General features: G+C 47.4%; 1 protein-coding gene across 1 annotated transcript; it reads right to left on the bottom strand.

Moving 5' to 3' along the window:
• Positions 1-22616: 22616 nt before the first annotated feature.
• On the bottom strand, positions 22617-55341 carry Piwil3 (piwi like RNA-mediated gene silencing 3). Its single transcript, XM_075976385.1, has 17 exons — positions 55314-55341; positions 54012-54128; positions 52976-53187; positions 51670-51791; positions 50297-50380; positions 46891-47079; positions 44321-44432; positions 38045-38171; positions 37731-37848; positions 36877-36991; positions 31397-31606; positions 30982-31076; positions 26579-26649; positions 25715-25853; positions 24763-24888; positions 22888-23035; positions 22617-22733 (listed from the first exon to the last, which is right to left on the bottom strand). Exons 1-17 carry the CDS (start codon positions 55339-55341, stop codon positions 22617-22619), a joined length of 2130 nt encoding a protein of 709 aa, XP_075832500.1.
• Positions 55342-60948: the final 5607 nt, after the last annotated feature.

Here is a 60948-nt window from a genome sequence, read left to right on the forward strand (position 1 = left end):
GATCCATTCTCTGGGCACCAGTGTGGTGATCCATTCTCTGGGCACCTAAGTGTGGTGATCCATTCCCTGGGCACTAGTGTGGTGATCCATTCCCTGGGCACCAGTGTGGTGATCCATTCCCTGGGCACCAATGTTCCTTTTTTGAATATGTTTTCTAAGCTTGTGGCCGAAGAACACTAAGGTAAAAATGCTAATATGTTCAAACAGGATATCCCAGAAAACTATTGCAGTGCCTGCAAGAGATCCTTGTCATGGGTGTTAGGATCCTGCAGTAAACTTGCCCAGCTCAGGCTGACAATGTTGGCCTCATCGCACCTGCGCAGTTCTCCCTCCCCCTCCAACCACAGTCTATGCATTCATTGAAGCTGACTATTCCCCATCCCATTCCTGCATTGAAACCTTAGAGGAGCTACTGTCCCATCCTTCACATACACAGGAGGGCACACTGCCTCTGGCCAACCACACCTGGTACACAGATGGCAGCTCCTTTTTTACATGAGGGGACCTGTAAAGCGGACTATGCCATAGAGTCAAGACACTGGGGGGGGGAGGCGCCGGCACTCCCCGCCCATCCCACTAATCAGCAGATGGAATTAATAGCTTTTACCCATGCCTTCAAACTGGCACAGGGACAATTCCTAAAGGTTTACACAGACTCCAAATATGTTTTTCATATTTTACCTGTCCTGTACTGCTATTTGGAAAGAGTGTGGGCTTCTTACAACAAAAGGATGGTCTATAACTAACTCAGGCCAAATTACGGCCATGCTAAAAAGCCTGCCATCTCCTCAAGACTGGGGATTACTCACTGCCATTCCCATCAGACTGACAGCTCCCCCGAGGCCCATACCCACTACCACAGGGAATCCATACACTACAAACCGCATCCTCAAAGTCACCCTGGCACTCGACAAGTCTGTCCTATTTACACCAGCTCTTTTATCCTAATGGACTCTCCCGTTTTGTCAAGGCTCACCTCTGCCCACTCCTGAGGACTAGAGTTCTTAAAAGCTATCACTGCCCCCTCCTGTACAAGCTGTCAAAAGTCAGATCCCAATTCCAAATATCATAGCTTCCCTTTCCCCACCCCTCAGGCCAGGGGCTCCCTTCCAGGGACTGACTGGTAGCTTGATTTTACTCACATGCCCACAGTCAGATGGATTAAGTATCTCCTGGTTTTAGTAAATACCATGTCCGGGTGGGTAGAAGCATTCGCTACCACAAATAAAAAGGCCCAGACAGTTTCTGACATCCTCCTCAGGAAACTTCTTCCCTGGTTTGGGATTCCAACTTCTCTCCAGTCAGATAATGGTCCTGAATTCACCTCTCAGATATCTCAAACCCCAGCTAAAGCTCTCGATATCCCTGGCAGTTTCATATCCCCTGCCATCCTCAGTCCTCAAGAAGGCAGATAAGCTGACCGCTCCTGAAAAAATATTCTTGTTAGCATGTCACAGGAACTTCACCTTCACTAGGTAAAGCTCTTTCCCCTGGCTCTTCTCAGGCTCCAGACTCTCCCCAAACGACCCCTTTCCATCTCGCCATTTGAACTCATGTATGGGTGGCCGGTTCTAACCCCCGGCCTCTCACCTAAACCCTCACCTCTCCCTGGTTACCTGCTCACACCCCTCCTTTACACCTCCGCTCCCTCCTATAGAAATTCACTGACTACCTCGACCATGTACCAACCCTTGTCCTCCTCCATTGTAGATCAGGTCCTCCAGATCACCACGTGTCTCACTCCTTTCTCTAAGAGGCGGGGTCCCCGCAAAGTAATTCTTGTAACTCCAACAGCTACTAAGCCTGAGGGTCTCCCTCACTGGATTCATTTATCTCCTCAAATGCTTTACTCCTCATCCCAAGCTCATTGTCCTCCATACACAGTAACCACAACGGGACCTTGTTCTCTTAAACTTCTGAGGACACCAAGGTCAACTATCTTGTCTCCAATTTCAGGAACATTAGGCTTCTCACCCCACAACTGCACTCTGCTGGATTGGGAGCTTTCCATTCTGACCCCTTTTTTCCTCCCCCTAGGCTGATCCGTGTTCTGCTGTTTCCACTAACTACATCCTGCTTCCTCAATCTGTGTGCTCTGAATGACTCATTCAAAACTCCTAATCAGATCAATTAGCTATCGTTGCAGGACTCTCAACCATTAGCCACAAAGCTGGAGGCACAAAGATCATCAAGCACGCCTGGGTACCCTCAGAAATCAACTACCCATCTCTTCTAAAGGTCGAGGTGACACCTTGATGATGGAAACAGATGTTCTAAGCATTGCGCCAGATCGAAGGAACATGAGAGACTCCACATAGCCTGAGAGAGCAGTGAAACCCCAGCTCTCGCAGGTCCCCTAAGTCAGCTGGAAGCAGTCTTGAGAAATCTGTGCCCCTTATCCCTCCTTTAATTCCCCTACTTTAAAAAATTAGAATGGGAATTTAGGCCAGGCCAGGAAGCAGCGACCAAGGGCATTCTGCTATCTTCCCCCAGTGCAGGGTTTGCTGGGCTCCTTCAGCCATGCCATAGTAGTGAGCGCCTTTGGCACAGTAGCGACTGAGTCCCAGTGAGCCAGGATGTGAGCAGGGGGCGGGGTGCAGGCTCACAGCGATGCAACTGCAGCCAGTTCTCAGCCTCATGTGTGTCCAGGCTGCTGTAGTGGGTGGGTCAGATCTGGTAAATATGACCCTGGGAGCTCATAAACTTCCCCGGACCATCCAGCCCCAACCCAGCAGCTCCTCCCAGCCCCTTCATCGTAACTCTCCTCCAGGTGGAACCAGTTCAGGCAGATCTAATTATTTATGCAACTGTCACATGGGCAGTTGGTCGGAATGTTCTGAGTTCCGGGCCAGTTGGGCATCACACAGCACTGGTCATTCAGGGTGACCAGTACTGGAAAGAGGAGGAGGGGACTTGGGTCTCTCTCTACCTTCTGCAGGGCTTCATTTGAGGGTTAGGCATTGCCTGTTCTGTTCATTCTCTAGGGATGGCCACTTCTTCCAGGAAAGCAACCATTTCCCCACCACCATTATGGAGCAGGAAATTTTGCGAAGAGGCGCGGATGCTTCTTGAGTTTTTCCATCCACTCAATGACGTGTATATGCCAGGGACTGGAGGAATCTCTATCCTGAGAGAGCCCACTATGCTCTCAGCTTTAGAGTCAGGACTGCTCAGGGAAGTAGCCTTGCTTCTGGGCAAGCCACTTGTATCTAATACTTTTCATGCCCAGCTCTACCCTAAGTCATAAGAGGAAAGAGGTGTTCAGGAGCCGGTGGTACTCATGTGGCTAAGAGAATCAAAAGCTGAGGTCTTGAGAATCAGACCACACCTCACACCCCTTCTCAAGTGAAGAACAGTGAACCTGCAGAGGAATCTTACTCTTTTAGTTAGCATCTTCCTCCCTCATACCTGGTACATAGTCTGGGACATGTTCATGAAACCTCCCTCTCTATCCCAGAAATATATAAGGCCAAGAAATTATAGCCCTGAGCTATTGCCCCCTCTGGAGGCTACTGTCACAATAGGTCCTCCTAATTCCTCCAGATACAAACAATGACCCATCAAGGCAGGGTTTATGATGTGCTTGTGACTGTGCTTGTAAGAGACTAGCAGGCCCTGCAAACACATCTCCATCACAGCCTAGGGAAGAGATGGACTAAGTTTTTCCAGATATAGGTAGCTTTGATTTCAGGTCATTGGGTACCAGAAATCATGCCCTCTCCCTCACCATGTCATATTAGCTCTCTTCATTTACCCCCTGATTCTCTGCACAGCTTTTTGTACATTTTAAAGGCACCAAGATATAGTAAGGTCAACTTGTGGCTTTGATTCAGGTGGCTTCTGTAGAAAGCGTGATACCAATAGTCAGTGCTTCACCTTGGAATTAATAACCATGGAGCTATTTCCTCTGAATCCAAACCTTCTCTCCTGGTTCATAAGATTCAGAAAGTTGATTCAGAAAGAGACTCAGGTAACTCAGAAAAGTTGAGGGATTCACATAGGGCCTGCCTCCCTCCACCCCCCGAGGTTCCATAAACAGCAGTCTCTGGAGAGAGGAGACCCTGGGGACTGATGGCAGTCACACAGGCTGTGCAGGAAGAATTTGAGAGCTTTCCTGACTTGTATGCTTTTTGGTAAGGTGTAGCGTCCTTTGGGATACCCATGCTCCTTAACACATGACCACAACAAACTCATTGGCTCACAAAGCTATGCGTGGGTGAACTCTTTGAAGACACCATCCGTGTCCTGTTTAAGTTGAGTAGAGTTCTCCCGTGTCTCCCCAAGGAAAGTCAGACAAGGGTTATCTCCACAACGTCTCAGCCCATCTGTCACTCTTTCCTCCTCCCTCTCTTCCCCACTCCTCTGACTGCAGCTTTTCGTGCCTTGCTGGGACATGGGGAAGCAAAAGAAAAATTAAGTTCCAAACCAGGGCTTAACAGCGGGTGCTCCTTGGTGGCCAGATACACTGTCCGTCCAGGAATTGCAGTGTCAAAATGCACAAGCTGGGACAACTCAGCCACCAAAGACACCGGCCACCAGGCTTGTCTACCTGAGCTTGACTCCCAGGACCCACATGGTGAAGGCAGAGAGCGTCCTCCTGCAAACTGCCCTCCCATCTTCTAGACCGCACGCTCCCCCACAACACATATAACATTACACGAGTTTAAAAGCAAGTTGCAGTTAATGGGAAGTAGCTCCACTCCCACCCAGACATGACTCCACCACAGTCCCTAGAGAACCCAGTTGTCCGCTGACGAGAGTGATAACAATGGGGAGGACCTGCTGCTCTGCCTAGGATTTCTCCCTTGGCTGATTTTTTTTTTCTTTGCAAACAATTTCCACACAGAGTCCCATCCTGCCCTGAGTCCTTCTCTGGTGCACAGTACCATGTAGGGCAGCTCACAACTGCCTGTATCCCCAGCTGGCTTCTGACGGCATCTGTGCACATGTGGTTTACACTTACAGAGACATACGAGTCTCTCAGATAGGCTGTACTTACAAGTGGTGGTGGGGGGTGGGGATGGACGTGATACACCTCATTCTCTTATATTAAACCTACTTCCCATAAAATTCATGTCTCAAAGGAGTGCGTTTGGTTTTCAAACACACAGGGCTTCTACAGCTAACACTTTTATCAGCCTGATACTTAACACCAACTTGCCACCGCCACACCATCCCAAGGCTTAGCAACCTACTCTACCTTCCTTTGAATTTTCTTATTATAACATTTTCTATAAATAGGATTAAAATTTGGGGGGGGGGGATGTGAGTGTGGGTGTGTGCATGCCACAGCAAGCATGTGGCGGTCAAAGAATGACTGTGGGAGAGGGAGAGTTGCTTCTTCCCTTGAGTCTTTGTGTTTGAAGGCCTGTCTCTTCCAGTCCCGGCCTCCCAGTGTGCTTCAGCCTCAGCTGGCTCAAGAGCTGGCTGCTGATTTCACGGTCTCCGCATCTCGCCGTAAAGACTGCTATACGTGTATCACTGCAGCTGGTTTTGTGGGTGGCTTCTGGCGTGAGTTCAGGTTGTCAGCGCTGCCAGCAAGCACTTTGATGAGCTGAGTCGTGTTCCCTGCCCGGGCTTATGGAATGATCGACTCTCCTAAGCCTCACCCACAAGGACACAGCGTTCGAACAACATGCACCGAATGGACACATCCTTCCACTCGAGGGGCTTTTCCTCTGGGACGTGGTGTTGAGGACGTAACCACTATGAAGATCCATGCGTCTGCTCCTGTATGAACACCTAATGAACTTCTCCTGGGGAGTGGACTGGGCAGTGGAGTTCCTGGGCCAACTGATTATTGTCTGTCCAGCTCTCTGAGGAATATTTTTCAAACTTGTGTCTAGTTTTGGCTTCAAGCCCAATCGCCCTGCCTCCGGCCTCCTAAGTACTCCACTCTTTAGTCCTTACTGACCTATTCTCAGAACTGAGGGCTGGACCGGGTGTTTTCTTACTGAACAAAAGCTCTAACTCCTGACTCTAGGGGAGCAGGTGACACCAGCTTCAGAGTTGGTGTGAGGTAAAGGTCCAACTTCATTCTCTGCACATAGGTACTCCGTTGTCATGACAACCTATGATGATTAAATATTGGCAGCCAGCTTGCCGGATTTAGAATCACTGTGGAAGCACGTTTGGGCCATGTCTGCAAGGGATTATCTAGATCAGGCAAGCTGCAGTACCCATTCCCTGGGCTGGAGCCCCAGACTGAACGAAGGAGGAAAGTGAGTGGAGCATGAGCCTTCATCTGCTCCTCGATTGTGGGTGCAATGTGATCCACCACCACCAGCCTGCCCAGCACAGGTGCGATGTGACCCCCCACCACCATGCATGCCCAGCACAGGTGCCATGTGACCCCCCCCCCATCAGCCTGCCCAGCACGGGTGCGATGTGACCCACCACCACCACGCCTGCCCAGCACAGATATGATGTGACCCCCCCCCACCATGCCTGCCCAGCACAGATATGATGTGACCCACCACCACTACCATGCCTGCCCAGCACAGATATGATGTGACCCACCACCACCACCACACCTGCCCAGCACAGATATGATGTGACCCACCACCACTACCACGCCTGCCCAGCACAGATATGATGTGACCCACCACCACTACCACACCTGCCCAGCACAGATATGATGTGACCCACCACCACGCCTGCCCAGCATGGGTACGATGTGACCCCCCCCCCACGCCTGCCCAGCACAGATATGATGTGACCCACCACCACCACGCCTGCCCAGCATGGGTACAATGTGACCCACCACCACTACCACGCCTGCCCAGCACGGGTGTGATGTGATCCACCACCACTACCACACCTGCCCAGCACGGGTGTGATGTGACCCACCACCACCACCACGCCTGCCCAGCATGGGTACAATGTGACCCACCACCACTACCACACCTGCCCAGCACGGGTGTGATGTGACCCACCACCACCACCACCCCTGCCCAGCACGGGTGTGATGTGATCCACCACCACTACCACACCTGCCCAGCACGGGTGTGATGTGATCCACCACCACTACCACACCTGCCCAGCACGGGTGTGATGTGATCCACCACCATGCTTGCTCAGCACGGCGGACTGTATCCGCTAGTACTGTGATGCACAAGTTCCTGCAACTGAGATGTTGCCAACTAGCTGGCTTAGACCCGTTTGTTTGATCTGGATAGAAACCACTGGTAGGCAGGAAGGCGAGAAGGAAACCGGGGAGGGACAGCAGCAGAGGGGTGCTCTGTAAGTGTCCCTATGCTCTTGATGCCTTGGGAGTCAAGCTTCTCCACCCTGGTTAGTTTTAACTATCAGCTTGGCATAACCTAGAATTGCCTGGGAAGCAATTGCCTACATCAGGCTGGCCTGCGGGCATACAAGCCCATTGTGGGCAGTGCTATTCCCTAGGCAGGGGCCCTGTACTATATAAGACAGCAGAATGCTAGCTAAATAAGAAGCAGGCAGGCAGCGCGGCACACTTAGCTCTCTCCCCTTAGCAACACGATGCTCTGTGTTGATTTTTTACTTCCCCACAGTGATGGGAGCATCAGTCAAATCAACCCCCTTTTCTCTCCTATGTTGCTCTTCGTCAGGATGTTTTATCACAACAACAGAGAGGAAACTAGGACCCTCATAAGACAGGATTACCCAGCTCTTGAGAGCAGCCAGAGTCATGGCTCCCAGTGTCAGAACCGGGGACTCTTGGTCCTTGACGTTTGACAGCGCTCTCTGAGCCTTTTCCCACTGACCAGAGTCAATAGATTCTCTTAAAAGGCTCACAGATACTTCTGCCCTGCTTTGGTCTATTGTCTAAGCCCCTGGGTGCCTCCTGTTGAGCTTTTTCCTGCCCTCAAAGGAAACCGCCAAAGCATTCAGCTACCCCCTTGCTAGTCGGGCTCCTGACAGGGGCAACTGTTTCATTTTTAGGGGCGCCATGGCCACTGAGTTCATCCCATGGCATGGAGGAGTGAGCATCCTGGGAAGGAAGACTAACCCAGAGAATGCCACGATGATAGCCCGTCATTGGGAAGATGAAGGTACCGCATTGGATAATTTGAAAGCCTCCAGGTTTGGGGGTCAGGGCAGCAGATGCAGGGTGATGATGTGTGAAAGAAGGCGACAGAGCAAGTGAAAGCAGCAGTCATGGAGAAGACAGTACAGACAGAGAGAGGGGAGAATAAAAATCACAACCTTTATTAGAAGAGACAAGCTGCTCCTGGTGGAGTGGAAGGTGACCCTGAGAAGGGAATCTGCCCAGAGACTCAGAGTCAGCCATTTTCTGGCCCCTCTTCCCTTAGGCCGACTCTTTTCTTCCCACGGTGGGCTTTTTCTTTCAGCCTGTTGCTAGAACTTTGCGGTGGTTGCCAAGTTGGGCTGAGAGGCAACTGAGACCAGGAAGCCCCTCCTCTGAACCTAAGTCCCCTGATGACCATTGCAGTGGCAATCTCCACTGTGGTGGCTTGGCCTCTTGAGGCTGTCAGAGACCCCTCCTGGGCCAACTCAGCTGCTTCTGCTGTCATGTTACCAGCTCAACCCAAGGATGGCCATCAGATGGATGCGTCAGCCAGTTCTGGACGTGAAGGCCTGAGTTAGATCCTCAGAGTCCACATAAAAAAGTTGGGCATGGGAGCAGTTGCTGTAACCCCAGCTTTGGGGGAACAGGGCAGGCAGATGCCTGGGCTTGCCAGCCCCAGCCCGCTGAGTGAGTCCCAGGCCACCAAGAAATGCTGTCTCAAAACACAAGGTGAAAGACGCCTGAGGAAGCACACCCAGGACTGCCCTCTGGCCTCCTTGTTCACAGGCTCATGTGTGCACCTACATACAAATGTACACAGAGAAAATGGGTCACCGGGTTTCCACTGTGGCTGGACTAATTGCAACCCCATCAGCTGTGTCAGGATGTCAGGACCCCCCTTTCTTCATCCCCTACCCAGCACTAAAAGTGCAAACAGAGCTAGCATGTGGCATAGCTTTACCCAAGAACACGCCAGCGAGGGCCGGCACACCCCTGTTTATTGTTCACTGTTTACAAAAGCAGGCTTACAGTATCGACCTAGGGATCCTGTCAGCACAGGCAACAGAAGAACGGGACTCAACGCACAAGGTCCAGGGTTCTGCCCTTAGAAGGCAAGCTTCTGGGAAGTGGCGGCAGGAGGATCAGAAATTCAAGGTCATTCTCAAGAGCATAGGGAGTTCAAGGTCAGCCTGGGCTACAGACCTTGCCTCACAAAGAAGAAAAAATGTGGTGCATACATGCAATGGTATTTTAACGGGTGTGGAAGAAATATAAAATTGGATGGGGTTAGATGGGGATTACTCACTCACTGTATTATGTGAAATTAGCCAGACTTGGAAGTACAAATGGTGAATGTTCAATTTGTGGTTCCTACACTTTTTTTTTATAGATACATACTTACACCATGACAGCAGAAGAGGTGGGGATGGGAGTGGGCAGACGTGGGGGGGGGGAGCGGTGGGAAGAGGCTGAATGCTGTAAGGATGTACTTGGGAGTAATTCTCTCATATGAGACCCAGCACTGTGCACAGTGCACATTCACTAATAAAGGGAAAAAAGACCCCTGAGGAGAGAGGCCTTTATTGGGCTCAGGATGCAACGTTGGGTTGGGCACAGCATGGGACGTGTCTCCCCCATGGGCTCACAGGGAGCCAAATTGTTCTTCTGGGTGGGAAGGGGGTGGGGTTGAAGTTCACTGAGACTGGGAAAAAGCCAGGTGCAACAAACCAGCCAGAGGGAGGGAGGTCTGGAGTGCACGCCACGCATGCCACGTTGGGAAAGTTGCACTTTCCCAAGGGGTCCATGGGTCCAGCAGCAGTGCCGACAGGAGGGGAGGCTGGCTACCTGCTCGCCTGGCAGTCCTTTGTTCTAGGTTTCTGGGGTATCAGAGGAAAGTCTAGAAGTTGTCCACTGGGGAGTCAGATTGCCCGGTCTCTCTCACCTATGCTTTCTGTGGGTGAACGGACACCAAGAGTACTCACAGAACTCCCTTGATGGTGCATAGGGCATTGCCAGAGTGGCCAGTGTCTGCCCAGTACACCAGGGAGAGGCGGCTACCTGGTGAGTCTTAAGGGGCAGATGGGAGTTTTACGGAAATCTGTTGATACTGTGGATCAGTTTGGGCCAGTGTGGCAAAAATCCCAAACACTTCTTTTTGTCTTGTGATTCTAAGCGTTCATACACAGAAAACTGTACACACTCAATGTGTACATATTACTGAGTTTGGACAAATGGATATCCTGCCACACTGTCAACACAGTTGGGACAATTCACCACACCGCCTGTCACTCAGTCTCTGTTCTGTTGCTGTGAAGAGACACCATGATCCAGGCAACTCTCATAAAAGGAAGCATTTGATTGGGGAGAGGGGAGCTTACCATTTCAGAGGGTAAGTCTGTTATTGCTGGGGCATGGCCCTGGAGCAGTAGCTGATCCACAGGCAGCAGGGAGAGAGAGACTGGAGCTGACCTTGGGTTTTTGAACTGAGTCCAGCCACTGACTCCAACAAAGCCACACTTCCTAATCCTTTCCAAACAGCCACTAACCAAACACAGTCCTGTGGGGGCCATTGTCATTCAATGCACTACACCCACCAACAAACAAAACTTGCTGGGTTTTTTTTTCCAGTTAACAGGCAAGCTACAAGCTCTCTCTCTCTCTCTCTCTCTCTCTCTCTCTCTCTCTCTCTCTCTCTCTCTCTGTGTGTGTGTGTGTGTGTGTGTAGACACTAAGCAAGCACCTCGTGCTGAGTGAGCTCCGTGCCAGCTGTGGCTTCTTGATGTTTTGAGTCAGTCATTTCCTAAACTGCCTGAGCTGTTCTGAACTTACAACCCCAGGCAGGCCTTGATCTTCCTGTAGCCATAAACCACACACCGTATATCGGGAGAGCTGGCTCTACTCAGTGATCCCACCCATCCCTGTCCTGAGAATGGCACTGATGGGTTGACAGATTACACACCTACATGGTTATTTCTTCAGAACTTGATGGTGTGTGTGTGTAAGTACTTCACCCATCCGTATGAACAGTTCAAAGGAACAGTTCTGTCTCGCTTCATGAAAGTAAGACACAACCCCCAAAGATTGCTCAAACCTAAATTTTAAAAACCATTTTTTAAACATTTTCATTTTGAGTTATATGTTTGCATGTGAGTCTGTCTGGGTGTGTTATAAGACTACAACTCTGAAGAGGGTCAGCGTCTACTAGCTGCTTGGAGTATTTTCACACACGTGCATACACACAACATAATAGTCTAAGTATGGGAGGCTATGCGGGAATAAATGAGAGCCATGGGGAGAAGACAAACACTGTGCGAGGAATATCCATGAACAGAAGCAGAGTTCTGAATGGAAGGAACGGACCAGCGGGAGACTGTGGGGGAAAACGCACACAACAAGCTGTATATATAGTATGACAGTACCATGATTTTTGCATGCTAACCACAAAAGATTAAAATAAAAAGCATTTTCCTTACATTTTTATCATGTGTATGGTGGTGGCATCCCCAGCACAAATGTGGAGGTCACAAGGTGACTTGCAGTTGGTTCTCCTCCTCCACCAAGAGTGATCCCAGGATTGAACTCAGCTTTCTAGGCTTAGCTACAGATACCGTAACTGCTGAGCCATCTTGCCAGCCCCCAGAAAGCATTTTTGAATGAACAATGAGTAAGGAAGAAAGTATAAATGAACAGTGGGCCTACCTATGAGAACAACGTGACTGAGAATCCAATTTCAGAGCCACTGCTGGGGTTTTGAACCCTGGTCATCCGTCCATGTTCTAAGTCATTAAACAAGGAGGGTGATCCTGGAAACCCCAGCATGTCTCACCATGTAAGAAACCTCAGTATCCCCATATCCCCACTTCTAGTTGTCTTCTCAGACCATGTACCCAGACACAGACAGAAACAACCCAAGGCAGGGCTGTAGCAAAGAAGCTGTCTCTCTTTTACAAAAAAACTTATTGTTGGGACTAGAGAGGTGGCACAGCGGTTCAGAGTACTGGCTGCTCTTGAATGCCACTGCAAGTACCCACAACCGCCTTGACTTCCATTTCAGAGGAACTGACACCCTATTCTGGCCTCTATGGGTACTGCACTCTCATGGTGCAGCGATTCACACAGGCAAAGCACTTATACACAAAAAACTTAAAAGAGATTTTATATTTGATACTTACCCACTCGTTTTACCCAAGTTTATCTTGTCTTGTCTCTTGTTTTCAGATATTTTAAATTTTATTTTTTCTTAGAATTGAGATAACATTGTCAATAAATATAATTATCTAAGTACAAATTCAATTCCAGAGGAACTAGTCTCTGTGGTGAGATTTCTCTGCTGTTTAAAAATTAGTGGGTATAGTTGAAGTATAGATTTTGTTACATATACATAAAGGTAATTACTACAGAAAATAATTCATATCCTCATCATCCCACCTTCCTCTCTCTTCAAACTGCCAGCATACATTATATAAAATGGATAGTTTTTATTTTCCCTTTGGCTCTTTGTATCTTTGATGAATACTTAATAAACTTCCAAATTAAGGCTACAAAAAAATCTACCACTGCTTCTTTCTGAGAGGTTCCCAATTTTCAGTATTATATTTAGATCTTCAATCTTCCTGGTTTAATTTTTATTCACGGTGTAAATTCAGTGCAGGTCCCACTCAGTTGTGCGTGTGAATCCACTGAGCCTGGTATTATCTGCTGGAAAGACTATTGCTTCCCATAATGAACTCTGTCTCTCTTTCTCTCTCTCTCCCATAATGAACTCTCTCTCTCTCTCTCTCTCTCTCTCTCTCTCTCTCTCTCTCTCTCTCTCTCTCTCTCTCTCTCTCTCTCAGCAAATTGGTCGCTCTCTGATACCCCTGCTGGTCTGTGTACCCATATGCAGTATACCGCACTGCTGCCTGCCCATGCTGCTCTGTAAGCATTTGAATTATGTGGTCTCTCCTTTACACAGACTGGCCTCTGTCGCTGTAACAAAACACCTGGGAAAGATTCATTTTGGCTCTTAGTTTTGAAGGTGTCAGCCCATGGTCAGTTGGTTGCTTTGGGGCTGCCTAATAGTATGGTCATGCAATGCCCAGGGGTGAAAGAGGAAAGACACTAGGGTCTCACAATCATCTTTGAGGGCACACTCTTACAAACACCCCTCTCCTGGCCTCACCCAATACAGATTTCCACCATAGTCTGCCTCTCATGCTGTGGGCCAAACCTTTCACAATTGGTAATCATCAGATACAAATGACATCACCCTGCAACTCTAATTGCTTTGCGTGCATACATGTGGAGGCAACAGGCTGATGTTGGGGTCTTGCTCAGCTGCTCATCATGCATCTTTTGAGGGAGGGTCTCTCACTGCTCCTGGAGCTCCCCAGTAGACTGGATGGCAGCAAGCTCCGGGGGTCTCCTGCCTCTGCCTCCTCAGTGTTGGGGTTTCAGGTGTGGACCACCAAGCCCCCTTTGAAGCTGGGTCCTCACACTCACACAGCAAGCTCTTCACAGACTAGGCGGCCTCTGCAGATGCTCCTTGCACTTGATTTTACACCAGATTTTATTATTTTGGGTTAGCTACAATTGCACGTGATTTTGAGGGTTGGCTTTTTTTCCCCTTTGGCTGTCAAAAGAACATTGAGTATTTTTTATTGTTGCCAAGACACGGTTTATCTAGGCTGAATAGCATTCCACTGTGTATATGTGGCATGGTGTCTGTTTGGTTCAACTCTTGGTGAATAGTCCGTTGTTTTGAATCCAGAGTCTTGTGCACGCTAGGCAAATGTTCTACTAATAAACAATGCCTCATCCCCCAACACAGAGGTAGACTTTTGATGAAGACATTGTATTTGATCTTTAGATCAGTTGGGAAGTTCCCAGCCCATGACGACATAGGACCTTCCTGCTTCCTCAGAACCTTTAACTTCAGCAAAAGTTGGTAGCATGTCGAACCTCCTTGACTGGGGTCATTTCTAAGTCCTTTGCTCTTTGGGATGCTCCTGGTAACAGAACTGCTTTGTCGAGTTGCCCATTGCCAACATTAAGCAGCCATCCACACATCTATGTGTCACTTAGGGATGGGGGGACATTTGGGGAAACTGAGTGCATCAGTGTGTGAATGCTGTGGAGAGCCCACACACCAAACAAGGCCATGGCATCCATGGGGCCAACACTGTCTACACAGCAGGTTGGGACCAGAGGAACACGTGACCTCTGTGGCACGCCATTATGCTTGCTGTTTTTGGTCAGGTCTGAGCAAGTGTAGGCGTGGTCCGCAGTAAGGATCCAAGACAGCATGTGTTCACTCTCTAGCCGATGTTAGAGATAATACCACTCACCTGGATGATGGGACATGACTGGGCCCACAAGTGTCACCCCAGAGGAGCTGGGCCCTACTACCTAGAGCAGATCTCTCTGAGGGTCCTAGGCCTCCAGGAGATGTCCCTCATGATAACTCTGCTACCTGTGCACAGCCACAGCCCCTCCAATCTCACTGCCACTGACCTTGGAGAGACTTACTCTTCAACATGCATGATCTGTCCTCACAGAGATGGCCAGGAGAGATCTTGATGTTCATTATTGCTGAGCCTAGAGACCGTTCTGTATAAGTCTACAATTTTAAAAACTTCCAAGATCCTCCATGACAATGGCAGAAGCCAGTGGCACTACTGCAACGGGCTGAGCAGGGATGGCAGACAGGTCATCGGTACCCGTGTGGAGTATCCATGCTGATGATGTCCCATGAGAAACAGTCACAGGCAGGCAGGCAGGCAGGCAGGCACTGGCCCTGGATGCTCCAGAGACCCTGCTGACAGATCATGAAGGCTACAATAGCGTTCAACTTAAAGAAGAGATGCCACCCACTATAAGGATGCCGTTTCCAGGTAACACCCAATAGTATTCCCCATGGAAGGTGCCGCTGAAAGGTAGTGGTGGCAGAATGCCCTGGGCAGCATGGTTGACATGCACACCGTGCCAGGGTAGCAGAGGAGACAGGGTAGTCATGGAGGCCTCTGAATCTCTTTTCCATTACTAAGATGAAATACTCAAGCCTAGGTAGTTTATAGAGGAAAAACATTTAGTTCCCACATCTGCTGGCCCTTTCATCCTGAACTGACATGGGGTATCACAGCACAAGGGGGCAGGATCACATATCTGTGCCTTCAGATGTCACTCCCTTTCCTCTATAAACTACCTAGGCATCCTTCAGGATTGCCCCATCCTATTAAGTCATATCTACTCCCAATCTGACCCCAAAGCCCTGCCTCTACCCACCATTCTCAAATGGGAAACAGTCAATCTCTTTAGATCATACAGTGGGAGTTAAATGTCGAGATGGTAACCCCAAGAGGCAAACTCCTAGCACCCTGTTGCAGATAGCATCTCTTTTGGCCCTTCCCCAGCCAGCCACCTGCTACCTTAGAAACCACTGATCAGGACTGGCTTGGCATTCAGCTCAGGACAGTGGCCCCCTGGCTCAAGTTCCAGGGCAGCACCTGGCCCCTTCATGCCCCAGAGCAGCCAGGCCTTGGCAAGGATTCCCTCAGAGAAGGGGAACAGGAGAAGACTGGAATCTGCTCCCGATGGGAAGGATGTCCCGCCCAGGCTTACACTTGACTCTAGAGAATCCTGGACGTAAATACACTGCATGAGGATGAACCTGCCTGCCACGTACTCCAGAGAGCTTTGTGGCTCCTCGGCTGGCCTGCCTTGTCATTGGGGTCCTCACAGAACTAATTCCATGACACCTCAGGTGCCCCAAAACCGTATCAGTCTCTCTGACCTTTGAGTCTGAAGGTGTCATTTCCCTGGAGCCAAAGCCCCGTCATGGGCCACCTTTCATTGTACTTTATATAAAACTGCCCCAAGCTAATTGGAAATGATACAAACACACGGCAGTTCAGCTAATGCCTTGGGGGAATTGGAGCGCATTAATTTTTCACAAATAAATACTTAAGAATAGTGTGGAGTGCAGACAACTCAAAATTACCGAATGAAGCTGTGCTGTATATAGATTATGCACAACTAACCCTGCGCAAAGGTCACTTCAAATCCACGGGGAATGGGGGCTTGACTAGAGAGCACTTGTCCAGGGTCCTGGGATTGATGTCCAGTACAGAAAAAAAAAGAATAAAGCATTGTTTTTTATAGTTTGCTTGCGGGGTGTTCCACACACAGGCTCATGTGTTGAATACTCAGTCCTCAGCTGGCAGCATGTGCTTTGGAGGCTGTGAAACTGAGATGTGGTCCTCACTAGAAGAAGGTCTAAGACACCAGGAATGAGGAACGCAGAAGGCTTTAGTCCCACCCTGGCTCCAGATCAGCCACTGTGTGAGAAGTTTGCCTGGAAGTGCCTGTTGCCAGGGTCCAACCCACTTAGCCAAGCCTTTCCGACCATGATGAACTCTTGAGTCAAAACAAACCCTCCCTCCACTGGCCAGACAGGGTCAAGTAGCAGTGCAGAGGCCATGTGTGAGATGGGTACTGAGCTGTGATGCCATGCCGCTCTAGACTTGTACAGACTGAGCACCCCAGGAGCCCGTGCAGGAGATGGGAACACTACTCAAGAGGTTCTAGAGGCAAGGGTAGAAGCAGAAGAACAGTGGGAATCTATATAAAAACAAATCTCCATCTGAGACTTTCAAATAAGAAAGTAAGAAAGTAGAGATTAGGGCACCCAGAAGGGAAACTTCAGGGTGGGAAGACAGCTCAGCTGAAAAGCACTTGCTGTACAAACACAGACATGCGAGTTTGCTGCCCGACACCCACATACACAGTGCACATTCGTAGCCTTCAATAACTGGTGGGAGCTCAGGTGAGACCCCTATCTCAGAAAATAAGGTACAGAACAACTGAGGAAAACATCTAGCACTGTCTGAGCACTTCATGTATGTGCACGTGACACAAGGGCACACATACACAGACACACGCACTACTCTTGTGCATGCAAGTGTGTGTGCAGATATTCACATGCACACAAAGAAGTGGAAATCCACCCAAGATGATACCAGGAAATAACTCCAAGCTGAAGTTGCTGTGTAGCTGGCAGTATGAGCCCTCCAGCCTACTTGCTGATGAGCCCCTGGAAGCCCAATCATACATCCCTTATCCCACTGACAAGGAAGAGGACATGTCTTGATAAACGAGCACCAGGACAAAGGAGGAAGTGGTCTTTGGGCACTAGCAAGAAGATAGCATCTACTTGAAGCAACCCCCCCCCCACATGCTGTAAACACAGAACTCAGACAAGGTGGTGACGCTTCTGGGATCAGGGCAGGAGAGTCTGGGATTTATGTATAGCACCTGTGACCAATGCAGGCGACCTGTCGCAATGGGTTATGACACTACTATTTGGACATGAGCCATGTGATATGGTTTGGTTTTGGTTTTTTCTTCATCGTTGTGACAAAATACACAACAGCTTAAGGAAAGAGGGTTCCTTTTAGCTTACAGTTTGGGGGTGTATAGTTCATTACAGGGACAAAAGTGTGGTTGAATTGTTTCATTTTGGTCACGGTCAGGAAGCAGAGAGAGATGAATGAAGGCACTGAGCTGGCTTCCCTCCCCCTCCTAAAACTCTTTGATTTGTATTTGTCTTTTCGTGTGTGCACGTCTGTGTACCACACACTTGCAGTGCCCACAGGGGCCAGCAAAGGAGTTGGAAGTCCTGGGACCGGAGTTGCAGATGGCTGTGAGCTGTCCTGTGGGAGCTAGGGATCAAGCTCAGGTCCTCTGGAAGCTCAGCCAGTGCTCTTAACTGCTGAGTCGTCTCTATAGCCCCTTTTCCTCATTTTATCCATTCTGGGCCCCACTATGCTCACCCATGAGGTCCACAGGCACACCTACCCAGAAACACCCTCACAGACCCAACTCCCAGTGAGCTAATGATTGGCCCTCACAGGACACAGTGTGCATCAACCCAGGAGAGGGGTCTCCAGCACAAGCAGTAACACGAGAGTTCTTCAACAGGTGTTTTCCAAATGTTTACAGGGCTAGAGGGAAACAGACCTCCAACAGAGGCGCATTCTCAAGAGAGAAACGCTACGGTGGACCATGATGACGACCAACCAGAAAGGAAATCTAAAAGATGCTGGGGACTTGACTGAGGGCAAAGTCCACCCTGGGCAGCCCCTGCAGATAGATGATCCTGGGCAGAGCTTCAGGGCACTGGCTCGAATGACCCTGCCCAGGCCGCCAAAGCCAGCAGCTTCAACAGAATCTTTCCTCACCCAAGGCTGTCATCATATAGGAGGTAGAGCAGGGAACTTACAGGTGCCCTAGAATGTGCAACCAAGTCACCTCCCCCGAGTCTGCCTGCCTGACCCTTGGTACTGCCCAGCAGAGACAGCAGCAGCTTCCCACTGCACCACCCAAGCCTCAGAAGTAGACATCCTCCAGATAACTTCATGACTTCCCAGCCTGCGACCTTTGCAAGCCTTCTCCACTAAGGAGTCTAGGACACAAAGAAGTGTTCTAGAGACAGCATTGGTCTACCTTCTGCCCTGTTCCGGGCTCCTCAGCAGACAAGCTTCATCACAGCTGACGTGGGCTAGCCTCCCCCTACTTCTAGTGCTAGCCATGTACCGCTTCCTGATTACCCCAGGGCTGTTCACACATGCAGCTTCCCCAGGAGAGAGCGTCTCAGCTCCGAACAGTAATTAATGCTGTAACTCTGTGACCCCACATGACCAACTCTGTGACCTACATGATCAAGAGCTGCCTCAACTAGTTCAGCACCCTTGTGATGATTGTCTAGGATGGCTTACAAGGTGCCACTGACATCCATCAGCACCTCCACCCAAAACAGGGCCTGTTGAGTAACCAGAACAGCTGCGTAGTGACTGGGCAGGGGGTCAGGTACAACGCCTGGTCCAGTGCCCTCAGGTGCCAGTGGGCGATGGCTCAGAACCTCTAGCACTGCCTTTACAGCAATCCAGGCTGGTTCCTGCACCTGACCTGTGCGACGAGGGGTCCCAAGCCCTTCTGTAAGGGTTCCGCAGCCTCCCAGTTCTGAGCAGCATTGGTTACCACAGGCATCTCCTTCAAATTTGGCTGCTTAGAAGTGACACCTTCTGTACCAGGTTGGTAGAGATGTAGCTTCCTGTCTCCCATGGTCCACAACCTCCTCATAATGCAATCCTTGGCCCACTGGGATCCCAGCATAGAACAGTGGGGCCAGAAGCCAAACTAGTGCAGAGCCCCAATGCCCTGCGGGTCTCCTCAGCCACCAATGTCAGCAGGACTCAGCCTTCTTTCTGTGCTCACAGCTCCCCTGATGTGTGTGTGTGTGTGTGTGTGTGCGCGCGCGCGCGTGCGTGCGTGCGCGCATGTGCATCTGAAGCAAAGTCTCCAAAATCAAAGGTCCAGTCATGATGGCCATGGTAGTAGTTGTACATTCAAAAACCCAGAATAATTATGTCCACAGACTAACACTACCCTAAAGATACCTGTAGCATGTTCTAATCCTGAAACTTGCCAGAATGTCATATTACATGGGCAAGAAGATCAGGGGTCATGGCGAAATTATAATGAACTGCTCTGAATTATTTAAGTAGTATTAATGTTACCTAGAGTCACAGAAAGTGGAGTAGAGGCTGGAGAGGTGGGTCAGCTCTTAAGAGCATGTGCTGCTTTTGCAGAGGACCTGGTTTCAGTGGCTTCACAGCCATCTGTAAGTCTGGCTCTAGGGGATCCAGTGCTCTTTTCTGGCCTCCATGGGTATCAAGCATGCCTGCACTGCACAGACATACACAGACATACAAGCCACCATATATATCAGAAAAACCGTAAGACTGAAGTGGGGAGCCAGAGAAGAGGTAGCGGGGTAGCCATGGAATGTGAGATTGGCCTGTTTATAGGCCACCCCTGGCTTTGGAGAGGAAAGAGGGGCTGAGGCAAAGGCTGTCGCGGACGGCCGCACAACGCTATAGCGCAAGGATGAGCTCATTCAGCACATTCTGTTTCTAGACTCTCCAGGAGGCAGCATCGCCTTTCTGACGCCTCGGTGATGCAGTATGGGGCCTGTGTCTACAGACTCCATAGGCACCAGTTTTATCATATGAAGGTAAGCAGCCTGTGGTATTATATCAATAGTAGGAAACTGATAGACATCCTAGCAACAGACTATGTAAGTAGCATCATCACAGTCATCTCAATAGATGCAGAAAAAGCATTTGATGAAATTCAACATGTACTCATAATAAAAAAACAACCAAAAAAACCTCTCCATAGTAGCCCGTGGGGGAACATGGAGACTTGGGATCCCAGCTTCTTAGGAAGCGGAGGCCTTCCTGGCTACAGAGAGTTCAGCCAAGGTCCACCAGAGTAACTTAGTGAGACCCTGCCTCCAAACTGTGAAAGGGCTGGGGTTGTAGCTCAGTGGTAGACTGTTTGCATAGCAAGGTCCTTGGAAAAGAGCCTAGATTTGGTCTCCAGTACTGGAAAATTAGGCATGGATGCCCTCTTGTAGAGTGGGTCTCAGGTCCGACCAGGGAGCATGGCTACCCCCAAAATGGTGGTGCCACCATTTCACAGTGGGCCCATCTGTGCCCCCTGTACCGGGTGGCCTGCATAGCGGCCCCTGGCTCTTAGGAGCAAGCCAGCAGGGAGGAAGCAGTGGGGTCAGTTCCAGTTGGATTTCTTTATAGCTTGAATTCTGATGAGTGCCTAGAGAAATGGCAAGAGTTGAAAAATTTTGGGGACCTCTAGTGGGCTTCCTTGACCGATACCTTACCTGGCATTAGGCTTCTGTTAGTGACTCGTTGCCTCCAGGGCTGCCATTGTCTAGTGTTGAAGGGTGAGCTACCTTCAAAATCTTATTTTTTTTTTAAATTGGGTTAACGGCCAGTAAGTGTGCTGGCTAATTGTATGTCAACTGGACACAAGTTAAGAGTATCTGAGGGAAGGGAAGCTCAGTTGAGAAAATGAGAGCAGGCAAGCCTGCCGGAATGGATCCAGGTACCGCGGGGTGCTCCCTTGTGGGGTGCTCCCTTTCTGGGTTGGAAAGAATGTAAGTGCTGGAAGACAGAGAGAGGCCCTGTGAAATGTCTTCTAAACACAACACGACTGTGCCAATCAGCAGCTCACAGCATGCTGGGAGCCTTTAGAACAGAGAGAGGTTGGGGGGCCAGAAATAGCTGTGTAGGTTGGTCCCCTAATGTCCTTGGGTGTCTGTGTCACCATATCTCCTACAGGCCACACCCCCTTCTGTTTCAGCCATTTAAAAATTAATGCCGGAAGTTTAAAGCAACCAATTGAAACTGTATGTAAACATACATGGGGAACAAAGAAGCTGAAATGTACAGAAGCCTTAACCCCAGAGCATTTGGGGCGCTAACCTTTGGAAGTGAACCTTCTAGAAGCCTAGGTGCAAGCACAATAAACTATCACCTGGAAGCTAAAGCCTCAGTGTCCCGTCCTCTGCCCGAATGTCCCTGACAACAGCAGCTGTGCTCCTTGTTACTCCCAGCTGTTGTGGGCGGGGCAGGGGCTCAGGGCCCCACTGTGCAGAACTCATCTTTTGGTAATATATTCTAGAAGAGAAGAGGGGCACAGCACCTGGTTCTGTAACCACTGGGGAGTGTTTCAGGCTTTGATGGTTAAACGCAGGGCCACACAGATGGTCCTAGACAAATTCTAGAGTACACTAGACAAAACTAGAGATTTGTAAGGAAGTGGGGATGACAAGGCAGAAGAGGGGCCAAGTAACCAGAATATATTATGTATATATAAATTTTCATATATATATGAAGAAATTGCATATATATATACATATATATGAATATATGAAAATCACCAGAGGAAAAATTATTAAAGAACTCAAAAGAACGTTGTCAACCCAATAAAGGGTACTTTAGAAAAAACTATAGTTAATACTATATTTTTTGTTAGCACCATATTTAATGAAAAACTTGTTTAATTCAGCATTGAGCAGGGGTGAATCAACACGTGAGGAAGAGCGGCGGAGTTAAAGGTGAGCCATATCTTCACAGGTGTTCACTGGTCAAAGGAAAATTCTAGCCAGTCCAGAAGACTCTGATGGGATCAGAGCGACTGAGACCATGAGTCTCACGTGACATTTGACACCAGCTCTAGAAGTCCTACTTGGGGTTTTGGGCTTTTTAGACAGGGGCTCATTGGAACTCACTCTGTAGACCAGGCTAGCCTGAAACTCAGCTCCACCTCTGCTTCCCAAGTGCTGGGATTAAAGGCAGGAGACCACCATGCCTAGCTTTACAATTCCTTCTTAAAACGCCAGTTTTAGCCAGTGTTTGACACCCTCTGTTTCAGTGGTAGCAGCTACGTCTTCTGCCTGTGGTCTGTTTCTGAATGCTTGCTTCTGGCTCTTCCCTTCCAGCTTCCCTTTCTCTGGCTCTCTTTTTTTCTTTGTCAGTACATCTACCCACCACTGCTCCAAAGCACTGCTTCTGAGGTGACAGTCCTGTGTTAGGGGATGGAGAGGCAGCGCAGAAGAGCTCTGTGGGACAGGAAGACTAGCTCACGGTGCTGTTTCTATTCATGTCTTAAAAAAAATAAACTGTTGGGGGCAGGGCAGGGGGAAAACACCTGGAGACAAATGTGTCGGTTGTGGGTTTTGATGTCACTGCTTCCTGTGTAGCTAAAGGTAATAGAGACAGTCTGACAGCGATGATGCTGGCTTCTGGTGGATGCTCTTCCCCACGAAGTAAGCCAGCTTGTGTGCGTAGTGGCATGGAGCAGGGACTCGGATGATACCCTTCGGGAGGAAGGAAACAAAAGAATGGCTAAACTTTTCATCAACTCAAACAATGCAGGGGCTTTCTCCAAGTTTACATTTTCATAGATGGTTCAAAATTGCTGTTTTTAAAAACAAATGAAAACTAATTTTGAAACACATGCACAGGGCTTACCGGCAGATTGTAGTACATGTGGCAGAGTCTGTAGGTCAAGCATTGAACCTGGTTCGGAGTCAGGCCCTTCGTGTCATAGATGACATTATAATGAGTGGGGGTGACGGTGCCACTGTTGGAAGTCTGGCTCACAATATAGAAGTCATACCTGAGAGAGCAGAGGGCACAGACGGACATCAGCTCACTTTAGAAGTAAAGGAAAAGTTTGAATCGGAAGCTAAAACGTTCAGCTTCTAAACTATGGGAGTCCACTTATGCCTTTAAGCTGAGAAATCTGTGTATCTGGTGAAACACAATTTGATGAAGAAAATTCATGAAGAGGAATGGGCAAGCTGCTGTTGACACAGTAATGCCCATGGGGTTACAGCTGATAAGAAAATGCCTTGGGGGGCTGGAGAGATGGCTCAGCGGTTAAGAGCATTGTCTGCTCTTCCAAAGGTCCTGAGTTCAATTCCCAGCAACCACATGGTGGCTCACAATCATCTGTAATAAGGTCTGATGCCCTCTTCTGGCCTGCAGGCATACATGTAGAAAGAATATTATATACATAATAAATAAATAAATAAATAAATATTAAAAAAAGAAAATGCCTTGGGGTTAGGGACTGAGTACAGGCCCACAGCACACACACTGGAAGAACACAAAACAAAAGCTGGGCATGCGTCAGAGGACACGTCTGAACCCCAGCACTGAGGAGATGGAGACAGGAGGATCCCTGGGGCTTTCTGGCCAGCCAAGTGCACTGAGAGACCCTGTGGCCAACAGTCGAGTGGGAGAGTGATGAGGAAGACACAGTCTAACCGTTCAGGAAGAGAGAATATCGATGGAGAAAAGTTCCCCACCAAATTAGTGTTCGGGCAAGCCAGTAAGCAGCACTCCGTGATCTCGGCATCCGCTCCTGCCCCCAGAGAGACACATACAGATATAGACACGACACACACACACCACCTGCTGATGCCTCAAAGCCAGCACATTTTCAAATGAGATGAAACACATATCACCTATAATTTGATGTGGATGTGGAGACCAAGATTCTCACCGTTCCCTAAGATTATTCAGAATGTGCTCAAACTCCAAATGGCAGACACAGAGCTGCTACGGAGAGTCATGCTCTCTTACCACATGGATCCCGGGACCAAACTCATCAGGCTTGGTGACTAAGTGACTTTACCCATGGAACCATCTCATCTGACTGGCCCTCCATATCACATTTATCCATGATTTCAAACTGTCCATACATGCACAACTGTTGCTTCTAGATTAATAATTAAAATGGCTCGAGGGTCACATAAAAACTAACCACTATTTGGTAATAGACACAAAAATTGGATTAAGAAACTCAAGTGACCCCAAGACCAAACATGATTTCTCAAAGAATCCCCCAGTAAAAACTGCTTAAGCTGGAGTCATCAGGAGGGCACCTCAACCGAGAAAATGCCTCCATAAGATTGGGCTATAGGCAAGCCAATTTCTTAATTGGTGATTGATGGGGAGGGCCTAGCCCATTGTGGTAGGTGCCACCCCTGGGCTGGTGGTCCTGGGTTCTTCATGGCTTGAGCGAGCCATGAAGAGGAAGCAGTAAGCAGTTTCCCCTCCATGGCCTCTGCATGGCTGCTGCCTCCAGGTTCCTGCCCTTCCTGTCCTGACTTCCTTTGGTGATGGAACAGAAATGTGGAAATGTAAACCAAATAAACCCTTTCCTCCCCAGCTTGCTTTTTGGTCATGGTGTTTTGTCAAAGCTTGTTCAGATACATCAGAAATCAGCGGGGGTAGGGGAGCAAGGGGCAGGGAGTGGAGGAGCAGGGGGCAAAGTAAGAGCAGCTACTAAGTGAAGAATTGAATGAGTCTGCTGAAGTCAGTGCAGAGCTGGCTTACCACTCTTTCCTGGTCACTACTTGGTCAACAACAGTCCCTGAAGGTGGATTTGTAACTTTATCTCCATTTTCAACAAAAAACCTGGTGTTGATCCGTTTCTTCACCACGATGAATGTTAGCTTGATGCTTTAAAAAAGAGGACAAGGGTCATTCTGTGGGGAACATCATAGTTGAGGCCAAATCAGAGGGAGCTCAAGGCTGTGGGATCCCCTCCCCCACACAGTGGGGCTCCCACTCAGGCAGCAGCATCCACTCACAGTTCCCCACAGAGGGGAAAGGTTCCTTCCACACAACCTCAGGGGCATTTTGCAGCTGTCCTGGGCAACAGACCTCTCGGATGAGGACAGAGAACACAGCAGGGCAGGCTGTCTAGATCAGAGCAGGGAAATGCCTATGCATAGACAGTTATGATTGGAACAGAAACCGGCATGGTGGTGCAGGCCCGGGGTCCTACCCACTAGGGGGACCAAGGCAGGAGGATCAAAAGTTTGAGTATGAGGCTCTTGTGCCCAGTACTGCAAGAGGAAGAGGAAAAACAAGAGTAAGAGCAAGATGAAGAGGAGGGAAGAAGGGAGGAAGGAGGGAAGGATAGAGAGGAAGAAGGAGAGGGAAGAAGAGGAGAGGGAGGAAGGAGGAGGAGAGAAAGGAGGAAATAGAGGAGAAAATGGAGGAGGAGAGGAAGAAAGGTGAAAAAGAATGAGAAGGGAAGAGGGTGGTGATGAAGGAGGAGACAATAACAGAGATGACCACAACATGAAAGGCAATAAGAGGGAAAATCTATGGAGGGACAAACAATCTTCTGGCTCCATGAAAAAAGCCAAAAAGCACGAGGGGCATTTGTTTTCTGCACTAAACCCACATTGTACCAAGTTCCTTTCACTGTGTTGGTTGCAGAACAGATTTTCCTCCAAATCCAAAGTATTCCCCGTCTACTCACGGGGTTCATACCCACCTAGAGGTGAAGAACTTCTGGAACTGCCGAACCTCCTTTTCCAGCAGGGCCTGTAGCTGGCCATCCCCAACTCCATCCCGATATACCACCACGCTCTGGGGTTTCTGCTTTTCGTTTGCAACCCAGGAATTCAGGGAAGCTGAATGGGAGTGGGAGAAGGTACGTGAACACACTGCAACCAGGAGGGCCAGCTTCTGTTACTCTAACACCTTCTAGATTGATCTTCTAAGAGCCTTAGCTTCCTGAAGTTTCACTATCTACAACCTCAGGATAGCCCAAGGTTTCTTAACATTTATCTCCCTAAAGTCCCGAGATAGACAAGTATAAGGCAGAGAGACTCTGCCCGGTGGGCTGGTGGCCAGTGTCACTGGCCTGAGTCCACTGTAGTCACTGCTAGGTGGACAGACATCCCTGACCCCATTTTTACCCTATCATCTCCCCACAAACGATACACACAGGCTAGAGAGACAGTTCAGTCAGTAATGATATGAGTTTGGTCCCCAGAACCCATGTAAAACTGTCAGACATGATGGGATGTGTTTGTAAATCCTAGAGCTGGGCAGGTGGAGAAGGACAGAGCTCTGGAGCTCCCTGGCCAGCCAGCCTACCCTAACCATGAGCTCCAGGTCAGTAACCGACGGTTCCCCAAAAGCCAAGTAGATGGTGCCTAAAGAATGACAGCCAAGGTTGTCTTCTGGCCTTCATTGTATATATGCATGCCTTTGCATGCATGCCTTCATATGCACATGCGTGCACACGCATGGAAATATTTTCAATCATAACCAGTGACCTGTGGGGACAGCATGCCAAATTGTCGAGAATGCCGGCAGGGAGTTAGGTTCACCAGCCTCCTCAGGCACTAACCTTGCAGACAGCTCTGCAGGTCATTGACAATCTCCTCTGCTGTATCCTGAAAGAGACACTGGGAGTGCCACCTGTTTACAGAGAAGTTGACCAATCAGAAACCTTATTTTGCCACTTGGATTCTGAATTAATTCACAACCACCTCTTCCCCAGTCAATATCACCATCAGAAACAAGATTCAGTGAAGGATCTTGCATGCTGTCCGGCCATTTGGTGGGCGGGAGTTGAACACACACAGCTTGAAAACATTAACTGTGCCATAGGACAAAGCAGCTTGTCTCTCAATACCCACAGCTGCTGTGACAACTTCCGTAGCCATCAAGTCATCCATGGCTTTGCTTCTATTCCCTTCCTGGGAGTAAACACATCTGGCCCTGGGGTGTCACACAATAGATTTGTTTCTTATCAGTCACTTGATGAGTAATTAGTACCTCAGGACAGAATCGACATTTCTGGTTTGACATTTTTACTGCCATATTCCCTAAATCTGGACATAGGACAAGCTCAGAAACACCCATTCTGGGGCTGATGAGATGAGTATAGTTGGTCAAGTGCTTGCCATGAAAGGGCAAGGAACTGAGTTCAGGTTCCTAGTACCCACATAAGAAGCCAGGCATGATAAAACCTGCTTATAATCCAAGTGCTGGGGCAGTGGAGACAGGATGGTTCCTGGAGTTCACTGACCAGCCAACCTAGTCAATGAGCTCCAGGTTTAATGAGAGACACTGCTTCAAAAATAACATAAAGAGTAATGGAAGAAGACTGTCAACATCCAACCTCGACATTCATGAGTATGCATACACACATATATATGAACACATCCACCAAACACATCAACAACTACTCCCCCCCCCATAGCACATTATTTTCTGGTTCCAAAGATACCTCAGAACAAAAGAACATTATTGGTTTGAAATCAAGAACTATAGCGCATGGCATCAGCCATGGGGGTGCCAACTTCCCACTCCTAAACAGATAGCAGGAGATCCTGCTCTCAGTTGACAGGTTTTATTGTTTGAAGCAATGATCATGTCACATGGCTAAAGTTGTTCTTGGACTGTCTACCTTCCTGCTTTGGTCACCTGTGTATGGGTCCACAGGGCTATGCCAAGAGACCTGGCACAGCTACTAGTGTTTCTGGTGGATAGTAAAGAAAATAAAGGGATCCTTCCTGATAAGGGATTCCCTCTGCATGCTGTGAACGTGTTTTATTTTCACTGGTTAATAAAGAAGTTAATTTGACCTATGACAGGGCAGAATAGAGCTAGGCGGGAAAACTAAACTGAATGCAGGGAGAAAGAAGGCGGAGTCAGGCAGATGCCATATAGCTACTGAAGGAGAAAGCTGCTGGAACCTTAGCAGTAGGACACAGCCTCATGGTGATACACAGATTAATAGAAACGGGTTAATTTAATATAAAAGCACTAGCTAGGAACACGCCTGAGCTGTTGGTCAGTGTTGTGATTAATATAGTTTCTGTGGATTTGGGTCTGGAGAGCTAGGAAACCAACCACAGTCTCCCATTTACAAATGGTACCCACCGTCTGGCATGGATCCACATAAGACCTTAAAAAAAAGAGGGCTTCTAGACTCACAAAAAGTGGGGAGTCAATTGGGGTTTCTTGGCAGCCACACATTTTCAGATAGACTGTTTTCTGGTGGTGAGCAGAGGCATGGCTCCTTTAAGAAAAGGCTTCTGATTCAGCATTAGCAGCAAAACCTATGTGGTTCCTTTAAGAGACAGCTTCCTGGTTTGTGCTGGTGGCACAAATGGCTCTGGCTCTTTGGGGAGGTCTTGCTATGGAGCACTTGAATACAGACTGTGGGCAGCATGCTGCAAGTTACTTGGTAGCAGCATGGGCCAACTGCTTCCCAGACTGAGTGGTGGTCCCAGAGCCGGCGGTGAACATACCACCTCCAAGTCGGACGGGCAGAGCCAACAAGCAAAGTTACAGCATTAGTCCTAGCCACTCTGCTTAGCATTCTTAGAAGCACTCCTGGTCAGAAAAGGATTTCAGATACTCAATAAAGACAGATGCAGACAAAACAAATCAAAAGGCCTCTAAATGGGTCACATTGTTGGATAATGTACATGGCCTTAAGAGAGAGAGAAGAAAGAGTACAGTCAAAGATTAAAGGAATAAAGATAATAAAATAAGGTAAAAAAAAGCCAAGTAGAGATGGAAAATATGCAAAGAGTGTGGATTATGTATATTATTATATTTTCTTTGAATTTTGTGACTGTGAATGAGCTAACTACAGAGAGACATTTCATTGTACAGGCTGCTAAGTTAAACCCGGATATGCACATCCAAATCGGGGTCTAAGGATATGTTACTGTAGAAAAGATGTTCTGCTTTTGTTTTATCAGAGGATGGAAACTTGTGGATTCCTTCCAGGCCAATGTGGTCTGATGGGACAAGACCCCCAAAAGGTCTCCATGAACCCTAAAAATACTTTGCCCAACAAATAACAGGAAGGAGTTTGGAGAAAGCTATGCCCAAATTCCCAGAATGATTGCTCATAAACGTTTTCATTTAAAGGGGGATGTGATATAGAAATGAATATTTTGTATTAGTATGAATCTTGGTCTATTGATACATATTTAAGGTCAATTTTGTTACACTGTGTATATGTATTTCTGCTCCTGTTTAAAGTATTGTGTTTGCAGCTCATTTAAAAAATGTGATATATAGTTAACAGATTAATGGATAGTCATCTATAATAAAACTTTTAATTATGTTAGGTTTTCTAGAAATATAGAGATATATTTCAGTTATATTAGTAATCTTCAACACTTCAAAGACCTACAGAATATGGCATTTAAACGATTTTATAGAACTTAGACTTTTCTCGACAGTAAGTCATGCCTGCTTCCGACAGCACCAATTGCTTCAGAGAAGTTGATGGGCATTGAAGAAACTCATGCAATTTGCCTTCAGTGTGACATTTGGGCTTCAGCTAGCCATTTGGGCAAGAAATTGCTCTTGGCTAGACTGCTTGATCATATGCTATATGAACTGGACATGCAAGATGCACAGAAAAGTGACAGCTGAAGAAGTTCCCTAAAGAAGCTGGGACAGTTCTTCAGGGTTCCTGCTTCATGAGAGTCTGCCAGACATTCCGCAGGACACAGAAGAAAGTGACTGACAAACTGCCAATATAGGCGAAGCATTCTTTCAAATTTTCTGCTTCATGGAAAAGTCTGCCAGATATTATGGGCCTATAGGCTGAAGATGGATGCCCCAACATTATAGAACTTTGGGTGACTGTCAGGAAGCAAAATGTCTCTGTCAATTCTAGAGTTTTGGAAGTTGCTTACAATGCACTTTCTGTTTAATTAGACAATATTATATTCTTCTGAGGTCTTTGATGGAGATGAAAACTAGATAATTATAATTATAGTGTTCCTTAGTTATGAAAACAAATTGGATATGAAGCTTTAGACACAAAGAAATATTGTAACTGTAATTCTTTCTTGATACCTGTTTTGTGTAATTTTACTATGTTAAAGTTAAAACCTTCCTTTTTATTTAGACAGCAAAGGGGAGATGAAGCGGTATTTGCCTCTGTATGCTATGAATATGTCTTTTGCCATTGGTTAATAAAGAAGCCACTTTGGTCTATGGCAGGGCAGAATAGAGCTAGGTGGGAAAACTAAACTGAATGCTGGGAGAAAGAAGGCGGAGTCAGGCAGATGCCATATAGTTGTCAAAGGAGAAAGACTCTGGAACCTCACCAGTAGGCCACAGCCTCGTGGTGATACACAGATTAATAGAAATGGGTTAATTTAAGATATAAGAACTAAGGTAGTGGTGGCACACACCTTTAATCCCAGCTGAGGCAGGTGGATCTCTGAGTTCAAGGCCAGACTGGTCTACAGGAGCTAGTTCCAGGACAGGCTCCAAAGCTACAGAGAAACCCCGTCTCAAAAAAAAAAAAACAGAAAAAAAAAGATAAGAAATAGCTAGGAACATGCCTGAGCCATTGGACAAACAGTGTGGTAATTAATATGGTTTCTGTGTGATTATTTGGGTTCGGGCTGCCAGGAAACATGAGTGCAGTCTCCAGTTACACCATCCAGAGGGCGAGCTGGGAAGGTCAATCTGGCTAGAGCAGTGGTTTCCAGCCTAGGGTCATGATACCATGAGGAGGCAGACAGCCCTTTCACAGGGACCACATATCCCATATCCTGCATCTCAGATATTTACATTATGATATCAAGCAAAACTGCAGTTATGAAATAGCAATGAAAATAATTTTATGGTTGGGGGGTTACTACAACACGAGAAACTGCATTAGAGGGTTGCAGTGTTAAGAGGGTCTAGAGAGAGGAGCCCGTTCCTCCTTCCATAAGCTCCTGGAGGCTGCTAGCACAGAGTCTGCCTCTGGGGCTCACTCACGTGGTTAAGTCTGCCTTGGTGCTGGCCACGAATGCTGCGACTGACTTCTGCCGGTTCACAATGTCATGGAAACAATCAATTCCAATGAACATCGTCTTCTCCATCTTGATTTTTAGTTTTTGTACAAGAGATAGTAAGTTGGGTTAGAACAAAACAAGAAAAAGCTAAAACTAAATGAAAGGGTAGACACTTGAGTTTCACTACAAATATGTTAACTCAGGAGACAAAACCTTACATACGCCCGTGCCCACCTTCCAGAGAAAGGACCCTGCATACGCCCGTGCCCACCTTCCAGAGAAAGGACCCTGCATACGCCCGTGCCCACCTTCCAGAGAAAGGACCCTGCATACGCCCGTGCCCACCTTCCAGAGAAAGGACTCTGCACACGCCCGTGCCCACCTTCCAGAGACAGAACTCTACATACCCCTGTGTCCACCTTCCAGAGGGCACCTCCCATCTTGCAGTTCATCTGCTGAGCGATCTTGGTGACTATAGTAGTGAGATTCCTTTCATTATTCAGGGTCGATGCTACAACACACTGGCTGGGAACTGGCTTCTCAACGCACAGAAATGTTTTTATCTCCTTGTATCTTTGCTTTCCGTTGTCAGGCAGCACACACACCACCTGGAGAAAGACGGAAGCACCTCCACAGTGGCACAGTGGCATGAAAGTGAAAACCGTCTCCAGGTGGAGACCACTCAAGTGAGGTTGTGGATTAAGTCAGCATTGTCTCTCGGCAGGAAGACTATCTAGAATTACAGCGTGAAGCACACTGCTACCTCTAACTCCAACCCCAACTCCCATGAAGGCATGGGGAAGAAGATGGGCCAATTTGGTTGTGTGGGTCCATGGCTTTAAAAAAAATAATCATAAAACTTTTATTCTGATTATCCAATGTCTAAGAATTCACCATGGCATTATTTTTATTTCAAGGTGGGACGAAGAAGCTAGATCATTTCATCAGGTTCCCCAAGACCACTCATGTGTGGGGTACACACCTTCATTTTCTCCATTAATTCTTCCAGCGACCCACTGAGATAGGCACTATTACTTCAGTTACCACTTAGCAAGTGAACTTGGGTTGCAGATACCCCATGACTTACAAGGTGTCAAAAGTCTGTTAAGGAAAATGATTTCTATGTGCCCTGTCTATGAATCTGCGGGAAAATCATGGGCATAGTATTTTATTCTTTAAACATATTTGTTTTAATTTATGTGTGTGCTTGTTCATATGTAAACATACTCATATACAACCGCCGTAACTCCAGTTCTAGTCAGCAGCCCTCTTCTAACCTCCATGGGTGACTGCACTAACATAGACATGCCCGCATACAAACATACACAGGACACATAACATGCCCCCCACAGACACACACAGGACACATAACATGCCCCCCACAGACACACACAGGACACATAACATGCCCCCCACAGACACACACAGGACACATAACATGCCCCCCACAGACACACACAGGACACACCGTGCCCCCCACAGACACACACAGGACACACCGTGCCCCCCACAGACACACACAGGACACACCGTGCCCCCCAAGACACACACACAGGACACACCGTGCCCCCCACAGACACACACGCAGGACACACCGTGCCCCCCACAGACACACACAGGACACACCGTGCCCCCCACAGACACACACAGGACACACCGTGGCCCCACAGACACACACAGGACACACCGTGCCCCCCACAGACACACACAGGACACACCGTGCCCCCCACAGACACACACAGGACACACCGTGCCCCCCACAGACACACACAGGACACACCGTGCCCCCCACAGACACACACAGGACACACCGTGCCCCCCACAGACACATACACAACACCCAACGTGCCCCCACAGACACATACACAACGCCCAACATGCCCCCCCACCGACACACACACGACACCCAACGTGCCCCCCACTGACACACACGACACCCAACGTGCCCCCCACCGACACACACGACACCCAACGTGCCCCCCACTGACACACACGACACCCAACGTGCCCCCCACCGACACACACACAACATGCCCCCCACCGACATACACGACACACAACGTGCCCCCCACCACCACACACACGACATACAATGTGCCCCCCACCGACATACACGACACACAACGTGCCCCCACCACCACACACACGACATACAATGTGCCCCCACTGACACGCACGACATATAACATACCCCCCATCGACACACACAACACATAACATGCCCCCACACAGACACACATGACATGTAACATGCCCCCACACGAACACACACGACACATAACATACCCACACACACGACACATGTGACACACAACATAACCACACCTGACACACGTGACGCATAACATACCCACACACAGAAACACTTATGACATAGTTTAACATATTTAAATAAAATACATGCAACTGCCACTTTTAGAACAGTCCCTGGATGTGAATCAGCTCCTCACCATTTGAGTATCTTGTGAAACATGTTCCTGTAATGCTTGCCTAAAGGAGCCAGGATCCTCATTGACTTGGTGCCTGGAAAACAAACATACCATCCTGTTTAGAAGGTGAACAGAGAAGCGCTTCAACCATGCAAGAAAGAGAAAACCAGACACATAAAATGCCAAGGTAGGCATTTCAGCACAACTCTTAAAAAGGGAGTTGGGGTGGCAGAGTTTCTCCGTGGTTAAAGGTATTTGGTGACAACCTAATGGCCAGAGTTCAGTCCTTGTCCCCCACATACTAAAGGAGGACTAAAGCCAGCTCCTGCCAGTTGTCTTGCATGTGTGCTCTGCCCTGCCCCAAAATGAAATACATGGATGAATAAATGTAATAAAAATATCTTAAGAAATCAAAATAAAAACATGTCAGGATCACCAGCTTGGAAGTGTAACAATGGAGGGGCTAACCTGAGGTAGACAGGTGACACAGAGCATCCTCCGACTCAGCTGAGGAGTGCTCCCAGGCACAGCGAGGGATACACACTTGGCGGCTCATTTGAGGTCCCTGTGAGTTCAAACTCTAGACCCTACACTGGGAAGTCTAGAAAATGAGTCAATGCCCTAATCAGAACTATCAGAGGGGACTCCCTGTGTCTGCAGGGGGTGGGGGCAAGAGGGTCACTCTGAAACACCCAGTCCAAGTCAGTCTTGCCTAACACAGTGTCTCCGCCTGACCCCACCCCTCCCCGGTTGCACTGTGCTCAGGAGAGACCAACTCGTCCTGAGGGAAAAGGCGCCCTGGTGCTGGCCTGGCTGGGCCAGCCTTTGCAGTGTGTCCGCGTGCGCTCCAACCACCTAGCTGCTTCACAGCCCTCGCCCATTCAGAGCTGCTAAATCCCACGCCTTCCGTGGCACCTCACATGCACAGACCACAGATCCGGGTTGACGGGTGTTGATTGGAAGACTTAGAAATGCTTCATTTTGAGCAGATTTTAGGAAGTTTTATCAAGAGGATGGGTGATTCCTGGGAGTAGTGTGGTGTTAGAGGTAAAGGCCTGGGAGACGCTCTGTGAATACAGAGGAAGGGACCAAGAGCCAAGGAACACAGGCAGCCTCCAGAAGCTGACCAGAGGAAAGATGCTCAGCTATATCAGATGCTTGATTTAATGGGGGGGGGGGAAGCAAACAAAACAAAACAGAGACAGAAACAAACTCCCTTGGGATGTCTGAACAAGAATAAAATGTGTGTGCAACTTTAGCAACTACATATGTGACATTTGTCACAGCAGCCAGGGGGCGCTACTAACAACAAAAAGACATCACCAAATGAGGGGCCAGCCAGAGAGGGCTCAGTAGTGAGGGCCTGGTGACCTGAGCGCTCTCCAGGACCACGACGTGGAAGGAGAGAACCGACCCCCTCAAGCAGTCCCCTCTGCTCTGTTGCTGTGTGCTATGGCTTGCACGTGTGTGATTAACAAAACTAAAACAAAACTCAAGTTCTCCCTATATCCCTAGCTGTCCTGGAACTCACTATGTAGATCAGGTTGGCCTTGAACTTACAGAGATCTGCCTGCCTCTGCTTCCCAAGTGCTGAGAGTAAAGACGTGGACTACCATGCTTGGTACAAGATGTCTATGTGTGTGTGTATATACGTGTGTGTGTGGTGTACGTGTGTGTGGTGTACGTGTGTGTGGTGTGTGTGGTTTACGTGTGTGTGGCTTACGTGTGTGTGGTATACATGTGTGTGGTGTATGTCCATGCACATATGTGCTCGCTATGTGCGCATATGTGTATATGTGTATATATGTGTGTGGTATGTGTATGTGTGTGTGGTGTACATATGTGTGTGTGGTGTACATATGTGTGTGTGGTGTATGTCCGTGCGCGTATGTGCATGCTATGTGCGCATATGTGCATATGTGCATGTGTATATGTGTGTGTGATGTGTGTGTATGTGTGTGTGTACCTGTGTCTGTGTTATAAGGTGGGGGCCTGAGATGCCTACAGAGGTCAGCAGAGGGCATCAGATTCCCTGGAACTGGAGTTCCAGGCAGCAGTGATTCTCCGTGGCATGGGTGCTAAGAACAGAAGTCCAGTACTCCTAAGAGCAGCCAAGTCATCTCTCTAGCTCCATTCCCCACAACCAACAGAAAGTTATTTTTAATCACTATATGAAATAACAATTGCTTGTCTTTTTCAAATAAAAATCATTTTTTTACTGAAACAGTTTTCCATTCTCTTTTGATGGATACCTTGCTCATCCTGGATATAGTGGCCTTGGACCTTCCCCGAAGCAATGTCCCTTACCCTGAGGTGTGGATGGGGTGGGGTGGGGGAGGGTAAGTGGAGGGAATGGGAGGAGGGGAAGGAGTAGGAACTGGGATTGGTATGTATAATGAAAAAAGATATGTTTAAAAATTTTTTTTTCAAAAAAAACCCTATTATAAGGTTTCTTTCTGGGTTGAAAAAAATTGAAATAATCTTTTTTTTTGTTTGTTTAAGAGAACACAATTCCTACAAAGTAATAATTCTTGCGATTTGGCTTCCCAAGGGTAACCAGCTGGTTCAGACTAGGACATACTCAGTCCCTGCTTACCTTGTTGCCTGTGACATTTTTATATTCATTTTTTCAGTGACCTTCTCAAGTGTGCTCACTAGCCGGTTGACCTGGGAGAAGCAGCTCCTGGTGTGCAGGATCACCCAGCGATCTAAGGACTTTGCTCTATGTAAGGCTATGTTCTTTGAGTTCCTCAGCCAGTTCTGTAGGTGTGGTTTGACTGTGTACTGGAAAGGAATATTCGAGACATAGAAAACACACCGTTTGACAGGTTGGCGCCATCGGTTCCTTCCTGCAGTGTGACCTTTCTGCTGCCTGCGAATTTGTGAGTATGTCCATCTTTTCTCCTTGTGAAACTGAAAGCCAAGGCTGCCCGGAGCTGCAGGACTCCCCACCTTGGCCTTGGGACTCTCTTCTCAAATATGGAGTAAATTTGGTATTTAAGATGCAGGTGAGGGAAACTGGGCCTCTAACCACAGTTGGTGAGAGAAGCAGATGGTGCTAACCTCCTACATAGACAAACCGAAGTCTGGTGCAGACTGGCAGATGAGACCAACCTGCCTCGGCCTCTCTCTAACTAATCAAGACTATTCGCTCTGCCTAGCTTCCATTCTGACCTGTTACACTTCTGACCCATACTGATGCCCTGGGGCTCCGCCAAGCCATCCTGGCCCAGGGAGCAGCCCAAACACTTCTATCCCCAGCAGCAAATGCCCACAATTCTCTTAAAGATGGAGTTCAGAGCTTGCTTTGGTACTAAGCATGGCAGATGTCTCCTATCAAACATTCGTCCCCTCACACAATGAGGTCATCTTGAGGGGTAAAAAGCGACAATTGTGGTTATTAATGGGTTTTGAGCTGAAGGTGCTATGGCCAACTCCAACCTGCTTACCGATCGGGCACCTTGGAAAAGCTTTACTGAGCTCAGAACTCTTCCTGGCACAGACAGACTGTTGCCATCAAACGTCACCTTCCACTGCAGGAACTCATTTTTTATGTTCTGATTTCTGAAAAACAAATCCCAAGAGTTCCAACCAAGCAAGAAAATAACTTAGGTAGTTTCCCTTGAATCCAAGGTCTTACTCTACACTATGATGCCACAGACAAAACTCTGAGGGTGATGTCTTTTCCTCTTGGGCCTGTGCACTCATTTCTGGGCCAGTCTACCCTTGTTGGAAGCTAACACTTGAGTGTCAAGAGGATGGAGCTGTTCTGCCCACAAAGGACCACGTCTGTAATCATTGTTATGTATTATATATGTATGCATATATATGAGAGCTCACCCATGTATCTACATGTAGATTCTAGAACAATGAGGGATCTTCCTCTATATATAGCTCTCCACTTTAGTTTTGAGGCAAGGTCTCCCACTGTGCCTGGACCTCACCCACTTGAGCGAGATTGACTGGCCAACAAGCCCCTGGGATAACAGGTAAATGCCTGGCTTTTCATGCAAGCTGTAAACTCAGGTCCTCATGCTTCCGCAGTAGGCAGCTCACCCAAAAAGCCATCTGTCCAGCTGTTTTGAGGCAGAATCTCTTTATGCTGCCCAAACTGGGCACAAGTTTGTAAGTTCCGTCTCAGCCTCCAGTATGCTGGGATTTCAGACCCAAATTTCTATCCCTGGCTTATGATTCTCATTGTTTTAGCAGAAGGATCATAGGTGTCAAAAGGCTACATCCAGGTCTCAGCCTGCGTACAATGCCACATACAGGTACGCACACAGCAACCAAGAAAGGTACTTACGTCTGAATGTCCTTCATGAAATTGTTCAGTGTGATCCTCCGATTCACTGGGCTCATTCTCATTCTGTCAGTCAGCTGCGCCATTAGGCTATGGTTTTCAGATACAGCACGTGCTAGACCTATGGAAAATGCAAGAAGCTACAGCATACAGGTGAGGGTCAACTGGTCCTAGAGAAAATGCAAGTCTGTATCTAGGGACAGAATAACCAACTGCCTCAAAGGATGCAATTCCAGGTCAGAGTACTGGGAAAGCCTGAGTTTCTGCACCTGATGTTTAAAGAAGGGCTAACTTCCACAGAGCCATGTAAGTCATACCTGTCAGGTAACACAGCTGAGGGACCAGGAAGATAGGCTCATGAGGTGTAGACATCTGGCCCTTCTTCCACTTGCCCAAGCTCATCAAGAGTGGCTGATCCTGCTGAGTTATGATGGTCTTGTACCGCTGCTCCGTGGAGGTGAGAAAGACAAGAGGTCAACACAACTCCAGTAACTTCCCAGAAAGAGAAGCATGGGTCACACAAGACACAGAGACACCACACCCACTATTTCCCTAAAAATGTGTGGAGAATTTTTCTGTCTACATGGGTGTGGTAAGACCCCAGCCTTTACAAGCATCTGTGGCCAAAGGGAAGGGCTCCATAAAACACACCATCAAAACTATGTGTGGAGATGGATGACAAACTCTTGTGTGGTGTCTGTGTGCATGCACATGTGCGCACATGCAAGCAACGTGCCTCATATATGTGTTTGTGGTGTATGCATGTATGTGTGAGAGTGTACTTGTATGTGTACAATGTTGTCTGTAGCTGTGGGGTATGTATGTGCTAATATGTTTGCCTGTGTATGCTTGTAAAGATGTAATGTGTTCATGATATATCTGTGTTTGTGGTATATGCATGTGTGTGCATAAATATGAGCTAGTGTGCTTGCCTGTGTGTGTGTGTGATGTAGGAAGTCCTGTATGTGTTTGCTTTTGTTGATTAATGAATAAAGAAGCTGGCTTGGCCTGTGATAGGGCAGAGTAGAGCTAGTCAGGGAAAACTATACTGAATGCTGGGAGAAAGAAGGCAGAGTCATGAGACGCCATGGAGCCGCCAGAGGAGAAAGATGCACGTTGCCAGCAGGAACCTTGGCAGTAGGCCATGAGCCTCATGGTAAAATCTAAAATAATAGAAATGGGTTAATTTAAGAGATAAGAGTAAGCTAGAAATATGCATAAGCCAATAGGCCAAACAGTGTTGTAGTTAATACAGTTTCTGTGTGGTTGTTTCAGTTCTGGGCAGCTGGAAACAAACAAGTGACCTCCTTACAACAGAATGGTGCGCCAGCATGGTCGATTAGATCCATGTAAAATCTGAGAACAGACCTGTTGTGACCTAACCCTGGATCTGGGCAAAGGGAATAGCTCTCAGAGGCAATGAATGGATCCCCTCTGCCATGTTGGACTGGGCAGAGCCAAAAAGCAAAGCAGTCTTAGTCCTTGTAATACTGCTTAACATTTTTAAGAAGTGTTCCTAGGCTCCTGGACAAAAAAATTTCAGATACACAATAGGACATAAAAGACCTCTAAATGAAACTGGATGTCAATCTGTAGAAGAATGAAAAATAGATCCATATCTATCACCATGCACAAAACTCAAGTCCAAATGGATTAAAGACCTCAATATCAGTCCGAACACACTGAACCTGATAGAAGAGAAAGTGGGAAGTACTCTACAACACATGGGCACAGGAGACCACTTCCTACATATAACCCCAGCAGCACAGACATTAAGGGCCTCATTGAATAAATGGGACCTCCTGAGACTGAGAAGCTTCTGTAAAGCAAAGGACACTGTCACTAAGACAAAAAGGCAACCCACTGACTGGGAGAAGATCTTCACCAACCCCGCAAATGACAAAGGTCTGATCTCCAAAATATATAAAGAACTCAAGAAACTAGACTGTAAAAGGCTAATCAACCCAATTATAAAATGGGGCACTGAGCTGAACAGAGAATTCTCAACAGAAGAACTTCAAATGGCCAAAAGACACTTAAGGTCACGCTCAACTTCCTTAGCGATCAGGGAAATGCTAATCAAGACAACTTTAAGATACCATCTTACACCTGTCAGAATGGCTAAAATCAAAAACACCAATGATAGCCTTTGCTGGAGAGGTTGTGGAGAAAGAAAGGGGTACACTCATCCATTGCTGGTGGGAATGCAAACTTGTGCAACCACTCTGGAAAGCAGTGTGGCGGTTTCTCAGGAAATTCGGGATCAACCTACCCCTGGACCCAGCAATACCTCTCTTGGGAATATACCCAAGGGAGGCCCTATCATACAACAAAAGTATATGCTCAACTATGTTCATGGAAGCATTGTTTGTAATAGCCAGAACCTGGAAACAACCTAGATGCCCTTCAATGGAAGAATGGATGAAGAAAGTATGGAATATATACATATTAGAGTATTACTCAGCAGTAAAAAACAAGGACTTCTTGAATTTTGCTTACAAATGGAAATAGAAAACACTATCCTGAGTGAGGTAAGCCAGACCCAAAAAGAGGAACATGGGATGTACTCACTCATATTTGGTTTCTAGCCATAAATAAAGGACATTGAGCTTATAATTCGCGATCCTAGAGAAGCTAAATAAGAAGGTGAATCCAAAGGCAAACATATAGGCATCCTCCTGAATATTAACCTTCATCAGGCGATGAAAGGAGACAGAGACAGAGACCCACATTGGAGCACCGGACAGAAATCTCAAGGTCCAAATCAGGAGCAGAAGGAGAGGGAGCAAGGAACTCAGGACCACGAGGGGTACACCCACACACTGAGACAATGGGGATGTTCTATCGGGAATTCACCAAGGCCAGCTGGCCTGGGTCTGAAAAAGCCTGGGATAAAACCAGACTTGCTGAACATAGCGGACAATGAGGACTACTGAGAACTCAAGAACAATGGCAATGGGTTTTTGATCCTACTGCACGTACTGGCTTTGGGGGAGCCTAGGCAGTTTGGATGCTCACCTTACTAAACCTGGATGGAGATGGGCGGTCCTTGGACTTCCCACAGGTCAGGGAACCCTGATTGCTCTTCGAGCTGATGAAGGAGAGGGACTTGATCGGGGGAGGGGGAGGGAAATGGGAGGCGGTGGCGGGGAGGAGGCAGAAATTCTTAATAAATAAATAAATTAAAAAAAAAAGACCTAAATGAAGCACAGTGTGTTTAATGTACGTAGGCTTGGGAGAGAGAGGAAAAAGAGTAAAGAGACAGTAAATGTAATACAAAAGAGTACAGACAGTCATAGATTCAAGGAGTAAAGATAATAAAATATTAAACTTGTAGAAAAGATAATAGAATAAGAAAAATAAGCCACACAAAGATGGAATATGCACAGAGAATCTGAATTATACATATTATTGCGTTTTCTTTAATTTTTTGACTGTGAAGAAGCTAAGTACAGAGAGACATTTCATTGTATGGGCTGATAAGTTAAACCAACATATATATTTTAAAGGTATCTTTACTCCAAAATTTGGGTCTAAGGATTTGTTGCTTTGGAAAAGAGATTCTTTTGTTTTACAGAGGATGAGAACCTATGGACTCCTTCTAGACTAATGTGGCTTGATGGACCAAGGTCCCCTAAAAGATCTCTGTGAATACCCCCAAAAATTACTTTGCCCAACAAAAAGCAAGAAGCAGTTTGGAGAGAACTATGTCCATATCCCCAAATATTGTTTATAAATGTTTGTTTACATTTAAAGGGTAATATGTTATAGAGACTTGCATTGGTATGGATCTTGGTCTATTGATACAAATTTAAGGTCAATTTTGTTATGTGTATATTTCTGCTCTTGATTAAGGGATTGTGTTTGTGCAGCTCATTTAAAAATGTAATGTATAATTAAGAAATAAAGGTTAATAGGTAATCATCTATAATAGTCAAGCTTGTAGTCATGTTAGGTTTTCTAGATATAGAGAGATAAATTTCAGTTAGATTGGTAATCTTCAAACCTTTCAAAGATCTACAGAATATGCCATTTAAAATATTTTAAGAACCTAGGACTTTTTATAACAATGAGACACATCTGCTCCTGGCAGCACCAATTCAAGAGGAAGATGGGTATTGAAGAGGCTCCTCATGGAGTTTGTTAGTCATTTGGGCAAGAAACTGCTCTTCCTTGACCTGCTTGATGTTATGCTGTATGGACTGGACTTATAGAACCCACAGAAAGATGACTGCTGAACTTGCCTAAAGAAGGTTAGAATGTCCTTTGGGGTTCCTGCTTCATGAAAGAGTCTGCTAGATATTCTGTAGGACACACAAAGTGACTTGACAAACTGCCAATATAGGTGGAACTGTCTTTGAAATTTCCTGCTTCGTGGAAAAGTCTGCCAGATACTATGGGCCTGTATACTGAAGATGGGTACCCCAATGATACAGAAGAACATTGGGTGACTGTCTAGGCAATGAGATGTCTCTGTCAATTCTAGAGTTCTGGAACTTCCTGTTTACTTAGGTGATATATCCTTCTGGAGTCTTTGATGGATTAAAGAATAGATAGTTACAGTTATAATTTTCCTTAGTTATGATAAAAGATAAAGTACATATACATATTGTAAATGTAATTCTTGCTTGATGCCTGTTTTGTTATATGTAATTTTGCTATGTTAAAGTTAAAGCCTTCCTTTTTGTTTAAACAGAAAAGGGGAAATGGTGTGAAAAGTCATTCAGTATATGTGTTGCTTTTATTGGTTAATGAATAAAGAAACTAGCTTGGCCTGTGATAGGGCAGAGTAGAGCTAGGTGGGAAAACTAAACTGAAGGCTGGGAGAAAAAAGGCAGAGTCGTGAGACACCATGGAGTCGCCAGAGGAGAAAGATGCAAGTCGCTAGCTGGAACGTTGGCAGTAGGCCATGAGCCTTGTGGCAAAATATAATAAAAATTGGTTAATTTAAGAGATAAGAGTGAGCTAGAAATATGCATAAGCTAATAGGCCAAGTAGCATTGTAGTTAATACAGTTTTTGTGTGGTTATTTCAGTTCTTGGAAGCTGGGAACAAACAAGCGGTCTCCTTACATCAAGTGCACGTGTGCATGTGTGTATGTGTGTGTGTGTGTGTGTGTAGGTTAGAGGTCAGCATGAAGTGTCCTGATCTATCACTCACCATTTACCTCAAGACAGGGTTTCACTGCACCTGAACCCTACAGATCAGGCAGACTGGCCCACAGGTCTCTGCAATCCTGCCTCCACATGCCAGCAGTGGTTTATAAACACTGCCAGCTCTGGCTTTTATGTGGATGACAGGGATTCAAATGTGGGTCTTCATGCTTGAGTGGCGAGCACTTCACTCTCCAAGCCATCACCCCAGTCCAAGAGACTTACAAAAAGGGCAAAACCTCCTCCCTCCTAAATGTCAGTTACGGGTCTTCCAGCCTCTCTGCTGAGTCATTTCTGCTAAACTTAGACCCTGCATGCAGCTTCAGCTGTTGTTTTTGTCTTTTCTCATGCCACCTCCCATTCAACACCTCACTGTTGGGGGACCCTTCTTCCTGTATGCTTGAGTACTGGAAACCAGACTTGGGTCCTCTGGTGGAACAATTTGCATCATCTTTCCAGCCCAAGCAGCTGCTCTAGAGTATCCTCATGACACCCTGTCCTATCTGAGACTCCCCACCACAGTACTCACCAACCGTCCCCAAGCTGGTGCCTGTGCCCTGTCCCACCCTCCCCTGAGACCCATACCATCATCCTTTGACCCCAGAGCAACGGCCTCACTAAGTTTTCCTTCTCCATTTCTTTTTTTCGGTTAGCAAATAAAAGACTGGAGTTTCTTATGACATCTTCATGCATGTTACATGAAGTGCCATTACACTTTGCTGTCTTGCTCCCATTGCCCTGACCTCTGTCTTCTGTATTCCCCTTTCCTCACTCCAAAAGGGTTCCCTTCTGCTTTCATGTCTTCTAAATATGTGTGATATGGAGCCAAGTCATGGAACCAACTTACACATCCATGAATAGATACACGGGTAAAGAACTCTGATACATAGAATACTTGAGAGCAGAGGTGGGCAGTGTATGAGGAAGTGGTAGGAAAGGGTGAGAAGAATAACAGCGTGTTTCAAGATCAAAGCACATGGCACAGATGCCGAGAGTTCATAGCTCCATATGATACATGTGCGCGCGTGCACGCATGTGTGATGGTCATGATCACATATGGTAGCAACATATAGGTGATATATATTGCATATATCACACTCTGCTCAATACCATTGGCTCACAGTGCAATCTGGTTTGTCCCAGCACATAAAATGTGACTCCAGGTGGTTTCTGCCCCACGCAGTTCCTGTCTTACTAGCTTTGTTGGTGACAAAACCTGCCAGACACATCCCGAGTCCCATGTTTCTCCCTCATCTGCCCAGCTCAGTCCTTTCTGCTTTTCTGAAATACTCTGTGACCTCTTCAGTAAATGACCATGCCTCCATAGATAGAGCAGAATGTATTAATACATGTTTCAGCCACCTAAAGACAACGTAGAAATCAATTTATCTAATATGAGCATCTTCACGATTTAAATATTTAGAGAGAGAAATCCCTTACCTCCCTGTAGTAGTCTATGTAGGTGGTCTTGCTGCCATCAAATTTTTCAAATGTATCTTTAGGTTTCTTCTCCCAGTTGACATCATCGATTCTGTAGGTTTTATTGTTGTACCTGTGGTGGAGGTAAGAATCAAGCTCTGACCATTCATGGTACACAGCCATGCTGGGAAGAGAGTATTGCAAATTCTGACACACTGTGCAAGTTCATCCATGCCAGGGGTCTTGTCCATCTTATTTTTTAGAATACACAGGGTTGACCATTTGATCATCAACAAGGTTTTACATTTCATCTATCAAGAAAGAATACCAAAATGCTAAGTGGCTCTTACCTAACCTGAATCTCCTGGTCCTACCCAAGGCAGTCACTGAGTGCTCTTGTCTCTCTCCACTCTGACCTGGTCACACATTTCATATAAATCAGAGTACTCAGAGAATACACAATCATTTCTGACTTGTTTCCTCCACCGGTCATAAGCATGTCATACATTCCTATTTCTAAGTAATATTCCATTGTATAAACATAAAATGCCTCATCTACTGACAAAATGGTAGACATCAAGTCTGCTCAGCTTTGGACTGTGATGGAATTTATGGTCATCTTGGTAGACACGAGCTCTCACTTCCTTTTGGAAATACCTATATAGCTGAGTGGGTTTCCTATATAGGTTATATGGGAAATACCTATACAACTGATATGGGAAATACCTATACAACTGATATGGGAAATACCTATATAACTGAGTGGGTTTCCTATACAGGTTATATGGGAAATACCTATATAACTGAGTGGGTTTCCTATACAGGTTATACGGGAAATACCTGTATAACTGAGTGGTTTCCTATACAGATTATATGGGAAATACCTATATAAGTGGGTCAAGGGTAACGTCATTGTCACCGCTGAGGGCATGTCAGGTTGTTTTCCAGAGAAATGGTTTCAGAGTCCTACACTTTTTACACTCCAGTGATATTTCACTTGTGGTTGGTTCTGACTTGTCACCTCTGCACTGGACTGTTTATCTTGGCTGTCCCCATGAGTGTGAAGTAGCACACTGGGTACAGTAGCATCCCTGTTACCCAGGGTGAGCACCACTTCACTTCCTGGTCAGCAGTGTGCTCCCTTCCAACAAGCGTCTGGAAACATGTCTGGTCAGAGGCTTTCCTCATTCATAAAAACCGAGTCGTCTTTTCATTGTGCTGTTTATATATATTCTGTAAGCACCTTTACAAGCTGTGTGACTCAAGAGCATTTTCTCCCTTCCTGTCCGTTTGTCCTCATGTCTTCACAGTGTGCTTACAACACTCTACCTATGCTCCCCCCTTTCTTTTTGGGGTCTTATCTAGGAGTGCTTTTCTTTCATCTAACGTCTGATGTTTCTAATAAAATTATATTTTCACAAAGTCTATTTTGAATTTCCAAGTTAAATTTGGGTGAGTTTTGTGTGTTCTGTAAGGAGGAGAAGACAGATGCTCAGTTACCCCAGCGCATTATTATAAAGACTGTGCTTGACCTGAAGTGATCCACATTCCCATCAAACACCCAGGGACTATGAAGGGCTCAACTTAACTGGACTCTCAGCTCATCACTCTGCTGGCACCAGCATATCAGGGTTCCTGTGTTTTCTAATAAAGTCTAAAGTCAGGCGAGGTGAGCCTTGGCTCTGTTTTTCCTGCTAGTTTGGCTGCATCACTGGTTCCTTAATTGCACTTACTCATCAAGGTAAAGTTTCTGATTCAGAAGGAGAAATGAAGATAAAGCATCCTCCAAGGTGGAAGCTGCCCTCAGGCTAAACCTAGCACTAGACACCAACAGCTTAGAACAGGATGAACTCGAGCAGAAAAACCATCAAGGTCCAGGAGCAAACAAAGGGATATGCAGGGGCATGAGACAGACACCAGACACATTCGCCCCCACACCCAATCCTCAAGCCGGGTAAGCAAGTGAGAAGGATCACATGATGCTTATTTTCCTACTTTAGCCTTGAATTTCATTAATGCGTGCTGCAGAATATTTGTTTAGCTACGTAAGGATGCATTTGTTTACGCTGTGGAATATTTATTTAGCTACGTAAGGATGAGCTGCATTTGTTTAATTGTGTAACCATGTGTTGCCATTTTACCTTGCCTACCTAAGGTCTAATAAAAGGCTGAATGGCCAATAGTGAGGGAGGAAGGATAGGCGGGACTTCCAGGCAAGGAGAGTAAGTGGAGGAGGAATTTAGATGGGGGGAAGAAAGGAAAGGCGACAACAGGGAGATGCCAGGGCCAGTCAGACATGGAAGACACAGGAAAGTAGGACGTATAGAAAGAAAGAGGTTAAAAAAAAGCCCTGAGGCAAAACGTAGATGAATAGAAAAAGACTGAATTAAGTTAAAAGAGCTAGAGGGATAAACCTAAGCTAAGGTCAAGCATTCATAATTAATAAGTCTTCCGAGTCTTAATTTGGGAGCTGGTTGGTGGCCCAAAGAAAACTCCAACTACAAATGTGTGCTGTTTGAGCATGACAAAGCTTTTCATGAGGGACTAAAGCGACAGCCAGAGCGACTAGTCAGTGTCTGAAACAGACTTACGTGGTGTAAACAATGGATCCCACCACCTCTTCAGAGACTTCTTCCTTTTTCGTGGCTTTATCATTCTTCTCAAGTATGAGGTCCAACACAGTTTTCTTCTGGAGCAGCCTGTGCGTCACGTCAGCACACAGGGTCAGGCTCTTCTCATACGGTAGGATGGAAGTAGTGTAGCTACGCTTGATGTCCATTCTGTGAAAGAATCCATTACACAGAGGCCAGTCCCAGCATTCCATGTCAGAACTGGGCTCACCACAGGAGCTGCTTGGTCTAAATTCCTTATTTTCATCAGGTCCCTTCTAATCTTCAGAAGGACCATTGAAGGAAGTCCACTTACAAGCCACCCATGATCTTTGTCAAACTATACTTATAGCCATGGTGCTCAAAGCATCAAGCTAGATGTAATTTTATATGCTGTAACATTTGACACCAGCAGCACAGACATATAGAGTTAATTAATGTTATCCACATTGTTCTAGAGGAAATTACCCAGGCCTCATTTGATTCATTGTTCATGTAATAGCTAGAATATGGAACAATGCTTATCAAGCCAAGAATGGTTGCATATGGCTGGTAGAAGCAAGAGGATCTCTTAAGTCAGAAGCCACTCTGGTCTACATAGTGAATTCTAGAACAGCCAGGGCTACACAGTGAGCCCCCACCTGAATGCCAAACAAAAGTTTATCATACTCAGTTTTCATTTGACATGCAGTACCACACTACGGAACCTGGGGCTCATCCTTCTCCCACCTCAGTATAAAGCTTTCATTATTGTTTCTTTAAGAAGGGGTCTCTCTACATAGCTCTGGCTGTCCTGTAACTCACATTGTAGAGCAGGCCGGCCTCAAAACCACAGAGATCCATCTGCCTCTGCCTCCAGAGTGCTGGAATTAAGGTCATGCACTGCCACCATCTCAGCCTGTCTCAGTACCTTGAGTGCTGGGATTGTTTTTAAGGTCAATCTTTTCACCTTACATTAAATTGAATTTGCTTTTTGGGACAGGGACTTCCTCTGTAATCTTAAACTCTCATCAATCCTGTCTCAGCCTCCCACATGCTGGGATTATCCAAGCCTGGCATGGTGAATCTTCGCTGTTCACAATTGGTGGGTGTCACTTAAAAATCCCTGCTCCTTGCTGCAGACTCTGCATTTGGTGAGCTAGAGGCAATGCTAGAGAGCTCATCTGGGTTGTGATAATGACGGAAAGCTACCACCCAGGCTCAGAATCAGGGCTGTGAGTTGGCCCACCCCAACATCCAACACATCTATGAGCATGTGGAGGGGATGAACCTACAGATCCAAAACATCAGGATCTCCATGACACAGGACAACAATAGGTTATCCAAGAGGAAGCCCAGGGGGAGCTCATTATCAGTGGCATAGCAGAAGCCAGAGGCCTGGAGCCAGACCAATGGCTTCAAAGACTCACAGCAGTGAACACTTGCAAGGAAAGTTGAATGTATTAAAGGGCAAATTAATTCAACGCAATGCCCATCAAAATCCCAGCAAAATTCTTCCAAGACCTCAAAAGAATGGCACTCAAATCAACTTCATATGGAAAAGCAAAAAACCCAGGATAGCCAAAACAATCCTATACAATAAAAGAATTTCTGGAGGCATCACAATCCCTGACTTCAAACTCTACTACAGAGCTACAGTACTGAAAACAGCCTGGTATTGGCATAAGAACAGACAGAAGGACCAATGGAACTGAATAGAAGACCCGGATATCAATCCACACATCTTCAAACACCTGATCTTTGATAAATAAGCAAAAGATATCAAATGGAAAAAAGAAAGCATATTTAACAAGTGGTGCTGGCATAACTGGATTATCAACATGTAGAAGAATGAAAATAGATCCATATCTATCACCATGCACAAAAGTCAAATCCAAATGGATCAAAGACCTCAACATAAAGCCAGTCACACTGAACCTTATAAAGAGAAAGTGGAAAGTACACTTGAATGCATTGGCACAGGAGATCACTTCCTAAATCTAACTCCAGCAGCTTAGACACTGAGAGAAACAATAAATGAAACCTCCTGAAACTGAAAATTTAAAGCAAAGGACACGATCAACAAGACAAAACAACAGCCTACAGAATGGGAAAAGATCAACCCCACATCAGACAGAGGTCTGATCTCCAAAATACACAAAGAACAAGAAATTGGACACCAAAAGAACACATAATCCAATAAAAAAATAGAGTACAGGCCTAAACAGAGAACTCTCAACAGAGGGAATCTCAAATGGCTGAAAGATAAAAAAATGTTCAACATCCTTCGTCAGAGAAATGCAAATCAAAACAACTCTGATATTCCATCTTACACCTGTAAGAATGGCCAAAATCAAAAACACTAATAACAACTTATGCTGGAGAGGTTGTGGGGGAAAAGGAACACTTTTGCATTGCTGCTGGGAATGCAAGCTGGTACAACCCCTTTGGATGTCAGTGTGGCAATTTCTCAGAAAATTAGGAAACAACTTTCCTCAAGACCCAGTAATACCACTTTTGGGTATATATTCAAAGATGGTCAATTGTGCCACAAGGACATATACTCAGCTAAGTTCATAGCAGCTTTGTTTGTCATATCCAGAACCTGGAAACAACCTAAATGCCCCTCTACTGAAGAATGGATAAGGAAAATGTGGTACATTTACACAATGGAATACTACACAGCAGAAAAAAATGACAGCTTGAATTTTGCAGGAAAATGGATGGAGCTAGAAAACATTTTGAGTGAGGTAACCCAAACAGAAAGACAATTATCAGATGTACTCACTCATAGGTGGTTTTTAAACATAAAGCAAAGAAAAACAGCCTACAAACCACAATCCCAGAGAATTTAGACAACAATGAGGACACTAAGAGAGACTTACATAGATCTAATCTACATGGGAAGTAGAAAAAGACAAGCTCTCCTGAGTAAATTGGGAGCATGAGGATCTTGGGGAAGGGATGAAGGGTCGGGGGAGAGGCAGGAAGGGGAGCACAGAAAAACACAGAGCTCAATTAATATCAATAAAAATATATTAAAATAAAAATATATTAAAAAGCAATAAACACCTTAAATACTTAAAATAAATAAAGGGCAAATTGTGTGACTCATCGGGCCACCCTGCAACTCCCATGATGAGCCTTCTTTATCTGTTAGCTATATTTGCTCTTTGGTTTTTCTTTTAAGTTATGTTTTGTTTTGGGGAAGAGGTCGCAAGGGCAAGAGATGTGAGGGGATGGGGGAGAGGTGGGATCCGAAGGCATGGGATGAAACCCACAAAAGATCCATAAAGTTAAAAGAACAAAAAGAATCACACCACTTCAAATCAGAGTAGCAGTCTCCAAGTTGATTTTCTAATTAAATTTTTACATATCAGTTTAGCCTTCCTCCCCATTTTTCTCAAACCTTGAGGCCTGGAGCAGGTTTCTGAGGTCTCTGAGGTCTCCAGGATTTGACTCCATCTCTTCCATGTTATTCAGCTTTAGCAGTCTGGAAATGCAGGGAGAGGACGCTCAGTGAGTGCGACCTGGAGCACACACAAAGACACACGAGGAAAGCTACAAACACAAAGTGCTCGGTAGGGAAAGCATGTGATGAGGTTGGCCTCAAGGTAGGCAGAGTATCCTTCGCTCCCGGGACTGACCTGGAAAACATCCTGCAGACTCCACAACCCAAATGGTCCTTATATGAGTTTAGAACAGAACACATACATATTTAAGACACAAGGGGCAGACACGCAGTGTAGACATCTGTTCCTTTTTCCAGACAGGTGGCAGACCCAGGAAGTGGGCCTGGGCAGGATGATAAATACTAGGGACCAGATGCTGAACTTGCACGTTGACTCTGAGGTTCAAACATCATTTTACTCAGAAGTCTCTTGTTTGTAGCAGCTTGTGCGGCCTCAAGAGCACATACAGTTAAAGGGATGTGGCTTTGTTAACTTCCAGGCATGGAGAGCACAGTGAGTGAGTGGGGGGGCCCCCACAGTGAGTGAGTGGGGGGGGCCCACAGTGAGTGAGTGGGGGGGGCCCACAGTGAGTGAGTAGGGAGGCGCACACACAGTGAGTGAGTGGGGGGAGCACAGTGAGTGGGGGGAGCACAGTGAGTGAGTGGGGGGAGCACAGTGAGTGGGGAGGCGCACAGTGAGTGGGTGGGGGAGCACAGTGAGTGAGTGGGGGAGCACAGTGAGTGAGTGGGGGAGCACAGTGAGTGAGTGGGGGAGCACAGTGAGTGAGTGGGGGAGCACAGTGAGTGAGTGGGGGGGCCCCACAGTGAGTGAGTGGGGGGGCCCCACAGTGAGTGAGTGGGGGGGCCCCACAGTGAGTGAGTGGGGAGGCGCACACACAGTGAGTAGGGAGGCGCACACACAGTGAGTGAGTGGGGGGAGCACAGTGAGTGAGTGGGGGGAGCACAGTGAGTGAGTGGGGGGAGCACAGTGAGTGAGTGGGGGGAGCACAGTGAGTGAGTGGGGGGAGCACAGTGAGTGAGTGGGGGGAGCACAGTGAGTGAGTGGGGGGAGCACAGTGAGTGAGTGGGGGAGCACAGTGAGTGAGTGGGGGAGCACAGTGAGTGAGTGGGGGGAGCACAGTGAGTGAGTGGGGGAGCACAGTGAGTGAGTGGGGGGAGCACAGTGAGTGAGTGAGGGGAGCACAGTGAGTGAGTGGGGGGAGCACAGTGAGTGAGTGGGGGGAGCACAGTGAGTGAGTGGGGGGAGCACAGTGAGTGGGGGGAGCACCACGGGGAGCATCGTGGGTGGGGAAAGATCGTGTCTCACTCACTTTGAAAAGAGGATGTTGTAATAGCGAAGCCATTCTGGGTGATTGGGGTGGAGCTCACTGGACAGCCGGATCCTGATTCTCACTTTGCCATCACTTTCAGTCTGGCTGACAAGTTCCATTTCCTAAGATTTCAAACAGAACAAGGTGTGAGGGATGCTGGGGAGACAGCCCAGTCAGTAAATTACTTGCTGAGGAAGCATGAGGACCTGAATTCAGTTCCCAGTTCTGGCCTCATATGTATACACACCTGTACACATATAAGAACACACCCACACACTTTAAAGCAAACAAAAAATTGAGGTATTCAAGAAAACTAGGTCCCACTGAATGACAGAAAACATGCCACTCGATTCCCCACACCAAGGTGGGGTTTCTTCTCACGCTCAGAAATCACAATCTACAGATGTGAGCACCACAATATTATCCTTAAACTATCTTTTTACTTAAGCTTCGGAAAGGAATTGGTTTGACCAAGCAATATAAATTTTAAGCTGGAAGAAAACTGAAAAAATATGTATATATAAAGTAGTGCCCTGTCCAAACTTATATTGGATGAAGTTCATAATGAAACAAAGGTTTATGTGTGTATGTGTGTGTGCATGCATTTGTATGTTTTTAAGAGAGAGAGAATGCCGAAGGCCAATGGTTCTGTGTCTTCCTCAATCGATATCTACCTGGAGTTTGAAGCAAGGTCTTACTGGACTTGGAGGTCACCAATTTAAGTAGACTGGACGTTACAGCCAGCCCCAGGGATCCTCTGTCTCTGCCTCCCCTGCTCTGGGATCACAGGCATACACTGGATCCACTCATCTTTTCATGCAGGGGCTGGGGATCCAAACCTGCACACCAGCACTCTGCTGGCTAAGTCACCTCCCTGGCACCTCTATCACCAGTTTTGGCCTGCATTGTGCTTAAATCTCATTTAACCTCTACTTAGGCACTAAAATGAGGAACTTCAAAACCCATGACATTCAAACTTGGGTGTCAGGCTGTGTGTATGTGTGTGTGTGTGTGTGTGTGTGTGTGTGTGTGAGAGAGAGAGAGAGAGAGAGAGAGAGAGAGAGAGAGAGAGAGAGAGAAGAGAAGGGGAGGGGAGGGGAAAGGAGGGGAGGGGAGGGAAGGGAAGGGAAGAGGAGAGGAGAGGAGAGGAGAGGAGAGGAGAGGAGAGGAGAGGAGAGGAGAGGAGAGGAGAGGAGAGGAGAGGAGAGGAGAGGAGAGGAGAGGAGAGGAGAGCAGCCCCACAATTGAGGTCCTGGTTACTATTGTTCAGAAGATTCTTAGAAAACTGTTGCAAACATTACTTAACCGAATGTTGTAGCCTCCGAGGTAAGAGCAATGAGTTTCCATCGAATATGTGGAAGTTGCCAAGTATAGACTTATGTCTGAGCAGTAAATCTGTGCGGATAGTCATATCCTTTATGTCAGGTTGGTAATCAATATTGTACTTATATGCGATTTCATGGCCACAGGTTACTTGGTAATGGTTTGTCTGTAGTTTAATCACTTCACCTCCCGTCCCTAGAAAGCAAGGCACATTACTTTAGACCAGTGGTCCTCAATTTGGGGGTCAAAGAACCCTTTCACAGAGGTTGCCTAAGACTATCAGAAAACACAGGTATTAACATTAACATATTCATAACAGTAGCAAAATTAGTCATAAAGTAGAATGAGATAGTTTTATGGTTAGGGTCACCACAACATAAGGAATTTATTAATGAGGGTCGCAGCATTACGAAAGCTGAGAACCACTGCTTTAGACACTGTAAGTGGGAAGAAAAAAGCGCACAACCCATCCAGACCCCTACACCAGACCATCACATCTGAAAGTGACGCTGTCACACAATCCGTGGGGAATCTGTTACCTGTTGTTCATGGTGACTGCTCGAAGCTGTAGGGAATCTTTTAAATACATATTATCATTTCTTCTGCATGTGTGGTGTGTGCTTGTCTGGGCATGTAAGTGCAGTCACACAAATGCCACAGGAAGGGCAGAGGACAGCTGTGAGCATTGGACCTGACACCTGTTTGAAGCAGCGTCTCTGTTGTTCTCCACTGTGTGTGCCCTGCTAGCTGCTCTGGGAGCTTTCGGGGCGTCCCCTGTCTCCACTTTCCAAATCTTGCTATAGGAGGACTGGGAGACTGGGATCACACACAAACACACACGCAAACACACACACCTGCATACTACTTTATGTGGGTTCCAGGGATTTGAACTCATACATGCACAGAAAGCATGTTTCCCATCCTGAGCCTCCTCTCCAGATGTTTGTAACACTACTTAGCTTTACATTTCAACTTAAAATAAAAATAGTTTTATAGGATTCCTTTCGAGGTCAGCATACCTGCCTTTGAATCTTTAACATGCTTCATGTCCTTCCTGGTATTCACCACAATGTCTTGGAAGATTCCACCACAAGGCCTCTGAGTCAGCCCCTTTGTTATGGCTGTGGCGTGGTGTTCTACACAGGAACAAATACACACAACAAACAGGGGGAATAAGGGGTTTGAAGAGAGCCTGGTGCCTGGAGCACACACTGCTCACTGCTCCTACAGGAGACCAGGTATGGTTCCTAGCATTTCTGTTGGACAGCTAGCAACCACCTAGAACTCCAGCTTCAGGAAGTCGATGCACTCTTCTGGCCTCCTTGGGCACCTGCACACACATGCACATACCCCCACACAGACACATTCTTAAAAATAAAAAAGTTAAATCTTTTAAAAATACAACAGATTATGTTAAGCCTCAGCTAGTAACAAGACAGTCAAGAGTGTGAAAGATGGAGAAGCTTGCCAAAATCTCTGCCAACAACTCCTCAGCTTGCACAGTGGCACCGTGGAAAGTTGGTTCCTGCTCCCAAATTCATCACTCATTCACTATGGGATGCGTAAGCCAGCAGCCTAGGCAGTACATGCCCTCTTATGGGCACCAGAATGCACCAACCAAAGGTTTAAATTCAGGCTTTCCATATCCATATGCAGGTGCACACAAGAGCGGGAGACGGCTCAGCTGGTAAAGGGTCCTTATGTTTGCATGGCAGATGCGAGTTCAGCCCTGCAGCACCTCTGTAAAGAGCTGTGTATACAGAGACACATGCCTATATATTCCCGGCACTGTGGAGACGGACACAGGAGGACCCTAGGCGCTTTCTGGCTAGCCAGTCTGGCAGAGAGGGCAAGCTCTGGGGTTAGTGAAAGACCTTGCTGGAAAAAAAAAAAAACCTGGAAAGCAGCCAACATCAGCCTCTGGCCTCCATGTGCCCCCCCAACATACAGAAAGTACAAAGAAAAGTACATTAAATACAAATAAAAGGTGGGGTGCATCTCAAGATGTTTGACTGTGGCAATTAAAGTGGGAACCTGTCTGGAGGCCGACTGTGTGAACCACACCCTTGGCAAGGGAGAGCAGCCAAGCTCTCCAGCACCCTCCGCTTGCACCCCTGTCCCAAAGATGCTCCCAGGAAGAACACTGGGATGGTTGGCTGTTCAAGCTTTCCCATGCAGCAGCTTAGGAGATTCTCTGTCTGCCAAGGGCGTTTTTACATGCTAACTTTACTGAAGTTGCAAGATGGCAATGCTGACCAGCCTGTCAGATAACAACAGCCATTTCTATTTTGTCGGCTTTTAAACTGAAGACAACAACTCACTCCAGGAAGCCAAGTGGCCACGCCACATCCCGCCAGTCATTGTGGACCTATTGAGGACAGCTGTCCAGAAACATACCTTTGTGGCTGCCTCCATCCATGAGACACCTCTGTCTCTTTCATCACCCCCCACCATTCTCTCTCTCACCTGGAAGTAGAATTTGGCCTTCTGCTCCTCTAGATTCCTCTGATGCAACCGCTTGGCCTTCCCTCTGTGACTGAGGTGATGGTGTGTGGGACTGCGGTAGCTGAGCTGCAGGCAGGGGTGGCTGGATATGGGGCTGTGGTGACTGGGTTCTGGCCTGTGGTGAGTTGGTCTTGGATTTCACTAATTGGGCCCAAGTCTGAGATGGCTGGGCCTGGGGCTCTGGTGGCAAGGCTCCAGGCAGGGATGACTGGACAGGGAGCTGCTGCAGGTTCTGGGTTGTGGGCTGTAAGGGCCTGGCACAAGCCTGTGGTGGCCCAGCTCTAGGTGGCCGTAGCTGGGCTCCCAGCTGTGGTGGCCCGGCTCTGGGTGGCCGTAGCTGGGCTCCCAGCTGTGGTGACCAGCCTCTGGATGGCTGTGACCAGCCTCTGGGTGGCTGTAGCTGGGTTTGCGGCTGCGGTGACCAGCCTCTGGGTGGCCGTAGCTGGGTTCGCGGCTGTGGTGACCAGCCTCTGGGTGGCCGTAGCTGGGTTCGCGGCTGCAGTGACCAGCCTCTGGGTGGCTGTTGCTGGGTTCCTGGCTGTGGTGGCTGGACTCCCAGTTGCTGTGACTCTCCCCATTGTAAGGTGGCCTGCATGTGTGTGGAAACAGATGAAGAGCAGGGTTCCCTGCATTCATTTCTCATGCAAAAGCTATAATCAAGTCCTAGCTTCCAAGACGCTTGCATTCTGCTAATGGGCAAATCTTTAAAGTAACCCAGGGGACTGGTATGATGACAACTAACCACCATATCAGTGCCTGGGTTCAAACAAGAACAACCCAATTTCAAAGTCGGCCTGGCCTACAAAGCGAGACCCTCCCTCAAAAAAATAGACGCAGAGAGGCGGCAGGCATAACTGGGAAGTTATGCAAAGGAAACAACAGTGGAATAAAGGCTCTAGAAGGAATCCGAAGACACTAGTCAGAGCAAGCAGATGACAGGATTTCTGTGCTCGAGGTGGCAGTGGCATGTTGAAGAAGTAGGGAGGCAAAGTGTCCGTGGACATCTCTGGGGTGCGGTCAGGATGGAGTCTGCCTGGTGGCATGCCCACAAGCGTGAGTCCACACACAAGACAGCATGGAAAGCCACTGTGCTGGCTGGGACCACCATTAGAGAATCCCAGGGCAGGGGGAGAAGAGGCCTGGTGCAAAGAAAGCCTAGGGAAAGACAGGGCGGCTAGTGGGCACGGCAGCGAGAGAAGAGAGTGATCCGCCTCCATCTTGCCACAACAAAAGGGCAAATTCGAGGCCAGAAAAGCAAGCAGTCTGTGTATTTGGCGAGGAGGAGGTGCTGGGAGTCAGATGAGGCAGGTTCTCTGGAGCCTGTGGGAAGAGAGCCCAGCTGACAGCCCTGCCGCAGCACTCAGACTCCTGAGAGGAACCTCATAATGCACAGATGTGGGCAGTTCTGCTTAGTGAAACTGGCTGGGGGCCGAGGGAGCCCCGAAGCAGGTGTGCCTGGCCTGAGGGGCTGCTGAAGAGGCCATGGGTGTAGGGGATCTTTGCTTTAGGATGGCTGGCCTAGGTTGCCAAGGAGACCCCGCCTGCCGACCTGCCTCTGCGTCACAAATTTAGAAATAAAAGAAGGCGACAGGACTTACATAGGCAAGGTGATTACCCTCTCCACCCAGGGTCTCCCTGGGGGTGGATCGCAGGGGCGCTGTTGAGGGAGGTTAAGGGGGCAGATGGGGAGCATTTGATACGGGCTTCAGAGTCACCTCTGAGCTACAAGTCTGTTAGAGACTGAGAATGGTTCTAGAAAGGGGGTTAGGGGCAGGAAAAGAGATAAAAGGGATCAGACAGCAAAGGCTAGGCGGACATAGCATAGAAGAGCAGGTCACACCTTGTGTCACGAGTCACAAGTGATAAAGACAGGCTCTGCCTCCACTAAGAACCTTGGCTGAAGTCAGGGCACTTAAAAACAAAAACACTAAACCACAGTCCTCAACCTGTGAGTCACAACCTCTTTCCAGGGGTCATCTGAGACATCTGGGGCGTCAGACATTTACGTTATGTTTCATAACAGTAGCAAAATTACAGTTATGGAGTAGCAATGAAAAAAGGTGTTTTGGATGGGGGGTGTCGCCACAACATGAGGAACTGTATTAAAGGGTACAACATTAGGAAGGCTGAGAACCACTGCCCTACAGGGACTCCAGGCTGGAAACACAAACGTTTGAGAGTCAGAGTCAGCCTTCCCACCCATCCTGACCACCTGGCGATGGTTCCTGGGTCTCCCACACCCAGGCCCACAGTTTTGTTTGGAAAGAAATATGGAACTTTACAGGGATGTCAGCAGCTGCTCCTGGCGCCTCGGGCTGTGAGATGTCCAGGGCTTGGCTTCTGCCTCGGCTTAAAGTCCTGGACCGGCCCGACATGGCAAGGATGATCGGCAAAGGCCCTTGAAGATGGAGGGTCTCTCAGAGACCTCTGTGAAATTGCTAGGGAACTTTCTTTAAAAAACAAAGTACAATGTCAAATAGCTACTTTCTTGTCATCCCCCAAAGACTCCCCTTGATTTCACAGATAAGCCTGGGAAAGGCTGTGGAGCACCCTAGAAACTGAGGGAAGTTTGTTGAACACGGGTTACAGCCCCCAAACAGACTCATGAGAGAGCCGCTGTTGGGACGCTCCTTCTGAGGCACAGGTGAGTGCCTGTTCTCAGCAGGCAGGCAAAGCCAGCTCCCAGGGGCCAGTAACAGCCACTCAGATGTCCCCAGTGGGTCCCCTACCTGCTCATATTTACCTCCGCTCTTTTAGGCCTGTCTCCCAAACTTGCCTCCTCCACAGAGACAGAACTTTATGAGACACAGCAGCTCAGAACCAGTTCCTACAACCTCTGTCCAGTGGCAACAGAAGCCTCCTCTCCAGGGTGTCCTGTGCCAGGCCAAAGTCACCAAAGGATGTGAAAGAAAGGCACAGACCCAGCCTCCTGAAAACAGCGCAATTGCCAAGCCAGGCCGAGCTGCAAAGGCCTCTGACCTCAATTTCAAGGCCACAGTGGGCATCTGGTCCCACCCCCATCCTTGCCCAGATGAAACTAAACTTAACCTGCACCTGGGCGGCTCAGGGGCTGGGTGGGGAGCAGGGTGGGGGTGGGGTGGCCTGCCCTCTTTGAGCCCATAAACAGCCCTTAGTCCTTAGGAACTGCAGTAAATCCTGCAATTGAGTGCAGCTGCTGCATCCTTGGATTCAACCCGGGTCACACCTGGGGTCACTTATGCAGCGGATATCTGCAAGTAGATGCCCCTTCGCTGGGGAGTTGGGGGCATTTTTGAGTCATTAAAAAAAATATATGGACCAGGCAGTGATGGTGCACGCCTTTAATCCCAGCACTGGGGAGACAGAGCCAGGTGAAACTCTGTGAGTTATAGACTAGCCTGGTCTACAGAGCTAATGCCAGGACAGTCAGGGCTGTTACTCAGAGAAACCCTGTCTCGAAAGACAAACAAAAAAATTAAAATAAAATTAATAATAATAATAGCAGTAGTGGTGGTGGCCTTTCCCCATCACTGGTCTTGGACTCTGGCCTAGTTTTAGAGAGGTGTTTTGGGGTTTTATCATCATTTCGCTCCTCGGTTTTATAAGTGCATTGCTGTGTGTTTAAATTCTTGATACCCATTTAATTAAGAGAGATAAAGTTACCTGAGAGTTTTTTAAACTTTGGTAAGGCAATATTTTTTTTGCCAAAGCATAATATGTGTTCATCTTTATTTATGTGTAAGTCGGGGCACATGTGTGCCAGGACAGGTGTGTGGTGATCAGGGGACAACCTGGGGAAGGGGTTCTCTCCCTTCACCGTATGGACTCTGGAGATCCACCTCAGGCTGTCAGATAGCATTTAGCATCATGCCCCCTAAGCCCAATGTGTATGTTGTTAAGGGAACTACAGTGATTCAGTGTAGGTACATAGTGAGAGAAGTCAGAAACATGACGACAGCTTTAGCCACCAATCCCTGCATGTGGGAGGTACCGTGAGGGGGTGTGCACGTGCACGCGTGTACACTGAAGGCCAGAGCTCAAGGCCAACTATCTTCTTTACAGTTCCTCACACTATTTCAGGGGGCAGAGTGCTCAGTGAACCTGGAGCTTGCCTTGTTGGCCATGCTGCCTGACCACTGAGAGCCAGGGCGCCTCCTGTCCCTGATCCCCAGCACCGGAACTACAGATGCACCCAGCTATCTCCTACCTGGACTGGGGGTCCAGTCTCAGGTCCCGAGACTTGTGCCGCAGCCCTTTTCCAAATGAGCCACCTCCCCGGCCTGACCACGATCCATTCCTGTATATTGGGAATTTCATGTTTTCTACTTTTTTGAATTGTGTCTTTTAAAATTCCTATGAGCTTAACTTTTTAAAATGTACTTTTTGGTTTATTATTTGAGAATTTCATACATGCATAAAGTATGTCTTGATCAAACGCACATCCCTCACTCTCTGACCTCCACTCTTGCTCCCAATTACAAGTACCCTTTTAAAGCCCGCTGGGTCCACTCCTGCTACCAGGATGAGCGTGGTTGTAGGGCCATCCACGGGCAGCCAGTCAGGGCCTGCATCTCTAAAGGAAGCTGGCAGCCCACCCCAGCAGCCATCCGTCTCCAGTATCTCCTCACCCCAGAGTGTGTCTTCCTGCCTTCCTTCCCTAACCTGGAAAGCACCCCATAGTGTTACCCTGTAGTTCCAACCGCTGGAAGGAGCAGCTCACATCTGTGTGGAGCCCTTGTTGAGCTTCTCATCCCCTGTATTCATCACGCCTGCTCTGCATCCTCGGTAGGTACCCACCTCCACAAGGACCTAGGTAGTCTACAATAGGTCTTCATTAAAACGTCGGGGATGCTGTACAATTTGCTACCCACTATTACCCCAGGCCATGGAATCAGTTCATCCCTGTGAGTTCAAGACCAGCTTGTTCTACATAGTGAGTTCCAGGATGGCCAGGGCTACAACAGAAAAAAGTCTGTCTCAAAAAAAACCAACCAAACAAACAAACAAACAAAAAACAGGAAGGAAGGGAGGAAGGGAGGGAGGGAGGGAGGAAGACAGAGAAAGACAAATGAAAAGAAAAGGAAGTCGGCATACTATAACCAGATAGCCCAGCTAAGATAGCACAACCTTGGGAAGAGAATAAAGACGTGGCCACTGAGAGTGGAGTGGAAGCAAACATCAGAGATGGATCAGGATAGGAGAAATTTGAACAAAATGAAAGGGCCTCCACCTATGTGAGCTGAGGAGGCTCACCAGGGCTCTGCGTAAAACCACGCCCACCCCTCCTGCTTCCAGTGTGGTGGTAGTGGTGAGGTTGTTTTGTTCTGTGTGGCCCTAGCTGTACTGGAATTATGAAGACCAGGCTACACTCACAGAGATCCACCTACTTCTGTTTCCTTAATGCGGAGATTAAAGGTGTGTGCCACTAAACCCAGCCACTCGCTCTGCTCAGTGATTGGCCTGGACCATGAG

The sequence above is a fragment of the Microtus pennsylvanicus genome, chromosome 1, assembly GCF_037038515.1.
Source record: "Microtus pennsylvanicus isolate mMicPen1 chromosome 1, mMicPen1.hap1, whole genome shotgun sequence".
In the NCBI taxonomy this organism is placed as follows: domain Eukaryota; kingdom Metazoa; phylum Chordata; class Mammalia; order Rodentia; family Cricetidae; genus Microtus; species Microtus pennsylvanicus.

Bases quoted from the DNA above. Each gene is read 5' to 3' on its own strand.
- Piwil3 (XM_075976385.1), bottom strand. From the start codon at position 55,341: ATGTGGCGTGGCCACTTGGCTTCCTGGA. The intron at 38,172-44,320 runs GTAAGGGATTTC...TCCACGGAGCAG, and splicing joins ACATAGACTACTACAGGGAG to CGGTACAAGACCATCATAAC. The intron at 26,650-30,981 runs GTGAGTGAGCCC...CTCTGTAAACAG, and splicing joins ACCAAGGCAGACTTAACCAC to GTGGCACTCCCAGTGTCTCT.